The 60,948-nt window shown below is 40.6% G+C and overlaps 3 protein-coding genes across 9 annotated transcripts; 1 reads left to right on the top strand and 2 right to left on the bottom strand.

Moving 5' to 3' along the window:
• Positions 1-1,960: 1,960 nt before the first annotated feature.
• Positions 1,961-39,550, bottom strand: pygb (phosphorylase, glycogen; brain). Its single transcript, XM_042065218.1, has 20 exons — positions 39,308-39,550; positions 15,421-15,522; positions 14,656-14,734; positions 14,319-14,422; positions 14,020-14,151; positions 13,060-13,171; positions 12,136-12,218; positions 9,941-10,084; positions 9,582-9,674; positions 8,156-8,302; positions 7,835-7,998; positions 7,560-7,674; positions 7,338-7,439; positions 7,076-7,223; positions 6,688-6,746; positions 6,438-6,579; positions 3,979-4,186; positions 3,552-3,686; positions 3,294-3,360; positions 1,961-2,979 (listed from the first exon to the last, which is right to left on the bottom strand). Exons 1-20 carry the CDS (start codon positions 39,548-39,550, stop codon positions 2,815-2,817), a joined length of 2,544 nt encoding a protein of 847 aa, XP_041921152.1. The 3' UTR covers positions 1,961-2,814.
• Positions 39,271-41,851, top strand: LOC121685024 (barrier-to-autointegration factor-like). Of its 6 annotated transcripts, none has more exons than XM_042065267.1 (3): positions 39,271-39,374; positions 40,646-40,802; positions 41,057-41,851. In XM_042065267.1, the coding sequence occupies exons 2-3, from the start codon at positions 40,677-40,679 to the stop codon at positions 41,201-41,203; spliced, it is 273 nt and encodes a 90-aa protein (XP_041921201.1). In that variant the 5' UTR covers positions 39,271-39,374; positions 40,646-40,676; the 3' UTR covers positions 41,204-41,851. The 6 variants fall into 6 exon arrangements, with proteins under 6 accessions (XP_041921201.1, XP_041921202.1, XP_041921204.1 ...); XM_042065268.1 differs by lacking the exon at positions 39,271-39,374 and adding an exon at positions 39,668-39,763; XM_042065270.1 differs by lacking the exon at positions 39,271-39,374 and adding an exon at positions 39,712-39,790.
• entpd6 (ectonucleoside triphosphate diphosphohydrolase 6) lies at positions 41,419-53,903 on the bottom strand. Of its 2 annotated transcripts, XM_042065237.1 has the most exons (15): positions 53,806-53,903; positions 53,607-53,728; positions 52,921-53,212; positions 51,857-51,933; positions 51,578-51,721; positions 49,638-49,713; positions 47,698-47,733; positions 46,956-47,044; positions 45,414-45,490; positions 44,405-44,469; positions 43,707-43,808; positions 43,078-43,218; positions 42,815-42,871; positions 42,174-42,286; positions 41,419-41,802 (listed from the first exon to the last, which is right to left on the bottom strand). In XM_042065237.1, the coding sequence occupies exons 3-15, from the start codon at positions 53,174-53,176 to the stop codon at positions 41,728-41,730; spliced, it is 1,308 nt and encodes a 435-aa protein (XP_041921171.1). In that variant the 5' UTR covers positions 53,177-53,212; positions 53,607-53,728; positions 53,806-53,903; the 3' UTR covers positions 41,419-41,727. The 2 variants fall into 2 exon arrangements, with proteins under 2 accessions (XP_041921171.1, XP_041921172.1); XM_042065238.1 differs by lacking the exon at positions 41,419-41,802 and having other exon boundaries at positions 42,174-42,288; positions 42,816-42,871; positions 53,607-53,847.
• Between the last annotated feature and the right edge of the window lie 7,045 nt (positions 53,904-60,948).

Here is a 60,948-nt window from a genome sequence, read left to right as displayed (position 1 = left end):
TTTATAAATAAAAAATATATGTTGTACTTGTGATCAGGTACAGTTTCTGCCTTTCCCTTTATTGTTGACCAAAGCAAAGTTAATTCTTAAAACAAATCTGTCACCAACAGAAATTATAAGGAATCTTCTTGGCTTTTTTTCTTTGACACTCCAAAAAGACTTATTTGTAAAAGAATGCATTTTTTCCACATAGCTTTCATTGCATATTTATTGATTGTGGTCACATTAATAGCCTGTGGAATGTAGCCTGCCGTAGATCACTAGAGTTGTCTCCAAAAGGTTCAGTAGGTAGTTGGAAATACATTTGCACGCAACATTAACAGAAATGTGTAAACGCCTTACATAAACTCCTGAGTTGTATGTACAGTTTTTAAGTCTACAGTTAATTTCTATTTTTTTTTTTTTTTTGAGGGGGGGCAGCCATAGAGCTGCGAGCAGTGGACAGCATTGAGACGCCACCTACAAGTACTTTTGTACATTTCACATTGCACACAAATATGAATTTATTTTCTTCATCTAGGCTGGTGGATAGCATTGATTGTTTTTTTTTTGTTGATTTTATGATGGGGCTCCAGGTTGCTACAGACCAGACTGTTTATACTAACTTGTTGCATTCCCGACCACGATGTTCAGATAAGCGCAGTGTTGCGTAAGAAGGAATGAGTTCATCACCAATTGACAATCAATTTGAGGCTAATGTTTGAATCTATTGTTACAAACTGAAAAGCAGTGAGTCAGAAAACAATACTGAAATCGTTTGAGTATTTATCGTATATAGATTTGTGAACACAGAACTTCTGATTTACATGGTGGACAGATGAAACTACACATTTTTCTTCAGCCGATAATGATCATTGAAGTGAAGATGGTAGAACTCTAACAGCAATACTTAGCCACTGACTACTCTGGGTCTCCTATGTCTGATTTTGTGTGTTGTTAACAAGACTGAATTCTGAGCCTACAACAATTAACACCCACTATTTTTAAAGGCGGTCATGTTTTTTAAATGTTCTGAAACTGCCCTGTTATTTTAAGAGTAACTCGATCTTATTTTTTGCTAATATATCAGAGTGGTTTACAAATCATTTTTAAGCTGCTAAACCTTACTGGATAGACATGAAAATTATGTACAGTACAGTATGTATGTTTTTAAATAATAAAGGACTTGGGGAAAATGTATACTGTCTGGTCTTGCTCTAATATATTTGAACTTAAACAACCCCCAGTTGAGTGAAGCTCTTGAAGGTTTTGGGTTTAGTTATCACCAGGATATCTTCAGGCTGGACTTCATCTAAACCAAAGATTCTAGAGGGCTCTGCATGAAGAACCACCATCTCATATGTAGGGTTGGGTGTCGTTCAAATTTGACCAATTCTGATTCCGGTTCCTATAGATTCCTCATTTTGATTCCAAAATGTAAAATTGTTTAGATAAAATATAAATATATACTTTATTCCAGGAGTAGTCTATGCTGTAAACCATAACTGAACATTCAAAAAGAGAATTTAATATGAAGGGGCTATTATGATGATGCATGAATAGGCAGAACCAAATTAATTTGTCCAGATACAGTTTTCGGCTCTCGATGTGGCTTATCTGTCCCAGTTCTTTCCTATCAATTCTTACCTTTCAGTTCCAACCCTACTCATATAGCCAAGCCATCTTCCTTTGTCAGCCAAACCCACTCATTACAGGACTGGCAAGACAGACTGTTAAGAGCTGTTCGAGTAGAGAACCTGATTTGTCTGTTGATGCGGGTCTTTGAGCTGGTTGAACTGGTCAACTGTTACCTCTGAGCACATTTATTTTAAGTATGCAGTCACTGAGTAAAGAAGGGCTGGGTCTAAGTCAGAATATACACAGACAAGGGTGTGTGTGTAATGGTGTGTGCACAGGTTTGATCTGTACTGGTAAAATGTCCAGAAAAACACCAGGAGTTTTATTAAACAAAAACAAGCAGTAATTTTTAAGTGTTTATTTAAGTATCAGTTAAATCTGACCTTAATATATCAAAATGATTTCATACAGTATTTGTTCAGGGACACAGCCTTAAAGACTTTGTACATTCAATTTAGAGACATGTATGCATCTGTAAATGTAGCTTTGGGGTTTACCTGATCATTATAGATCATGCACAGCACAAATACAACAAAAGTTGTAAAAGTTGAACATGAAGCTGATGTTTTGGATTTTGTTTTTTCCCCCCAGTAATTCCTAGAAATGCCTTACATTGTTGAGCTGCCCCAAACATTGTTATTTCCATATGTGTTTAAGATAGTACACTCTAACAACTAAGAACACACTATCCTGATGCATCACACGACATGCCTAGAAACTGGACTCTAGGTTTCCTAATTCACGGTGTGACTAAATGGTTAAGAAATCCAACTGACATCCATACAGAAACATTATACTGTACTTCTCACTATTGTTTGATTTACTGTATTGCTTTTTGCACTTTTGAATAATTTCTTTAACATTCACATTCACACCAAGGACAATATGACAACTTGTGTCATTTCATATTGATCCCAAATGTATAGCTTGTACAATTGCACAATACGTCTGGCCTGACGAGTGATATACAAAAGATTGAGGCACGGCAGCCACCCACAGCCTAAGGGCACAGGGTGGATTTAAGGGGCATTACCTTTAAAAGTGAAAGAACAAAAGGTTAGATACAATAAGGCAACTTTTTTCAAACAGGCTTGTTGCATCTGTTAATGACATCCCCTCGACGCGCTGGGTTGACGCGGTAACTGACGGAGTGATGAAAGAAGTCAGCGAGGAAGAGGATAGTGTAGGGATTGCGGCTCAGGCATCTCCGCTGATGCGCGGCTCATTCGGAGGAGGGATCTTGACGTTGGACGGCTCCACGCCCCATATCTCCCTGGCGTACTCAGAGATGGTGCGGTCACTGGAGAACTTGCCAGAGGCCGCAATGTTCCTGATGACCACCTTGGTCCATTCTTTTGGGTTCTGCAAAACATTTCAGGAAGACGGATATTTTACAATGCTGCATTTACTTGTTACAATTGACAAAACAGGCCCATAATATTGAGTAAGTGAGTAATGGAGCCTATTAAACCAGTTACTTTAGGAAGGGATTTCAGGAAGACTATTGCTTTATATTATTTCACATAACGTACACAGGATGATGGACCAACTTCAACTGTTTTTTTTTTTGTAAAATGGAAATGCTACTAAATTAGGTTACCAGGCTGCTTGCCCTGGGTCTTCACAGCAAGACACAGACCTTTCACATTGCATTGCCATGTCGACCTGTGACATACCTTGTAAAGTTCATTCACTTTTTCCTGACAAGCAATGTATGCCTCGTAATCAGCAAACACTTTGAATCTGGAAATAACATAAAAATGTAAAAAATAAAAATCAATCAAACTTCACTGACATAAACATTTTATTTTTCATCCATAGGATATCTCACCTCACTATGTTGCCATTTACAATAAGTTACCATACAGGTTGAATTACTAGACTGTAACATGTAAACAATTAATTGCAGGGACGCATTGATCATCTGCTCATACCTGTCGTGATTCATCAGCATGTTGACCACGTCCTTGAAGAGCTCAGGCTCTTTGGGACTGAACAATCCACTGCGGATCTGATCAATTGCCTGTTGCAGCTCTGGGAGTCGATCGTAGTATTCTTTAGCGTTATATCTGCACAGGTAATTTTAGACACGATTACTAATACAGGACAGTCGGGCAGCACTTGCATAAGAGGTCAGTATATTGAAAAAGTGTTCAATACATTTTCCATTACAATAAGTATTGTTTTCTGCACGGATATCATCATGGATTCTGCTCCTAGTGATACAGTATGTACAACCTCTGCAGTAATCCTCTGAACAATCTTTGATTAACTTTATTCAATATTGAATATTTTTGAAACTAAACTCGCTAGTGTATAATGCTGAAGGAAACTACTGATGTGGTCACTCCCTAGACTCACCCCTTCCGATCCATGGCGTCCACGTCCTCCACCCTCATGCCAAAGATGAAGAGGTTGTCCTCGCCTGCCTCCTCGGCCATCTCCACGTTGGCTCCGTCCATGGTGCCGATGGTGAGGGCGCCATTTAACATGAACTTCATGTTGCCCGTCCCAGAGGCCTCGGTGCCCGCTGTGGAGATCTGCTCCGAGAGGTCAGCTGCTGGGATCACTGAAAATGAGAATGAAAGGCAGGCCAGAGAAAGAGAAAGACAGAGAGAGACAGAAAGAGACTGTTATTTAAAACCGAAATAAATTGAGTAGAGCATTTTTCTATAACAGTGAGGTTCCCCAATGGTTAGGTCTGCTTAGATACAGTACCCTCCAGAATTATTACCACCTCATGCTAAAGTTGACTAAAATCTGGTATAAAAAAATAATCTGTTGGTGATTTATTGTAATCTCACAATGAAAACAAATAGGAAAAATCCAACCTTGAAGGGAAGCAAATTTGTTTTGAGAAGAAGGAAAATATCATAAAGAAATAAATATTTTTAACAAAAACACGTTGCTCACAATTATTGGAACCCCTGCTTATAATACCTTCTTAAGCCTCCCTTTGCCAATAAAATAGCTTGTAATATATTCACCTATGACACCCCATAGAGTTGGAGAATACAAAGCAAGAGAATTAAGATTGTTTGTCTTTACAAAATCTCCCCAGATCGTCCAGTTTCCTAGGTCCACACATTCTCCTCTTTGACACACCCCACTGTTTTTCTATGGAGTTTAAGTCCTGGGACTGAGATGGCAATGGCCGAAGCTTGATTTTGTGTTCAGTAAACCATATTTGTTTTGATCTGGGCGTTTGTTGTGGTTCATTGACCTGATGAATGATCCAATCATGACCAACGTTTAGTATCTTGGCAGAGATTGACAGATTTACTTTGAAAATGTTAAGGTTTTTCTTCCCAAGGCCTTCATCTATGTAGGCAAAACACACCTAAAGTGTTCATAGCCGAAGAGCGCAATTTTCATTTCATCTGACAATAGACCACACCTCGCAGACAAAGTCACTGTACAATTCAGTAACTCCTGCTGTTTATATTGGTAATTAAATGACTGGACAGGCATTTACCTACCATGCCCTCCAAATAAGCTATTAGCAGTGAGGTCACTTTTGAAGATTGTTTGTAACTCTCCAATAGTGGTCCTTATGGAATTTTTTGCTTATCTTACCATCCTCCATACTGTAAGTGGGGGCGAGATTAACTATGGGTCCAAGCATGTTTTATACATTTCCAGTTGATTAGAACCTTTTAATTATTGTTTTAACTGTAAATATAGGCATTTTCAACAAAGTACCTAGTTTTTATAGACATTCGCTGACTTACAAATGTCAACACACTTTCTTTTTATTTAAATTTAGTGTATTCTCTCATCTTTCTGATGTTGAAAAATGACAAGAGGATTTAGCTTCCGTGTCACTTTATTTTCATACCTGTGAAAAACAAAGTAATGAACTACCTCTGAAAGTTCACAGACACTGATTAACTTAACGAAGTTGAAATTAGATAGGGAAATGCTTCTGTTAGGTTTTGTATAAGATTTTCTAGGGGTGCCAATAATTGTGAGCAACGTGTTTTCGTTAAACATATTTATTTCTTTATGAGATTTTCTTTTTTCTCAGACTAAATTGTCTTCCCTTCAAGGGTAGATTTTTCCTTGTTGTTTTTATTGTGAGAGTACAATGAATCAAAAGATTATTTTTTATTCCTATTTTTAGTCAACATTACCAAAGGTGCCAATAATTCTGGAGGGTACTGTATTAAACATAAAACTAGCCTGGGAATACCCATACGAACCTTTGGCAAAATTAGGATTTGCTCTGCAATTGCGTCTGACCTATAGGCCATTGAAGCCCATTTCCAATGTCCCCAAAAACAGGGCACGCAAGCACAATTGCTTATCCATCATGGACCTGTATTTCTTTGGAATTGAGTAAACAACTGCATTTAAAACCTTCATTTACAAGATTGCTGTACTTCTGAAACGATTTGGTAAGAGTTTAATGCACCAATTTAAGTTTAATTTCACTGCTAATTTCACTGTTATGCCCCTGCTGGAAGTCGTAAATCAACCAACAGTTAACCTTTTCCAGACCCACTCCCAATCTCAATTCAGAAGGTCTGCGTGTTAACCAGGCTAACACAAAATCCCCTCTTTACCTCAACCATCCCCACACCTACCCTGACAAACTGCTCAAAGCCTGTAACACTTAGCTTGTAGGACGTATGCACCACTATAATGTGTGTTTTCACTAAACTCCTAAAGAGACACCAGAGGAGGAAAAATAGTTATTATATATGCTGGAGTTGTTGAAGTGAAAACGCCAGATGGAAGACATTTCCATACGTCTCATGAATAGCCAATCTGCACCTGAATGCACTTGTAACAGCTTGAGGTCTGCCTTCAACACTCACCTTTCTCTGCCAGCGAAACCCTGTAGTTCTCCAGGAAGATCACCTTCAGCCGGTCTCCCACCACTGGGTCATTATTCACCACCTGCCCCACTGAAGTGATGAGCTTAATGATCAGCTTGGCCATGTGGTATCCGGGGGCAGCCTAGGACAAGACAGAGGGTACAGAATGGAGAGTTGGAGCACACAGTTGCTACTTCAAGAATTAAATGTCAAATGGAGGCATTGTTATGCTGACAAAGCACAAGTGTACCTTTCCTCCAATCATGATTGTTCTTGGGACAAAGACCTTCTTTGGATCTTTTTTAATGCCTACACACAAAAAAGAAACAAATGTGAAGATATCTTCCAAGGAAATTAGGATTCCCTATGTTACCCGTAGAGACATCACTGAGAAGACACAACACAGTTCTTAAGCCCGCAGGCAGAGGGCAGCAAATACCCACTGACTACATGCTTGACGGATTCTTTCTGCCGTCATGTTATGGTCTTATTTTATGCTTGGGCAGTTTTCTCCCAAATGACTTTGAACAGGAAGTCACACAAAAACGCTGAAATGCTCAACCCCTGAGGCTGAATTATAACACTGAATATAAAGGAGAAGTGGTGCGTCCAACATGGTTATGGTTAACTGCACTTACGGTTGTAGAAAGTGATGATGTGCAGGCAGTTGAGGAGCTGCCTCTTGTACTCATGAATTCTCTTGACCTGGATGTCAAAGATGGACTCTGGATTGATCTTCACGTGGTACTCATTCTCCAGATACACTGCAAATTTCTGCTTGTTTTCCTGCATGGGACAAAAACAGAGCAAGGCAAGATGACATTTTTTTTTTAAGTGATTTAAGTAATTAAGCGTTTGAAACTGTAAATTCAGTCATGGGAGACAGGACAGGGCTGGCACCTGTTTAACATTAGCCAAGTTACGGATGAAAGCCTCGTCGTCAATGAAGTCCAGCAGGTTCCTGAGCTGAAAAAGGTCAGTCGTGAAGTCTTCTCCAATTTTCTGTGTGAGAAAAAATAAAAAATCATAAAATCAATTTTAGAATACAGGTAAAACTGCTGTAATTATTTCCTGCTGTGATACTATACAGATGCAACACCCATGAAGGTCTATCTGGCCTACCTCAGTGATGAGGTCGGCAAGACCAGGGTTACACAGCAACAGCCAACGGCGAGGAGTGATTCCATTGGTTTTGTTCTGGAATTTCTCTGGTTCCATGCCATAAAAGTCCTTGAAGCTTCACACACACACACACACACACACAAAACATGTCAGATAAAAAGATCATTCAGGTCTTACACATTCAAACTGAAAAGGTGAAAAGCTGATGTGTCAGGAAAGTGCCCAGTTGCCCATACAGGGCTCATGTCAAAGTGCTCAAGCTGTCCTGTACTCACACAGTGCTCTTGACGATGTCTGAGTGGATTTGAGCTACTCCATTGACCGCATGGGAGCCCACTACACACAGATGAGCCATGTTGATCCTCTTGGGCTCTCCTTCCTCAATCAGGGACATCCTTCGCAAGCGGTCCATGTCTCCTGGGAACTGCTCTTTGATTTTCTGTCAAAATAAACAGTGCAACCCATGCAAAATTTGGTCACTATTTTCCATTAACATGACATAATTTACCCCCTAGTCATTTCAGCCACTCAGTAGTCGCATTTGTTATCACTGGAGACTAATGTGACGCATTGTTTTAGCCATGTCCCAAACTTACATCCAGGTGGCGCTGGTTGATCTCGTAGATGATCTGGAGATGCCTAGGCAGGAGGAGTTCAAACATGGTGACAGGCCATCGCTCCAGAGCCTCTGGGAGAACAGTATGGTTTGTGTAGGCACATGTCTTGGTGGTTATCTCCCACGCCTAGACATGTGGACAAAAAAAGGGAGCACTGCGGTTACTGACAGTTAAAAGAATGTCTATTCCAGTGGTTCTCAACCTTTTTTGAGCAAACGCCCCCCTGACCTTACTTTGATCCTCTGGCAACCCCCCCCCCAACACACACACACACAATAAAATATAAAAAAAACTACACCCCCGGGTAGGCTATAGGCCACTCACGCTCATGCTATATTGCTTAAATAAAAAACAAGCCCATTTCTGTGCTGTTTTGGTTTCTTCTGGAATTATAAGAAAATGTCCCTATGAGCCTATTTTATTATTAAGCAGATTTAGCCCACTGTTAGAAGCAATAGGAGACTAGGAGAGGTTGGGTAAAAAAAAAACTACCACATCAGCATTGGTTGTAATGATTTTTTTCTTTAAATCAATAGGAACATTAAATGTAGGCAACAAGACGTGTCATTTTGTCATGGACAAAAATCAATCACAAAACAGATTCCGCGCGTGAGGCCTGTTTAGGCCTATATATATTTCGTATTTGATTAGCAACGGTCTTTTCGTGGACACAGAGCTCAGAGCAGCTGCAGAACAACAGCGAGCGGGGCTGGGGGACGTGAGTCCGGACGTGTGCAGGCCCAAACTGCACTGTATGACCACTGAGCATAGATAAACAGTAAAATGTAGCTGGGACGGTAGAGGGGTTTGAAACCCATGAATGAAAAAATAGCCTATTTATTTCAGGTAGCCTATTTTTGCACCAAAAATATGTGAAAACCATGAAAGTTTAAAATGTAAAAAAAAAAAAAAAAAAAAAAAAACGCCCCCGTTGAGAAACCCTAGTCTATTCCATGAGTAAGTATTAGATCAATGTTTTATTTAGAATCAACCTGTAATACAAATACACCTTTTGTTTTGAGTTTTGAGTCTTTTGTTTTAATTAACAAATGGTCATAGTCAGGGCAGATTTTCTGATTAAACAATAACTCCATTATTGTGGTGGATAGATGACAGGCTTATCCATACCATCAACTAAAAACCTCATTTCTGCACCACAATGACAAAGCAAAAATGTCTACTCTTAAAGACCACATACTGGTCTATTGTTAGCTGGTATGTAGGAACTTTGTCACTTAGGGTTTAAGAATCTGTGCTAAAAAGAGCTGCTCTGCTTTTTGTCATGGTATTTCTTTTAAATTATTTTGTGCACCCAATATTAACATTAATATAAGCCTCACATGTATCACAACAACGTGATCTCTAGCTCTACTCAAACACGTTTGTAAAAAGCACTCAAAATTACCTTGTCCCAGTCAAGCTTCTCCACGTCCACCAGAATGCGCATGAGTTCTGGAATTGCGAGGGCTGGGTGGGTGTCATTTAGCTGGATGGCCACCTGAGGAAGCAGAGAGGATCATGACACTGACACAGAAGGCTTACTTCAACTGTAACAGGGAATGGCTAGGATTCCCAGACAACAAAGAAAATACTACTATGAACATGACTCATAGGAATATAAAAAACTACATACTACATAATAGACTACAAGACAGCTACAGGTATAAGACTACACACAGTCCTGGTACATCCTTTTCTATAACACTGCCAGAAGATTTAGATATTGAGAGATACCAAGGTTTGGTGGAGATAACCAATCCTCACCTTGTCAGGGAAAGTCTCGAAAGACGTCCTGACTGGGTCTCTGCAGCCAAACTTGGAGGACTTGAAGCGTCTGATAATGTCCTGCAGTGTGGCGGCCACCACAAAATACTCCTGCTTTAGACGCAGCTCCTTCCCCTCAAAGAACTACAACACACAAAACATAACATTAGGAGCCGTGGCCTACTGGTTAGCGCTTCGGACTTGTGACTTCGACCAGTAGGCACGGCTGAAGTGCCCTTGAGCAAGGCACCTAACCCCTCACAGCTTCCCGAGCGCCGCTGTTGTTGCAGGCAGCTCACTGTGCCGGGATTAGTGTGTGCTTCACCTCACTGTGGGCCAGATGTACAGTACGTACATTTGCGAACGTAGCGTTATCAGCGCCATGGACACACCGCAGATTGCGAGCGCTGTCAGACCCAAATTTCCGTCGTATTTATCAATCGTTCAATCCTTAGTGTAAACTGCGCCTTTCTCTGCCCTTCTCCGCCCATAAACGCAATTTACGAACGTCCACAACTGAACGGCAGCGCCTACAAGCGCAGTTGAATGAAGTTAACTGATGACAACATTAAAAAGAATCAAACGTTTAGCGTTCATGAAATAATACCATACATGATAAGATGTCAACAAGCAGGGAGATAATGAAGATCAGTAGTTCTACTCAAACTACTTGTGCACGCAGGCTATGGAAGATTGGTAAAATCTAGCAAGTTAGAAAGTTTAAGGGAATGACGTGAAAGTGAAAGTAAGACATGCGAAAGGCCAACGAAAGTTAAGGTTGCTTTTGGTAGTACACATACTTTCACCACAAAAACTGGTGTTCTAAATAGCGATTCTGTTGTCTTTGAAAGGTTCTCTTATTGACGCATTGAACTGCAACTTGGATTAACACTGCTTTTACAAGGCGGAAGTATTTAGGCGCAGAATAGACGTGCGCTTTCAGGAGCAGTCTTTGTACATACCGCAGAATACATAACTAGGCGCTCTTTACTCTTCCCCTCCCATCTTTTTACGCTAAACTCCCACTTTCCCCTGGATCCTCCCATGAATGCATATGCATGACATGACAATCGCAATCTGCCACTTTCAGCTCCCGCGACAGGCAGTTTGCGCTTTTACATCATTGCGGCCTGTTTGTACATACCTCGCAATGATTTTACACACACATTGCGAAACAATTACGCCTGAAATGGGCGCAAAAACGTTAGTACATCTGGCCCTGTGTGTTCACTGTGTGCTGAGTGTGTTTCACGAATTCACGGATTGGGATAAATGCAGAGACTAAATTTCCCTCACGGGATCAAAAGAGTATATATAATGGCAACCACAAAACTGACTGTCAAACCGTGTGAGAAAATCTCTTCCATAGGCTACATATCAAGAGATCCAAACAGCACACTAAGAGCCAAGCCACTGAGCATTTCCCTATGTGATGTCGTAGTTACAAGCTTCTTTGACAAGGTGTATGGACACAAATAAACACATTCATTCTAAACTCAATAATGGCACTAAGGCACCATTCACTCAGCTTAATCTGATTTTAGAACATAAGTACAATAACAAAGACAAGAATCCCTGTTCCAAGACCTGTGTATATTTAAAAAATCCTTTTTCTGAATTCCATTCACACCACCCTAGTACATTCAGCAAATATATGTGGTGCTGGCTTGATGCTGACCTAAAATAACATCCCCTCTGCCCTCTCCCATTACCACTGCACATTATAACAGAATTATTTAACAGCCTGATAAACAATTTGGCAATGCTGCTGCACACCCGAGCTACCCTCATAACAATGCATGATGGTTAATTTTAGCACATGCTTTTAATATCCATCAACACAGCTGACTGGTTCTACTAAAACATTCATGTCTAATGGGAGACAGCTCACTTAATTGAGTCTCTTGGGGAAAACAGTATTTGCAATGTGTTTCTAGTGCTGCATATGCAAATAGATATTGAATCGGTGGTCACTGGCTACAGCACATAGTGCACAGCAGAAGTGACACATCCTTATTTGGCCATTACTGTAGAAAAGGCCCCACCCCCAACCCCACACCCCCTTCTCAAAGCTCAACTTACAAGCTTAACACACGCATAAACTCTTCCTGTGCGCCACACAAACTCACCAATCCTCTGACAATAAACCATGATGACAGTCATTATGTAACAACAGAAGTGCGTAGTAGACTTACATTGTCATTGGGGTACAAAACCCTGGAGATGTTTTCTGCAAGGTTCCTGTCCAGTACTGCCTGAATATAATCCCCAACATTGACTGTCAAAAAAAAGCAATAACAATTAAAACAGTTATGCATAATGATTATTGGTCAAACTACCGCTGTAACCACTGCATCTAAATCTTCCCATTACATTTGAAGTTGAACTTGTGACACTTGTGAGGAACCATAGACATGTGTGTCTGTAATCAGAAACCACAAACATCCTTGCGTGTACGTGTGTCTGTGCACGCACATGTGGGAGACTGTATGCAACACAAAGTGTAAGGCAGCATACCCTGTTGTGCGCATCAGCTTTTCAAAACACGCTCTCACTAGCTAGCCTGTGTAGTGTATCTATGGGGACCATGGCCTGGAGCCACCTCCGCTCTGTAAGCCAGGGGGGTGGGGGTATTGTGCTGACACACTGGCATTGCTTGGTATTTCACACGCACACACACACACTCTAAAGTAGCCATCACCCCAGATTTCTCTTCCATATATAAACACATCCATATGGTTTCTGAATCACCTAGCTTGACTCATATTACACATCATTTCAGTGTGTTCGTCAAAAAATTGTGGTCAAATTATCTGGAAAATATTTCAGCTTTACTTTTCGGACTGAACCATTCACTCAGATTGACTAGAGAAATTGCTACTGGAGAAGATGAGGTCAATGACTCTCCAAAGATAGCCAGCCACAACAACAGTATGTGCTATTATCAGCTGTGCTTGGTCTCTGACAGGTTCCAGGAATGTGACTGGTGCATCGTGTGGGTTTGCTAGACTGTGGAGCTGAACATGGCAGGCAGAGAGAGAGAGAGAGAGAGAGAGAGAGAGAGAGAGAGAGAGAGAGAGAGAGAGAGCGCAAGAGAGAGAGAGAGAGAAGAAGCCTACACTCTTTCAGGTTGAAGTCGTTGGGTGCTTTGGCTGACCACAGCCTCATGGTGTTGACCGTGTTGTTCTTGTATCCGGGTACAGGAGTGTCGTAGGGCATGGCCAGAACAACCTGGAATGTGATGAGTGCAGCGACACAAAGTATTAGAGGCATTAATAGACAACAGCTGTTTAAGCACTACACATAGGCAACAGCCAAAACCGGCATAGTAGTTCAGTAGTGTCCTAGTGCACTGGGTCAAATTCAACTGCTCATATTCATTCATTAGCTCATGATCACTATAAGCATATAATCTACACACTGGGACCTAATTTAAAAGATGGACAAAGTGCAAAGTCTAAAGTCTAACTAAAGCTAATATAAGGCAAAATCTATTTGCTAATTTAATCCCACGAGCAAGATCTAAAGCACAGATATTGGTACAACTTAATGTTCCCACATGCCACACAATAGCTTTAGTTTAGTCTAACACTTTGCCTATCATTGAAATTAGGAACCTCTGTCTACATCCTCTTTGGAAAAGTCTGTAAAAGTCATTTACTTTCTTTTTTTATGTTTTATATACACTATATGGACAAACATATTGGGACACTTGACCATTAGCTTCTACCTATAGGAACGTTTATAACATCTCATTCTAAATCTATAGGCATTTTTGCCCATTCATCCAGAAGAGCATTTGTGTGGTCAGACACTGATGTTGGATGAGAAGACCTGGCTCACAAACTCCATTAGTTCATCCCAAAGGTGTTTGATGGGGTTGAGGTCAGGACTTTGCGCAGGCCCGTCACACCACACTCACCCAACCATGTCTTTAAGAACCTTGATTTGTGCACCCTATGACAGAATGACGCTCAAATTCACTGACCTCTTCAGAACACCCTTTTCTTTCAAATACAAATCTGAGAGTCTGAGTAAAGCCAGTCATGAGTAAAGATTTGTCTTGTGGTCAGACTCACCTGAGTGTTGATCCACTTGGCACCCTCTGCAGTGTGCTCCACATGGCCATAGAAATGCACAGGTAGCATGTATTCAGGCCGTGCCTTCTCCCAAGGGTTACCATAGCGCAGCCAATCATCAGCCTCCTCCACCTGAATGACGGGACATAAATACTTAATGGCAAGGTAGCTCAAATGACCAGAATTTTAATTTATTTAGTCAAATTGCAGTTACCTTTTCCAGTAAAAGTGTTAATTTTTAGACAAGTACTCTGAAAATTCAAGAAGCTGGTAGAATCTGTAGTTTCCCCATATCTCACCTGCCAGCCACTGGTAAGCTTCTGATTGAAGATGCCAAACTCGTAGCGGATCCCATAACCATAGGCAGCCAGACCCAAGGTGGCCATGGAGTCCAGAAAGCAAGCTGCAGATCAGATGTTTGATCACATCTATAACTGTTCTATGGAAGCCCTTAGCTTGAGTGTGGGATTAAAGCCATACCGAAATAGCAAGCAAGTATGTATTTGTGGCAAAAGAGCACAAAAACAGATTGAGCAAGATGGATGCATATTGGGAATAATCACTTACCCAAATAACTATACATATTATTTGAAATACATATACAAACTAATAGTATTGTTTGTCATTATCCCTTACCTGCAAGACGCCCTAGTCCTCCGTTGCCTAACCCAGCATCTTCCTCTATATCTTCAAGTTCTTCCAGATCCAAACCAAGCTGGTCAAGACAAATGCAATGCATTTTTGAACCCGGATATGATTTTCTGTCTTTCTAAATATATAAGGCCTCTCTCTCTCTCTCTCTCTCTCTCTCTCTGTGTGTGTGTGTGGTAGTGGTAGTGCTGAGGTGTAGTATACTATACACTTCATTGTGTCTGGGTTTGATGGAATAAGGAAACTAAGATGCAAAAGCATGAAAGACACAACTGAGATGTAGATCAGGAGCTGGGAACTGCACTACAGCTAAAGAATATTCAACAGCCGATTTGCTGCTACCAATATATTCAAATATCCATATACCGGTAATTATTATGCTCATATACATCAATACAAGAGAGTTTATATTCAACAAATTGTAGTTTGTTCATTAAACATTGGGTAAGTATTGGATGCAGTAGGTCGAGCAAAGTGAGTCTAAAAAGGCGGCAACTTGAAGAAACATAAACCCTATTATCAAAGCCTCGACAAACGATCTTAAATGAGATGATTTTTTCCCCTCTTTTTATAAATGTATGATTTCAAACTGCATTCAAACTGCAGAATGAATTCTGACTGAACCTGACTTAAGGCTTCAGTTATGTAAGGTTCATCATAAGAACCTTTCATCATGTAAGGTTCATCATTAGAACCTTACATGAACCTGTGCAACATGAATGGACCTGCAACTGCTGCAATTATCTTTACCTGGTATATTGCTTCATCACATGCGTTCTGGAGGCCAAGGTTTATCATGGTGTTCTGAAGGGTCCGACCCATATAAAACTCCAAAGACAGGTAGTGGATTCGCTGCAAATTGCAAGAAAATACATCAGGGTGTATATTGTATTTTGAATTGTTAAACAGAAATCTTTTTACAGAGTAAGTGTGTTTAAAAAAAAAAATACTAGATGATATTTTGCAGAAATCAGAAATTGACTTCAGAGGACTTTTAAATCTTGAACCTGAAGGTTTAGATTTCCTAATGCCTGTGCAATATGCATTTAAGTCACTAAACCCAACCAGGAAATTCAGCACAGGGGCTGCAATGGAGTGGAGTTCCTGGAGTCTACAGTTTTGGCTCTAGACCAGCACCTTGATTGCACTGCAGCAGGATATATATCTGGCCTGTGGCTCCTCTACTTCTCGGTCATTGAGAGACAGCAACAACATACAGCCAGTACATTGGATTAAAAGTACCAATTTAACACCAGGTGCTCCTGGTTAATCTGACACATCATTCCTAGTTTGTACCCAGAGCGGTAGAAAAACAGAGTGGCGACACTCCCATAGACTTTCATAGGAAACAATGGCGGCGCTTTTACCAGGCTACTTCCGCGCTATGCTGAGCTCAAAAGTTCCTAACTTTGACATTCACGGCTTTTGCCCCATTCACTTCCATTGCTTTCTGCCTGATATTGTCAGTGTTAAGTAGACGAAGGTACGACGTTTTTTTAATTGGCATATGCATTTCCTATACCAACTGCACTATACTGGTATTGTTCTTTGAGGTTTGCTTGTTTAACTGATAAATGTTGTGATGTGGTGAGAGGCTAGCTTAAAGATAATGTTCCTATGTCAATAATGAATTTCAGACAAAGCACATTTGGTTAGCCTATTATAGTAGGGCAACTTTAGATGATAGGTTGGTTGTCAACAGGTTTTTATAATGCTATATTTTTCAAACTTAATTGCGTTAGCTTATACGTTAGCTAGTCAGCTCATTCACATACATCGTGTTAACGTTACACATGCTATGAGGGGGAACACGAACTTTATCTTGATAAAATACATTTCATTCAGCATGGTAAACTCATGGTATTCAGATGTGCTAGTTATCAATGGGTTTGTCAGTAAACGCTTTTCAGGTGGAAAATGGAGCAAATGAATCTGGTTATTGACTTTAAACCTGATAGATTAGCTTGCTAGATGGCGAGTTTTATGGCTAGAACTGAACCGTGGCCTGAACATGACATGAAGTAGGCTAGTGTCCACGACTCGTGAACAAGGGGATTTCAGTTATGCATTTCAGGGGAAGCCGTAGGAGCAAAACCTAGACTATTATAAGTTACTGTTGTTGTTACTGGTGCGTGGCTCTTGTGTCCCTTGCCAGCCCAGTCCTGTGCCACTATCACTGTTCCAAATGGGACAGTGGCACAAGCGGTAGGCTAGTGTGGCACGTGCGTGGTCGTGGGACAGTGTAGCCTACAGTAGCAGTACAGTTTGCTCCAACTGATGATCGATTTCAGTTCATTTAGTTTTCAGTAATTTTACATTTCGTGTTGGTGTTCTTGGTGTAATAATTTCGATTGCTTTGTCTGCCAAGTAATTTGTCAAATACATAGCGAAGTTTGCATGGAAGAGACTACGAGGGCATTGCCTTTCACTGGGTCAGTGATCTTTGTCAGTAGGACAAATGTCTTTTTTTGGATAATAGCTAGGATGCAATTCATGAACTTCTGGCACTTCTGGATAAGTTTTTTATTTTTGGCAGGGTGTTAGGTATAGGCCTACGGTTTTCAAAAATCCATGGATACAAGTTGGGGTGGCCCCCCTAGTGGCAGTTAAAATCCAAAATGGCACCCGCCGAAAAGAGAAAAGGTTATATCTCGGCTTCCTCTAGTCTTAAATTGTTGTATAATGTATTTTCTCTACTTTGTTAGATACAAGGAATCCAATTTTGATATGTTCTTCTTATTTTAAGTCAATTTCCATGTAGTATCATAGTCATATTTAGCGCATAAACTATATCTCTGAAAAAGTCACATTGAAAACTCCGGTCCCTAGACCCATATTTTTACCTCCAAGGTACAGTATGCTTTTCTTTGTTGATTGGACAGGTCACCATCACTATAATGTCAAAAATCACATGTTGTGACCAAAAGGACCATTGTTGAGGCCTTAAATAAACACAACTTCCGAACTATGCCACAGTGAAAAGTTATATTTGGCTTTTCACCATGTTAAGGATCAATATTACATTTTAGTAGCCTAGAAATCTAGACGCAACCTAGCGGCTAGTCTAGCAACTCTCCGTTGGCTTGTGAGCTCGAATTAAACTTCTATCAGGCCAGTTAACCCTTAAAGGTGTGGAGTTTAACATTCTAAGTTCCGCAACAATTGAAGGTTCTAAAATTCTATGTTGAATTCAGTGAACCCAGATATTTTTCAGAACGTTCATTTCTCAACATTCCCGTCACACCGGTGTGACGGTACTCCTTTAAGGGTTAAATCGTGTATAGAGTCGTTAGGCCGGCTTAACATAATGATTGATGGCAGAGTTGCAACGGTTTGGCTTGAATTCCCTGCTACTTGAAAACAAAGAAGATGTTGCTGTTGGTGAACAGTGTAACACGAGTTAAGCTTTTTTTTAAGTTGGCAAAAGTTTGAACTAGCCAACTAGCTCCGCTGGTGGGCGAACGCATGGGACTCATAACGCTGTCCTATTGCGTGCAGAGGGAATTTGAAAGACAACCGATTATACCGCCCCTCGGACTGAGCACTGCGAACGGTGAGTGCCCAGATCCTACATTTTAATGTGGGTCTGGCTCGTTAGGCTAACATTTTAGTCAAATAACACAAAAAACAATTCATACTTAAACATCATGTATTATTCAAAGATTTTTGGTTTCACTCTTCATCATTACAGTCTCTCACACTTGCACAATGTGGTACAGCAAAGTCCAGCTCAGTGGCACTTACAGTTGCCCATACAGGCAACCACACAGCCACAGTTGAGGAGTGAGCATCCCTTGCTGGCATCTTCCAGATCTGTCCAATGTGGCACCCAGACTTTGGTTCTGTCATTCCATTCCCATGTGACTCCCGGTGACTTCTGGGTAAGCTGTCTACGCATTCCATGCTTTTTTTTTTGCCAATTCCATACATTGCAGATACAACGTCACATCAGTTCCAGAAGTTAGGCCTCTCAGAGCTGTGGATTGGATTTGGATCAGGGAAGGCATATAAAGATATTCCAATCCACCACATCTCAGAAATGCTGGGACCTCAAAAAAGCCAAGCACTGCCCCTCTTCCATGCGTTCACACAGACACCCTCATTCTGATCACCAAGACCCAACCAGCCATACACTGGAATCAGTGCACATGCAAGTTCTCAAATGCTGGACTGTACTCATGTATAGTAAGAACTGCGTTGTCGAGTCAGTCAATGAAACCTGGAAGCTTCTTTTCACTCTGTCTGGGTGCCATATTGGACCGATCTGGAAGATGCCAGCAAGGGATGCTCACTCCTCCTCAACTGTGGCTGTGTGGTTGCCTGTATGGGCAACTGTAAGTGCCACCGAGCTGGACTTTGGTGTACCAAATTGTGCAAGTGTGAGGGAGGCTGTACTAATAATAATGAAGAGTGAAACCAAACATTTTTGCTTAAACATCATGTATTTATTCAAAGTCCTTTTAGGCAAGTCCCTCCACTCGGCGGCCATATTGCAATGCTTTTTGGACACTCATCGGGCATCCATTTCGGCAGAAATGCGCGTGCGCAAGGCTTCACGACACCAATCTTGCTCCAGCGGTGAGATCACAACACATGATTGGCACGATGTCTTCACAACACACCACATTATTGGCTCAATGTATTCGCAACACAGCACATGACTGGCTCAATGTATTCACATGTCAACATTTTGCCGCGGAAGGGGTGTGATTTGCGTAGACAACAGCCATATTGCCGTTATAAACTAAGCTCATGCATTTCTATGGAGGATTGTTTGAGTGGTGTGTCTCCTCATTAGAAAGTCTCTGGTTTAAGTATAAATTGTTTTTTTGTGTTATTTGACTAAAATATAATATTGATCCTTAACATGGTGAAAAGCCTAATATCCTGTAACTTTTCACTGTGGCATAGTTCTGAATTTGTGTTTATTTAAGGCCTCAACAATGGTCCTTTTGGTCACAACATGTGATTTGACACTATAGTGATAGTGACCTGTCCAATCAACAAAGAAAAGCATACCTTTGAGGTAAAATATGGGTCTAGGGGCCTGAGTAATATTTCAATGTGACTTTTTCAGAGATATTAACAGTTTATGAGCTAAATATGACTATGATACTAGATTTAACATGGAAATGGACTTTGTGAGATTGAGGCTTGCCCACCCCTCTCTCATATCAGGATGACCGCAAGAAAAACGACTAGGCAACTCAAGACTAAAGTGAAGCGGGTGCGAGTTTTATTTACAGTGCAGTAGCAGTGATTAACAAAAGAGAAAACAAAAACTGAGAATAAACGGAAAACAAAACCGGCCTCAATCAGGCAACACAAATATAACTACAACAAAAGCTTTCTCTCCCCCCAAATGAAAACCCCTGCCCTTTTGAAGGGCTCACAATCTACCCGAGAGCAGTGATTGGACAGACAATAAACCAATCAGAAAATGGCATTACAAAAACCTTTAAAAACACACATTTGGAAGTACATACAAATTACCACAATATCCCCAGAAAATAGCTTTTAAAAAGTAGAAAACATACATCCCACATTAACTCAGTATACTGTATGCATGAAATAAAGCTACAAAACAATTACTCACATATTACGTCACCATGACAACCAAAGTTTGCGCCACTGAACCGGACAGTGGTTAAGAACATTGGTTCCACAAGGGCTCCGGTTTCCCCACGGACCATTCCGATGGAACACCCATTGGCAGCGGTGAGTGAGAAATGTTTGTTTGTAGTGCAGTGAACTATTGTGTTGCGAGTGGAATATGGGACGAGACAACTGGTACCTGCGTTGCTCGCAACGATGGTAAGTACATGTTTTAACTGAGAAATGTGTCCGTTTGTGACGTGTGCATTTTCGCGATAGCCGCGCTAAAAGGAAAGTTTGAATAAGGTGTGTAGGAGATTCTAACAGGTGTCTGGGTCTATGTGTGTGTGCGGGAGTGTGCTGGCGTGTCAATGGGAGTGTCTGTGTGTGTCGGGAGGTGTGTGTGAGTGTAGAAAGGATGTGTCGCTGGCGTTTTGGTGAAAAATGTCACTACCACACATCTTCATTTTTCACAGACTTAAAATAAGAAGAACATATCAAAATTGGATTCCTTGTATCAAACAAAGTACAGAAAATACGTTATACAACAATTTAAGAAAGGAAGCTGAGATATAACCTTTTCTCTTTTCGGCGGGGGCCATTTTGTTTTTTATGGATAACTGCCACTAGGGGGGCCACCCCAACTTGTATCCATGAATTTTTGAAAACCTTAGGCCTATACCTAACACCCTGCCAAAAATCAAAAACTTATCCAGAAGTGCCCAATCTTCATTATTTTTCACATATTCCTTCCCAGCTATAACTGAAAAGTGTAGTCAGGTTCATGGGGCATAGATCACTCTGAAAGTTATTCCCAACAAAATCATTCTTCATGTTATTGTTATAGTTTTTGTGTGGAGGTGTGGCACCCCCAACCAGCCTTGCAAATGGCTGTGTATGGGTAGGCTATGTAAAACTCTTGCTGGCCTCTTGCTGGAGATGGCCTCTTTTAGGTTTCTGCTAATTACTTAATGTGTTGTCCCAAGTAGGGATCCACCAATTATCGATTATTAGGGCCGATATTTAGCATTTTTATAATAATTGGTATCGGTCATTTTTTCCACCGATAAGCCGATATTGAAATGGATAAAGAATGAAACGCGCTACTTTGTCTGTAAAGCGTCTCTCACTCCCTGCATTTGCTACTCTGTGGTCAAGAGCATTGTCCCGCCCACTACACCGTCTGATTTGTTAGTTAGCACGAATGCAGCCAATCAGGATCGAAGACTGAACACAGACAAAGTTTAGGATTCTCACTGAGGCAGACTTGGCTTCAGCTGTAGCCTACGGAGGTAAGGAAGGTAGCCTACATTGCTGAAGTTGCAATGAATCGCAGTCATCTACACTGAAGTTACAAAAACACCACTTTGTAAGCTATTGTCTCTTTGATCCGGATCAATAAGTAAAGCACCCACTTCCTCCATTTAGCGAATTCCCGATTGATGCACGTTACTGATGCTGTTTACTAGTTAGCCTACAAACTCGGGTGCTGCGTGTCGGGAGTTCTCTGCCTCCGCCTCGTTCGTTAATTGTGAATAACGGGACACCACGGCGGACATAGTACAGACAAGTCCTAAATTATGCGATAGCGAACGGCTCCTTTTTGAAACGGACTGTCAGAAAAGACAACATGCACCCAGGGCCAGCCGTAATTTAATCCGACCTGAACTAAATCGCGTCCTGAGCTTTAGGCTCTCAAAAGTGTAGCTTGTAGCCTACACATGGACACAAATTGCATACTTAAATAGCTTAAGAACTATTTTGTTAAACTATTCAACCGTAACACTTGCCATCACGCATGCACCTCTTCCTCTCCCTCTCTCGTGCACTCACACACACGATGGCAAAGCATCCTCTTTGTGACAGGTCCCTTAACAAGCACATATCCATTGTGTAGACCTAGTCTATGAAAATAATTGCTATCACTTAGCTCTTGGATTAACATGATACACAGGATTTACACTTGCAAGTGATGCAAGTTGATAGACAATTGTGTATCAAAAGAAGAAAGAAAAGTTTGCATAATTAAATGCTTTTTTGCAGCATATCGCCTTTACTACCTACCCCCCTTTTTTGACAACTGACATATCGATTTTACATATCGGTTATTGGCCTCCTGTTTTGGTAATAATTGATATCGGTATCGGCCCTGAAAAAACCATATCGGTCGATCCCTAGTCCCAAGAATACACTGAGTGTTACCTGCTCTGTTCTCTCCCTCCATAATCACTGTGCCTGTTCTGCTTATCCAGGACCAAGGATGCAGGACAAGAAGTGTGTGTGATATATGACTGGAATGGTCAGATAAGATAATTTTTTATGTTTGAGGTCCACACGATGGGGCCCTTACACAAAGGGAGGTGTGTTAATCCAGCATCTTCCACACCTCCCATAACACTCCTGACTCCAGCCAAATCTCCTGCATCCTCCTTACCATGTCCCTCATAGTTGTACAGAGTATATGGAGAGCTACCCATCCCTTCCACATTGTGTCTTTTGTGTAGTTCACACACAATTGTTGTTCAAACTTTGGAAGCTGAAATCTTTTTATTTTTTGGAAATGAGTGTCAGACCTCCTTTTTATGTTAGTGTCACCATACCTTCCTCCCAGTCTTTTTTGCATTTGTTCCTGTTTTTTTAAACACGCATTAAAAACGTAATAAAAAAATCTATTGAAAACCTATGTATCAGTCATCCTTTTCATGCTGTAGTCTCACCAGCCGGCTGAAATTATTTTTAAGTATTTTATTGAAACAGTTGATTGCTTATTGAGTTACAGTGTTCTTGTGGGTGTCTTATCTTGCAGTATTGATCAAACTTTTCACATTTAAGTTGTTATTGATTGTTATTTAGCCTGTGTTTTGACATGTTTATGGCTTAGTCTTAATGTTACCAAGGCTGTGTGGTGGCCACCTTTATGCTATTTCTTTATTATAAGAACTGAACAGATTTAATGCATTGATCAAACTTTTAAAACTTAAGCTGTTAGTGATTGCTATTCATGTATTTATATATTTGATAGACGTTTATTGCTAATCTTACAATTCACTAGTTCGCCCTTCGATATGATTGCTTAAGCTAGACTAAATGTATGGGAGAAGTGCGTGTTTGGCAAGGTAGCTGTCCGTGGTCCTGGAGTGCCTGGAGCGGAGATCGCGATAGAGCGATGACCGCTTGCACCCCAAAAGATCACATAGAAAGGCCGCTACCGACTACATAAGTGCTCGCTGAGCGAGTCGTAAATCCGCTAGATTGAAGTGGATGTAAGACTGGTAGGCATCCAAGGACCAATGGCCCAGTATTTTAATTTGTTGCTCCGATAAGCCGTTGAGCGCGGCTGTTGTGGCAGCTCCTATCCTGAAGGAGTGTGCGGAGTAGCGGTCCGCGGGAAAACCAGATTTGACTAGAATGGTTTTTAAGAGTGTCTGGAACCTGTGGCAAGTGATGGGTAGCCCTTCATCTGACACGAAGAGCGGGCTAGTAGACGAAGCTTGAGCTGACCGATATGAGATGTAGTGAGATCGGTATTGGAAAGGCTGAAGATCTGAGGCAGAGTTAAATATGAATATGGAGTGTCCTTTTCGGAACTGGTCGGTTTTACTCTGTTTGATGGTAAATCGAATGGTGTCTTGGTCTAGCTGCTCTAGATCTGCGATGCACGGGTGGACATCGGGAATGAAGAGGGACGAAGGGCATGTAAACTCGCTACATCTCAGCAGCCCAAAAAAGGCCAGTAGAAACATAACGGAGATGGTGAAATCGGAATGCGGTGAAATGAGGTAATAGGGAGGCGGGAGTCTTGGGGGACTGGCTGTTGCCTACGGATACCTTTAATTAACAAGCCTATCCTGGTGTCGGAGAAGGAAGGGCATTCGGAGCCGTGGAGGAGTTTGAAGAAGAAATGAATGCCAGCTAGGTAGACTCTAATGGAAGAGACTCTGATCCCGAGTGAAGTGTGGGCGTAGGTGATAAATGATGCTATGGTGACTGCATCGAAACTGGGAAATGGTAATGAGTGCTTTGCGTGGAACTGTTTGAAGCAAGACCAAGCAGTCCAGTAGGACTGCATGGTCCTGGGTGCGAGGGCTTGAAGGGCTAGGTCGGCCGTGATGGGCTGAAGGTAGCTGAGGGGGTGGTTTATAGGAAGATGGTCTCCGAAAAGCTGGGGAGTGGAGTAGGGTACGGGTCCGCCTCTGGAGCCAAGCTTCTGAATCTCTGGAAATTAAGACGAGAGAGTCAATTTCATTGTGGCAACCGGGGACGTGCGCGGCTCTTATAATAAACTGGTAGCTGGCTGCTATCCAGATTAGACGCCTAATAAGAGGGGAAAGCGCAGGCGATTTTGAGCGCGAGTTATTAATGACGTGCACTACGGCTTCATTGTCGCTGTGGATTAGCACACTCTTGGAGGTCCACTCCTTCCCCCAGAGTAGGGCCGCAATGACTACGGGGTAGAGTTCGAACACGGATGACGATTCATTTTCGGTTGTTAGCTCTCTGAACTCTAGTGGCCACGGTGCTGCAAACCAGCGCCCTTTGAAAAAACCTCCGAAGCCTATTGAGGGGGCTGTGTCGGTGTACAACTGGAGGTCTTCTGGAGATGATTGGCAGTCGTCGTAGAACATGCACAGACCATTCCATTCGTCTAAAAACATCCTCCAGAGCTTGAGATCGGCCAGACACTGGGCATCTAGAGATACGACGTCTCCGAGAGATGGGGTTGCTGAGGCGCAGTTTAGGAGATGCGAGATGAAAGGGTGGCCCCTGGGAATGATTTGCATAGCGAAATTGAGGTGGCCTAGAAGGGAGAGAACTTCTTGTTTGGTGTGAGATGGTGATGTTATAAACTTGTTCAGCAGTAAAGAGATTGTCTTTTTTCTCTTTAGGGAGAGATGAAGAGAATTCTTCGGTATCTAAAATGATGAATTCGAGTCTGGATAAAGGACCGCACGTCTTCTCGACTGAGAGTGGGACTCCCAGTTTGTTGAATACGTCAACTAGCGTAGAAATGCCTAGGGCCGGTGGGTAGGAATGGGGGATAACTACGAGAAAGTCATCCAGAAGATGAACGAGAAATGGGAGCTTATAATTATTTTGGAGAATCCAGCACAGGGCTTCTGATAGCGTATCAAAAATTTTTGGGACTGCTGCGGGAGCCGAAGGTGAGGCGAACTGCGAAATAGTATCTTTTATGCCATTTGACTCCGAAGAGGTGCCAGAATTCAAGATTAATGGGCATGACTTTGAAAGCTGAGGTGATGTCCGCTTTAGCTAGCCAGCAACGTCTGCCTGACTTTTTAATCAGAGCGATAGCGTCGTCGACGGAGTGGTAGTGCAGCGAGAACTCTTCTAGTGGAATCAAACTGTTAATGCTGGGAGTGGTACTATTGTGCGGAGCTGAAAGGTCGATGATAAGTCTCTTTTTCCCTGAGTATTTGCGCGTAGCTACGCCTATGGGGTTGATCCTGTAGACTGGGAACGGAGGCTTGGTGAACGGACCGATCATAAAACCAGAATTGACCTCTTTGCTTAGGAGTGAGGTGACCACCTCTGGATCCTCGACAGCGGATAGAAGGTTTTTACAAACGAAAGACTCTGTAGGTCTTGCTAAAACACCTGGATGGAACCCGTGCGTCAACCCCGAAGTCAAATAGTCGCAAAATTCCCCATTTGGATTGGACTGAAGTTCTGAATGGAGAGCAGGAACAATGATTGGAGTAGAGAGGTACTTTTTAAACTTTTTATTTATGTTCTTGAGTGCGGAACAGACTGACTTGGCATGGGCGCCTGCACAGTAGCTGCAAACGTGGAGGTAACGGCAGGAGGATTGGTGGCACTGAGCAAAGTTAAATCTTCGGCAGATTTCTCGACCTTTCCAGGAATGCTCGTCTTCTTCCCTGGCTTCTCCTACCGTAGCATCGGGGATGCGGGGAACATAGGATGAGGATTTCGGGGCTGTGGAGCTGGTGCTGGGGAGTTGATGGTCGGGGTTGACTAGTGGACACTCGACCGCGCCGTGACTGGGGCTATTGCAGAGGGGACAAGATGGCTTAAGTCCTAGGAAAACGCGGTTATGGAGCTCCATATCGAGCGCGCCCCAATAAGGGTTTTGGTTCCAGAGGCCGACTCTGGCAGCGCATTTTGCTGGAAACAGCCGGTGGTATGTATAAAAATGGGCTCCCCCGTAGGACATGGCTAGGCCGGCGATGATGGCCAGGTAGTCGTTTAACTCTTTGCGACGGCTGGGGAACACGGAACAGATGACTTCTGTGTAGTTGGTAAAAGCTATGGTGAACTCGGGAAATGACAGAATTTTTGACGCTGGGCCAGAATGTTTTAACGACAAAACCAGTTCGCCGCACACTAAATCCCGGTTATGAGAGGGAATAGGGAGGGAGGGAAGAATGGTAGAAAGGTCTACGTCTGCACCTGACAAAATGAGGTTCCTGGTGGACGCTGTGACTGGTGGTGGTTCGAATGCTGCAGCGTGAGGAGGCGGTGGCAGGGCCTTTGCTGTGGCAAGTGAATAGCTTGGAAGCCGGAACGGGACGTCGTGGTCCACAGCACTCGCTGAGTGCAAATGACCCGCTGCGGCGGGCTGGTCTAGCGCGGAGCCGGGGAAGAGATGGGAAGGGGGAAAAGGGTGGAGGGAGGCAAGTGGAGCAACCTGGGACAGGGTCGCGGGGAGTGGGACGGGGAAGGAAAGAGGGTTAGGGGGAAGTAGCGACGCGGTCGCTATCGGCGCCGGCTGAGACCAGGGAGAGATGGGAATCTTCGAGCTGATGCTTCGTGAGTTGAGGCATGCTGAACAGACGCGGGTCCCGGGAGGGAAAGGGGGGGGGGGGGGGGGGGGAGCAGTCGTCGGAACGACTGGAGGTGGGGCAGCCCTGGACCGAGTCCTGGCTAGGGGAGGTGGATGGGGGAGGGAAAGAAGGGGTGGGGGGGTGTAGCGACGCGGTCGCTACCGGGGCCGTCTGGAGAAGTGGGGTTGGACCCGGAACTATGGCGGAGATGCGGCGGGAAGAAAGTCGGCGGGAAGGAGCCTGAGCCACTGACGTGGCAGTAGCTGTGGCTGAAGCGGCGGAATGATACGCTCTGAAGCGTGTGGTGCCGGAGAGTGCTGTCGGCGTGCCCGGTTCGCGAGGTGGCTGGTGGTGTGAGCTTCGTCCGGCTGAATGGCCGGCGGAAGGAACCGCGCCGGGATGCCAGAAAGAGCAGCCTGCTTCCTGTTCCGGAGAGGAAAACAAAGGGGGGGAGCGGGAGGGCGAAAAAGACCGGGTTATCCGACTGCGTTAAAAGGCGAAGGAGATGGAACTTCCTATCCGACCTACGGAACGCGACGCCGCGGGAATGGAGAGTGCTGCGGATGCGAGCCACTGTCCAGTGAATAGGGTCGTCGCCTTGCTCCCGCTGGGTCCTGGTGCTGCCGCGAGATGAGGCTACTGAGCGAGAGATGCTGCCCCGGACGGGAGCAGGAGAGGAGCGCCTTCTGCGACCCTGTGTCCTGGGTTCCCTACGCTGGCGGCGAGGGGAACGAGTAGGATTATTTTCGCCCGGCGGAAGGCCCTGGGTGTCGGGTGTTGGCAGGACGAAGTTGTCCTCCAGATCGCTGGAAGAGGCGTGGATTTCCAGTTCCATGATCGCTGTCTTGTCTATGCGAACGATACTCAGACTGAATGATTTCGCGGACGCCGGAGCGTGTGACGTATGGAAAAGGAGGTCGGCTTAAAAAGCCTACCCTGCGGCGGCAGTGGGTGAGTTAATTGCTGTCAATCATCCCGAACGCTCCTCCCGAACTTTGTTTAGAAAACAACATTGATCAAAGTTGTGTGGTAGATTGGGGAGTGGGGGGGCACCATCTTCATCTCACTAAACAAACTGAAAAGGACACTGGATCTAATGACCACACACAAAAAGGATACAAAATGCATAGCCTACGTTTTGACAATGTAAGTGAAGTATATGTAGCGTGATACAGGCAATTGTAGGAATCCAATAACAACTTAATGTCCAGCAAGGAAACAAACGTTCAATGTTAGAACTACCAAAGAACATATTTTAGATCGATGTTGCAGACCAATTATACTCGCAATATGTAATTGGCACTATAATACAAGCATGTTAACAAGTAATAACACTCGTTTTTGGTTTGTTGTAATGTTTCCCGTTCAATAACGCACTCACTGCTGTCTATCCCATTGAAACACGACACGACAGACACGCAAAGAGCTGTTTGGAACTGTTGAAGCGTACGTGAACCACGTGACCGTATGGGTATGAGTTTAGACTTTATACATTCGTTTTACATTCAGGTGGAGTTCTGCTTGTTTCTGAACACAATAATTTGAAGGAATTGTGTTTACTTAACTGCCCAGTGTATGCTAACAACTTAATTCACCCTCGATTGCCCAATTGTTGACGACAAATTTCTCTGGAAGCTATATTCAATGGTAGTATCATTAGGTTGCTAACTGGCTAACTTCCCACGGCCATTGTAGGGAATGTCCATTTATGTGAGAATAAATTCAGATGCAACTTACGAGTATGTGATGTTAAGGCAAAAGGGTTAGCTTGCTAAACCGAGCTACACAGTCCGGCCATTGAAAGCAGTTCTACAATGAGTACACTCGAGACAGTTCTGGCCGTTTAACTGGAATTAGCAAAATGAGGGAACTTAATGTTACCCTTAACCTCCTTGACACACAGAGAACTCTCAGTTGAAACGTGTTTGTGCCGTTTAGTGATGTTTGCTAAAAGATTTAATATTTTTATAGGTGCTTTCTGTACTCAAGCCAGTGCACCTCCATTAGATTACATGCAATCAAAACAAATGTTTTTCCCCTCGGGAGCTTTTCAGCCACGGTAACCACGGCAACTGGGGGCGGTAACCACGATTATGACTAGTTGCCGACTGTATGTATGTCATAGGAGCATTATTGTGTGCCACTCATGCTCGGCTTCAAGTCTTTATAAAAGTGATTTTAGCTTCCACTTTTTCCCTAAAAACCCCAGCCTACGCGCAGTGGCTGCATAAAATAAGGAGGGAAGGATTTTCGGTGAGCACGCATTTTGGTACAACAAGCACTGCTTCACAAGTGACTATTCCTATGGCAGGCAACTTGCGGCCAGAGGGCCACTTGCGGCCCCTTAGCGCCTCTTTAGTGGCTCACTGGCTTTCCCTAAAATGGAAGTTTATTTCTAACTAGACTGCATTTCCGACGGGAACTGCGAAAGTGTGCTTGCCCTGGTCCGGTCACCAACGTGAGCAGACAGTGGCATACTCTATGCTGAACCTGGCTTGATCCAGGCATTGTAACAGTAACAATAGTTGAATAGCCCTCTCCTAGCTTGTGGGTTGAATGCGGTTCGTTGGATTTTACCTGTAGCCTGCCTTCGAATTTAGCTTCTATGACTGAGATCAAGTCAATAAAATAAAATGACAGCAGTGATTGGCTGCAAAAATAAATAACGTCATGCGCCTCTCAAACTGGGCTATCATGTAACCTACAGAGGAATTGAAATTATGAACTAGAAAAGCATTTCCTGAAGAAAATACAGTGCATGAAAATGCAAAAATATTATGTAAAATATCATAAAGAGTAAAAACAAACTATATTGGTTGCTAGGTAGATTAGGTTTAATATAGTTGGAATGACTGAACAGTTAAATAGGTGGATAGTTTAAATGGTTAAATTATTTAGGTAGATAGTTGATGATAACTGACAGTTGGAATGGCTCTAATGTTTCCTAGCAGTTATGCTAACCATGTTAACAAAGATAACAATGCTAACCAAGTTACTTAACTTAGTTAATTTAGCTAATGTTTTCTAGCAGTTTCTTTTAAAATACTAATAATGCTAATGTTGTTAACTATGTAAACAATGCTAACCATGTGACTTAGTTAACTTAGCTAATAATTTATAGCAGTTATGCTAAATAGTAAGAATGCTAACATGCTAACCCTATGACTTACTTAACTTAGCTATTCATTTTTAGCAGTTATGTTAACTATGCTAACCATATTACTTAGCTAACTTAGCTAATATTTACTAATACTTCTGTCAAAAATGATAACTATGCTAACAATGCTAAGTAACATGTTATCTATGCTAACTACGTAACTTAGCTAACTTAGCTTATCATTTTTAGTAGTTATCAGAGGTGGGACCAAGTCATTGTTTGGCAAGTCACAAGTAAGTCTCAAGTCTTAGCAGTCAAGTCCAAGTCAAGTCCCAAGTAAAGACAGAGAAGGGCAAGTCGAGTCCAAGTCCAAGTCACCTCAAAGCCAAGTCGAGTCCAAGTCCAAGTCCCAATCTTTTTCCAAGTCCTGAACAAGTCATCAGGTACTCTTCACTTAATAATGCCATTATTATACTATCGATCATAATTTTAACACATCAATCTAATCTACAGTATTTTTTTTTATAAATACAGATTAAAATATGTTCAATGGTTTTGTCTTGAAATCTTTTACGATATATGCATGCGCATACCTGTGAAATATACGCATGAGCATACCTGAGTAATCTGTACGAAACGAATAGCTACAAGACACTCATAGCAGCAAATATATATTGTTTTTCCAAATTGCGGTGTCCACTGTAAGGATGAGTACTAATTTGACTGATGGCATTTCACTATGTTAGGCCACAGATTTGCCTGCAAACAATTTATTAGGCTGTCTGCCAGTGGCGACTCATAAGGGAAGCCAAGGTCATGGTTAATGATTACAATAAATGGTGATGAGAAGAATCGTCACATAGGCTACATTAGTAAATTGCTGCAGTTAAATATTTTACGTTTTTATTAAGGCTGTCAAACAATTAAAAAAAATAACTAATTTATCTCATATTTTGAAATGAATTAATCTAGATTAATTGTGATTAAAGCTTCTTATATGGCATATTAAATACAGCATAAATCACAAAATTACTGAGTAACCACAAAGGTAAAAGTAAAACACTTCTATTTATTTAAAGGATAATAATGACAAAGTAATTTTGTTTTAAAGTATTCATTTCTTAAATACTATACATGTGATGCTGTTTAACTCATTTGTAAAAGGTGCACTGTCACTTTAAGCCCATTGAGTGCCACTGTCCACACGTTCTCCTAATGATGTTTTTTTACCAGCTCCATTCAAATATAGCTATGGCTAGTCCACAAACTCTAACATTGTTTGTGCCATATGTATAGCACAATATTAACAACGATACGCATGATATTAAGTTGGCACAAACAGCTTTCATTCCTTTGGAAATAAAAGCATGTAATGACATGATGCTTGCTAGACATTTTCTGTTTGCAATTAAAAGTGAATTATGAGCCTGGTATAGCCAGTAGCCCCCTAGCTACGTGGAATGCGTTTCAATCGGCATAATATCATGTGCTTCATGTAAACGAATTATTGAAGACTTCAAGACTCACCAGTTCCATTACACAAAAGCAAAGACAACTCTTCATATTCTTGTCTATTTGCAGCCTGTCAAAGTGCCCTGGCTCTCACAGTTTATAACAGTAGTGAATACCGGATAAATCCGCAATTTCCTCTAATCTCTCTTTGTTTCCTTCATGATTTCCCTTCATAGGCCCACGTTTCTCTCCCTTTCGTGCGCGCTGAGACGTGTTCTCAATTAAATGGAGTAGGCCGCTAGCATACGTTCAAGTTGAATCATCCTTATGTAACATGCTGTTGATACATTTTGACATTGTAAACATTCTCTAACAAAAATGCAAATCAGTTTGCAGTAAAGCTAATATTTATTTATTATTGGTCCTTCCTCTGTCTCTTGGTGCCCTACACACAGTGCGTGATGCGTGGTGGTAACAGCAGCACTGATCACGGTCCTCTGCCTGTTTGTGTCCACTATGTGTATTTTGTTTTTTTCGTTGCGAGGTGAAAGCATCTCTGGGGTGACTGGTCCACGATCAGGAAATTCATTTTTTGACTCGAGACCTGTCAAGTCATTACAAGTTAAAGAGGCAAAGTCCGAGTCAAGTCTCGAGTGAATAGTATTCAAGTCCAAGTCGAGTCGCAAGTCATGCCGAATTTTATCAAGTCGAGTCTGAAGTCATTAAAATCATGACTTGAGTCTGACTCGAGTCCAAGTCATGTGATTCGAGTCCACATGTCTGGTAGTTATGCTAACTAGCATGCTAACAATGTTAAAAATGCTAACTATGCTAACCATGTGACTTAGCGAATCATTTTAGTAGTTATGCTAACTATGCTAACTAACATGCTAACAATGCTAACCATGTGACTTAGCTAATAATTTTAGTAGTTTTGCTAACTAGCATGCTAACAATGCTAACTATGTTAACCATGTGATAGCTAACGTAGCTAATAATTTTTAGCAGTTTTGCTAAAAATGCTAACAATGGTTAGCAATGTTAACTATGCTAACCATATTACTTAGTTAACTTAGCTAATCATTTTTAGCAGTTTTGTTAAAAATGTTAACAATGCTAGCAATGCTAACCATGCTAACTAGCTACAGTGGGTAGAAGTCTTAGTTGATGACAAGCAACAGTTACAATGGCTGAACAGTTAAAAAGTTCAGTAGTTTAAAGGGTTAAATTGTGAACAGTGAAATATTGTAGTGAGGACTTTTATTTTTAAACAGTTTTTGGCAGAGGAAGCAGTTGAACAGGATGTGTAGTCTTAATAGCAGCCAGTTTGTATGCTTAAAGCCTGAGACTGGCAGTTGATCCAGGTAGCCTGAACACCTGCCATAGGATTCTAATTGCTTAACGGCTCTATTGTGATGTCATCAGCCCATGTTAAGTCTATGGGGAAATTGAGTAGTTTTTAATTAAGTTAGTATAAATATAAATATATTAAAATATATTAAAAGTATAAAAGTTACAAAGTTGAAAAATACATTGCCCGGGTGTCCTAAGTAAGATCTACGTGACAAAGTTTGAATGAACTTTCTACGTTAAACGGTTGAAGCTGCATTAACTGCGTTAGAAAGAAGAATAAGAAGCCTAGGAAGAACAGTACAGTGCATTTTCATGCACTGTAAATATGACCAAGGCATTAAAAAGCTGCTTGTTTGTCAGGATACTTTTTCACTGATTTATTTTAAAAAAAAAATATGAGCTATGAGTGTGAATGTTATATATTCCATCCCACAAATTATGTTTTACTGGTTTATTTGACAAATATGGATTTGCTCTATAGACCTTATGTCTGTTTTGGATTGTTTTGTGAGCCTGGGGTTGTTTTGAGAGCCCATCTCAGATGTATCTCGGAATAAAGGAATAGGCTACTTCATATTACTCTAAACCACCGTCTGTAAATCAACTGTATACTACTGTCTATGTAACCCACCCAAATATTTAAGTCGGAGTCCTTTGCCTATTTATTATAATTACATATGTATATGTCCATAGGTTAACATATTATATTACTATTACTGTTTCCTTTCTCTCCTATTTTCCTCTCTTTTCTACCTGGCACGAGAGATACAGTCTGTTCATTATACTCACGTCACTTGTGGTATATAAGCTACTGCGCAGCCGTTGAAGTTAGTTCAACAAGAGTCAACACAGGGAGTAGGCAATAGCTCTGCTGTGCTTCGTACTGCTGTTCTTAAGAGATATATATATATATATATATATATATATATATATATATATATATATATATATATATATATATATATATATATGATATTATTCTCCAATCTTCTCGCCAGGTAGGCATCTGAACTATTTTCCTTTCCTTTCTGTGTTTCTTAAGTTGGGAAAATCACAATGGAATAGGTAACTGGGAAAATGGACGTTGGAGCTAACCGCTCAATGTTATCGTTATTATGCTAGCCTACCGTCTAGCTAACCACAACAGTGTTGTTCTTTTATTTATGAGAAATGTCTGCTATACTTTTGAATGTGACTCGTAAATAAGTTTAAGAGTAGTTTTATCATTTGTTTCAAGTTTTTGTTTTGTTTTGGTTGTCTAATGTTACAGTTCGCCTCTGAACATTTTGTCAATGTTTAGTGTTTTCATCGTAATGAGTTCAACAAGAGTCAACACAGGGAGTAGGCAATAGCTCTGCTGTTCTTATTTATATATATATATATATATATATATATATATATAAACAACCACCTGTCCTAGAACGAACTACACACAGGAACGCCCAGAACAGAACTTTGTAGAAAGACGGATCTACTCAGTGGCAGAACGCTACTGTTGAAATTCCAGCTGGTCAGCTGGACAAATAATTCCATTTCGCATAGCACTACACTGATTTAATTTAGTATTACTCACATGTTGTTTATATAAGCTGTATATATTTTGTTTTATATAATTTGTTTATTTATTTTAATGGCCATATTTATAAGTTATTTTAATTATTATTAATCTATTTATTATTTTCTTTATCTACCTGGATAAATTATATTTTAATATTACCCTATATACATCTCTCTCTCTCTTTTCTTAATAAATTCTATATTTTCTTACACCTTGAAACCAGATATATTATTCAATTTATTTGTTTATTATTCAATTAAATTGAAAGACCCTGTAAATTCCTCCCTCTCTGTGAAATCTAAGTCTTACACAGGAATGGTTATATCTACATTGCACTATATTTCTTGACCTGTCTGTATATTTCATCACCTTTCTATACTTTGCCTTACATGCAACACAGCTCAGATCTTTGGTTTCTATGAAGGCCAGTCGTTCTAAATGGATGGTTGCTATGGCCAAAGGCCAGTTCTATCTCTGCCGTTGTCAAGCGGGCATATCGTAGAATTCTGATTAACCTTATCTTATTTGAAACATCTCTATTTTACTTAGCCCACTTCCATACAGTGAGTCCCATTAAGAAGTGGCCACTTCATTCGCACTTACCGTGATTCACACAGCAGCATTATTAAATTAATCTGTCACCATATGCCTATGCCTACGTTTGCAAAGAAAACATTTTAATTTGATTCACATGAAATGTTACATTTAATGTACATGTTGACAATAAGTAGGCTAGTTTTGGTTGTTGGTGGTGTTATTGCATCCCTTAGTTATGCCTACAAATGCAAGTTTGCGATTGGAAGCTCCTGTACACAATAGTAGACACATTTCAAAACATCGCGTTAGGAGTTAGGAGTCCTCGCCACTGTCACAGACTTAGGTGCTACTTTTAGGGCTAAAGTGCTAAATAGCAGTCCTAAAGTTACAAGTGACGAAGTTACGAGTGCAAGCATCTCATATCAAATGACCATGGCATTACGCTAAACAACATAAATCCCAATTAGCAACATACATCTCCTCCCTATAGCTAGCCACACAAGAAATTAATGATACTAAATCTCTGCTTAGCATGCTTCTCCGCTTAGCATTCTAATAACAGAAGGGGCACATTTATGTGGAGCACTACAACATGACTCATTATGTCTGTAACTCTATAAAACACTTACTTTCATAAAGGAAACACACCATCCAGCACATACACATGTAAACCGATATTTTAGGTACTTGGCCACGAACTCAAAACGTGTCTCTCTGAAGCTCTGTTCTAGAATATTTGCCCTGAAGTCTGTTCCAGTTGCTAGGCAACATCAAATAAACAAAATGAGAGTCTTTTCAAGGTATTAAAAGCAGAGACGTTGATAAAGCGAGACGATTCATAAGAGGGTAAATTCTGGCACGTTGTGACGTGGGGTTTGAAACTGTCACGCCCATTTAGGAGTCTAGCAGGAGGTCCAGTGTCTATGTATTCCTATGGGAGAAATGAACATTTTCACGGAATATGACCAATCCCTTAGCCCTACATTCAGCGATGTAAGTTTTGAACCCATTTTCTAGAAGCCACATGTCTGGTTGTGGCTAGATGGGATACAGCTAATAACGGAAGTTACGTAACAGACAGTGAAATATCGCAAAATCTCGACGATACCAGAGCCCGTTTACGGACTATATTATTCCAGTTGCTGCTACTGGAAGAAACTGGAATCCATGCATTTCCACTGAATTATTTTTGGAATCTGACCCTTATCATACCTGTTCATTCTTACTCGTCGCTCAACTTATCGTGACTAAATTCAAGATGGCTACAAACGCTAAACTTCGTGAAGATACTGTCTGTATAAATCGTCTTGTAAGTAAACTACCAGTGCTTTTTCAAAGTTCTCAATGTCTCGTTTTAAATGTCAGGGCCCTCGGGAAGTCTACCAATGAAGTGTGGAGATACATTGAGCCTCGTAAATGGTGTAAAACAGTGATTTATTTGCATGGCTAGCCCGATGCCGAAGCACCACCATTGAAAAAGCTGTTGGTAGCATCGGCTAACTAGCGCCAGATTTTGGAGTGCAGGGAACAAGCCGAGATGGCCTATGAGACATACGTTTACACTCGGTATCATGTTTCAACACACTTTAGGTCAATATCACACCGGAATTCTCCTTTAACTTCGTGACGTTAGCCATAGAACTGAATCTTGTAACTCATATGATAGATACACAGAAATTCTTCTCACACTTCCTTCGCCTTCAAAGTCATCAAAGTTAAACATTTATTTATGTATTATTATAAATATCATCCTCACCAAGTCGTGTTATTGTTGAAGCTACCATACATCACAGGCTCAGAGAATCACAGGCTCAGTCCCTGCCTCAGTCATGGCAAGCGCCTCGATTTAAAGCGATTTATTAATCACCACTATGTGGATACTGTTTTTAGAATTGATTTAGATTGTTAGTATAATTTGTATTTTTGTAATTTGTATTTTAGTATATTTTTATATATTGTATTAAGTGTTAGTATAATTTGTATTTAGCATATTCTTTATCTTCTACTGTCCTTACTGCTTAGTTGTTTTTATATTATATACTTTAATTACTCTTTCTGCTGTTAAAGAATGTGTGTTGTGTTGTATGTATGCTGCTGAGACCTTGAATTTCCCCTGGGGATCAATAAAGTATCTACATGTATCTATCTATCTAGCTACATGATCATCTTCAAAAACAGTCATCCTAAAACAAAACAAAAAAAGTTATAGCCTTGAAGCTAATCTTCAGACATTGTGCATACTTGGAAGGCAATTATCACGTTATTTCATGATACTGATATTTTCGGGTTATAACATGAAAATATCATGTTATTTCAAGATATGATATTTTTACAAGATATATATCACGTTATTACATGAAATTCACGTTATTCAAGATAATGAAACTAAACGAAACGAGAGGCAAGAATAGGATATGCTTGTTTACACGACTCAATCAAATTCTATTTTAAGCTCGGTTTAAAAGGACACCAGGCAAGCCTGATGCTTTTTCTCTACGAAACTCCCCCTCGCTCAGTCTGAAGCTCTTTTCCTTTTCTTTGCATCTTCCGTCAAGGGTTTTCGCTGCTTCTTCGCCGGCTCTGCCATTATACACACGTTTGCAACAATCTCTAGCGTTTCGTTAGCCTGCCTCTGTGCTGTAAACTGATCCTGCTTCGGTCGGCGGGTAGGATACACCGAACTTGCAAGTGGGATATTCTTTCTACAGGCAGTAGGGGCGGGCGAGAGAGCCTTCATTCGCCCTGTAATGAGTCATTTAACCATATACCGACTTACGAAGATGATTAATTAACACGAAAACATTGCCTGGTGTCCCTTTAAGACATTTGAACACGGAATATTCTGTACCTGTGTGCAGTAGGCTAGCGGAGTGGCAATCGGGAGAGTCGGGAGGATTCCCGATGGGACCGGGCTGATTACAGTGTGATCTCAAAAAACGCATGCTATTGCTGTTTGAATATTAAATTTGCTGTGCTCTCCAGCAGCCTGCACTGTGCGACTGCAGCGCTTCACTTCTCACTCCCTGCGTCCCTTCCCCACAGCCTAATGACCGCGATGACCTGCAGGCTACCGAGCTAGAGTGCTCTATACATTTGCCCACATTGCGTGAAGATTCGCATATTTATCAAAGTCCTTTCTCCCTCTTGCGTCAAGTTAGCGAAAGTTTTATTTATTGTGTTGATAAGAAGATAGCCTAAAGCAGAACTATCAGGCTGTGTGAGAAGGCTATCCTGCACAGAACCTCTCTATCGGCTTCCTTTTCAGCGGCTCTCTGCCGATACACACACATCCCTCTTCGCTGCTCCTCAGTCAGCTGGGAATTGACCACATACACGTAGCCTACACACACATGCACAAAAACAAACACTCATCAAGCAGCACTGTGTAAGCCTAATAGCAGTTAGGGTGCAAGTTCAGACACGACTAGTTATCATTTATGCCAGCCATGAGCTCTTGTGGCCTCGTTTCGTTTAGTTTCGTTATTTTGAAATAACATGTATTTTCATGTAAAAACGTGATAAATATATTGTAAAAACGTGAAAAAATTATATCTTGAAATAACATGATATTTTCAAGTTATACCGTGAAAATATCATCATGAAATAACGTGATGCATATCTTGTTAAAACGTGAAAGATATTGTTATAACAAACTTTTCACGTAATTATAATAGGCTACTGAACCTTTTTATTTATTTTAGTGTGGCAGCAATACGCTTCCGTACCGTACTTTGCAGCTCTAGACAGATTTATTTTTTATTTCTGGTAAAAAAAAAATCCCTTTTAAGAGAAAAGGTTGCCGACTCCTGTTCTATGGGAATAGTCATGAAATGTAGCTTAGGCTAAATCATCCTCATGTGATAATAATGAAACATTTTCTTATCCATTACTTTGACTAGCCTACATGTTTGTGTGGGAAGAGAACAAAAGGGGAAGAGCTCACTGCCTGACTAGTTATTGCATATGACAGTAGACATGTATTTGACTACAGCTGCATGCATTGTAGGCTACATATAGAACAGGGTCTTGCCATGTTAGACAACACATTTCAAGATAACTACCTTGAACTTTAGAAGGTCGTACATTTATGATTATGATCTTTTCCCAGGCGTTTAATTGTTTATCTGTCATTTCATTTTCACTCTGATGGCATGCAAGTATTCCAACCTGCCCTAGACTGCAGGGTACTTCCTGTTGTCCATCCTCGACAGGAAGACGAACAGGAAAAGATTTAGCTTTTACCTTTGGGTCCTTTTCATAGTAATACTGCTGGGTGCGTATCCACCTTCCAACCAGGTGGTCTCTGACGGTATGTGCCAGGGCAAAGTAATAATCTCTTGGGGTGGCAACATTGCGATCCTTCACCAGTGTAAAGTGTAGATGCCTGTTGAAGTTGGTCTTTATTTCCGCGACATCACCGAGCCCTGCAATGTCCCTGACACTGATCTGTCTTCTCTTCTCCTGGTCGGTCAGTGGCTTGGCCATGACTTGAGAGGCAACTCACGTCGCAAAACGAGGACGGACAGGATGCAGGATTAGGAGACAGATAATTGCCAGTCTCTGGACGACGGATCGGACTTTGGAGAAAGGAAGAATATAAGCGACACACCCCTTATAGTTAGTGTGCAACGAGAGGCAGACAAGCCAATGTTCTCGACTCTTATTGGAGGAAAAGCGAACTGGAAGTTTTTTTTACAGGTTAGAGATACAGCGGACCGCAGTCAAGTACAAGCCCATACTGTAAAACGAGAATCGTTACCAAGCGTCTTCCATAAGGGTCGTGGTTTGCGGGGATTTAAACTGTAGGCCTAGGCCTACGTTCAAATGTTTAGCGTTGATGTTTGCTCAAAGACAGTCGTGTAAAATGCATCACATGGGTTTCGCTAGGTTTGGTGCATAATCTAAGCCTTAGATTAGCCTAGTGCTAGGTTTATTCAACGGAACTACGGTTATTTTAAAACCATTTTCACTATGCACAATTCTCCATAAACCTAAGCACCACAACTACTACAATTAAATAGGTCTGACTATAACATGAGTCAGGCACAAACCCAGATACCCGAGAGTTGGAACGTTCAATAAGGCGTGTCAGACTTACATTAGTCTACAATTAGCCCATTTCACAAGATGGAGCCGCTGTGTAAATTAACTTCCTGTGGAAGAGCACTGTCCCATAGACAGCAAAAGAAAAGTCCACAGGAAAGACAGAAACAGGAAGACGTTTTACCCTGCCAATTAAGGTATCATTGACATCAATGAGGCCGGACACCTGGACACTTCGAAATTAATTGGTCTATTAGTCTTAATTGTCAATTAGCTTTTCACGTGACGGCTGACACCCTATATCCTAATCAAACTTGTCTCTAAAATGTCAAGTAGGCTAGTAGGCAATGGAAACAAACATCTTAAATGGGATATAGCCTAGCCTAGGCCTAAATGTTGTTGGAAATTTAACACAAAAGGACAAATATAAAAAGGAAGTGACTTCAATCACCAGTTGATATTTTAAGTCAAACATTAGCCTAGGCGGCACAGATCGACCAGTGTTAATAATAGCGCTGCTGTGTGCATTTTTCTAAGGTGACAGAACGAGTGGCTGGGAAGCACAGACATGTCGACCACATCGCAAAAACACAGGGACTTTGTCGCTGAGCCAATGGGTGACAAACCCGTGACGGCTTTGTCTGGAATCGGAGAAGTTTTGGGAAAGAAACTTGAAGGTCAAGGTTTCGACAAAGTGAGTAGCCTATAGGCTTCATGCCTCTGAACTATAGGCCTACAGCACGTGCGCCCACCAGTTTCCATATCTGAGCGGCAAATGACATCATTATTGTAACATTGGATGGGGTCGGCTAATGTGTGTGTGTGTTTCTCTAAATGTTTCACTGACTAGTGTATCCACATTTGTTCTATTCAAATTATATAATATTACGTTTGAAATTCGGGAAAAGGGCTAATCTGAAAACCTGTATTTTCATAAATGTATTGCAGGCGTCTGTGGTCCTAGGGCAGTTCTTGCTGTTGCGCAAGGATGGCGAGCTGTTCACCGAGTGGCTCAAGGATACCTGTGGTGCCAATTCCAAACAAGCAGGTGCCTGCTCACAGTGCCTGAAAGAGTGGTGCGACGCATTCTTGTGAAGTCGACCCTGTGGTTCTGAGGAAAAAGCAGACAGTCCAGTTCTATTCTCCAACAGTCTCATCCCTATCCTAATTGGCTTTTGGAAAGGCTGTCTACTTCTGTCGTTATTATCTAGCACTTCAATATACAGACGGAACAGGAAATAAGCACTTGATAACTAACATTTCATCTGCAATCTGATATGTCACAACAAGTAGAAAATAAATACCCACACTTTTATTTTTAGATTTATATATTTAAAAGTAAAAACAGTTGAACACATTAGGCATGCATTGTCAAGATATGACATCAGTACCTCTTGTGTTTCATTCATCCGTTACAGACGGTCTTCAGTAGGCTACTGATGCACAATAATCATTACATTCAAACTGACAAGATAATGAAAAGATCACATTGTCATGATAACACCCATGTAAAATGTAGAAAATACAATCAATGTAGACATTATCCCAGAGTAACATCTTAAATCCTCACTGGCCAACTATTATGTCAACCTGAGCCTGGAACTGGTCAGGTGGCAGGTTCACAGTGTCTCTAAGAAGTGAAATGTTGCCCCCAGTGCCCAGCTCGTCTCTACACCATCAATTGTCCTGGAAAGCTGAAATTGACACAGAAAAATAAATAAAAAATAGCTGCTTTCAATCCGACTGACAGAATTTGCATTGTTTTCAGGAACTATTAGTCAAATTTACAGAGAAAACAGTTTCTATTGTAGTGGTTATGTTCAGTATTCAACATGCATACATCAACATACCTATTTACTTAAGGAAGATGCACAATAATTGGCTTGTTTAGAATGAACTTTTTTTGTTTGCTAATGGTTTGCTTCAATTCTTCATGTTCATCTGGCAAAATACCTTACTTGAACATTCATTCATTGAAACTTCAATCAATTTTGTTTACAGAAGCTTCAATCAAGTCTATTAGTACAATAACTATTGTCAATTTCTGGCATTGGTCTTTCATTACCTTAAACACTTTATCTACAGGGAAGCCCAGCTCCTGTAGTAGAACTGAGATGTAAGTGAGGTCGAGACATATGAACGGATTCCCTTCAGAACTGGAAGTCATATTATTGCACACTGAAAAAATCCAAACAAACAGAATCAGAATCTGTACTGGTATGCAAGCAGAATATATACTGGTACAGTAGTAAAATTAAAAGAAACAAAATAGCAAAACACCCCCAATACCTGGAATCTTGTCATTAGCCAATCTATATTGTATATTTAGAATTGGTCTAAAGGCCAATGCCCACTGGCAGAGACATTTGCATCTATGGACTTGACGCTCAAGAGAGCATTTTTCTAAACTTTGGCATTGACGTACGTCAGACACAGCCAGTGGGCTTTGCTCCAAAGTGACAAGAGTTCTAAACTTTGGCATCGTTGATGCGCTTCAGACACCGCCAGTGGGTGTTGGCCTTAAGAATTAAGTACATTTATTAATGTTAGGTATTTACAAAGTTTGTCAAGTATGCATCTTGTTATACTAAAATAGGTCTAATAACTCCATTATGTTTTTCCATCATTGAAAATTCTATTTTTGATATTAGAGGGAAGAGTTATATTAAACCACATCATTGAACAGACTTGGGGGAAAAAACATACCTTTTTTGGCACCTTCAATGTAGTCACTTACTCTAATCGACCCTCCATCTTGCTCATCTAAACCACAAGAGTCAGCATTATTTAATCATTGTAGTATGCTGAACTGAAGACCTGAGTTGATCAGTAATTAATAGTAGTAAGCTTTGTCATTCTTTGTCAGTCTACTAACATGATCTATTATCATGACATCCATTACTCATGAATATTCAGTGAACAGTGAGTCGGCTGATTTTCTGAAATAAAAAAATATATATATCACATACCTATGATTCCTAGGTCCACACCTCTATCATAATAGTATGAGAACGCATAGAACTCCATATCTTTGAAGTCCTCCACCTTCTTGACTTTCTTGTAAAGCATTTTCTCCACTTTCATAAGGCAAGACTCATAGATAGGTTCTCCTGAAACAAACAGTATTTAAATGGGTTTCCTTACCGCTATCAAATACCCTTCACATCTTAAACCTCTCACAAACAACAGCAACCTTGTTAGTCTAAATGCATACACATGAAGTATAAGTATATATACTTTTTTTGATCCCGTGAGGGAAATTTGGTCTCTGAATTTAACCCAATCGGTGAATTAGTGAAACACAAACAGCACACAGTGAGGTGAAGCGCACACACTAATCCCGGCGCAGTGAGCTGCCTGCTTCAACGGCGGCGCTCAGGGAGCAGTGAGGGGTTAGGTGCCTTGCTCAAGGGCACTTCAGCCGCGGCCCGAACCGGCAACCCTCCGGTTACAAGTCCAGAGTGCTAACCAGTGGGCCACGGCTGCCCCCAAAGTATAGGAATGATAGGATGAATATATATGAAGTTATAATATAGTATAGGAATTGTTATTGGGACACGCAGATATTTTTTTACTATACCTATTTTATTTACTATACCTGCTTTCTGTCCTCTCAGAGTGTAGGTGACTTCCGCATGTTCCCACTGGCCTGTATAGTCAGGAGCAAGGCATGGGCTAATCAGCTCCTGGCCTTCCTGGACTGTGGAGAAAAAAGTCAGTGGTTGCAAAACTGGTTAGAATTAATATTACATTTTAAGACATATTCTTATGTCTTACATATTTGATTAAGCTAACAAGTCAAACAGTTCAAATACAGGTGTGTTTTGAAACTGAATGCATAGGTTCAAAAAGGCCAAGTTCCTTTGAAAATTGATGTATTTTTGCCATCTAGTGGTCAACTCTATGTACTGACATTATGACAAATGTTTGATGACTGCACAACTCAGCACCATGGTTTATGACATAGAATAGAAACCAATATTCAGCAGATTTGGGATGCAGAGGCTTTGGTTTCACATGCCCAAAGGGTAAAAAAAAGAAATAAAAAAAGAAAAATATCACATGAAAAGAAATTAAGTGTACAAATTCCTGCAGAAGACTAGACTGCATCTATGGTGTTGGACTGATGGCAGTTTTTCCTGTTAAGCCAGCACGCTCCAACTAAATCACAGCAACAGCTGGCATCCAAGGAATTAATCTTCGCCCATGTTATTAAGAGATTAGATAATGGCTTATTTATGGGAGGGAGGGGGGTCTTTAAAAGGAAAAGATGAAGATAAATTGAAAACCACATACGAGGTTGTCCTTCGGTTCCTCCTAATACCGCCAGTCTCGCTGACATCAGGCCAAGGCCCAAGTAGCTGGGGGAAAGAGTGACAGGAATAAATACAACAGCTCGATGGATGCCATTAAGAGAAAGAGAGAGAGAGAGAGAGAGAGAGAGAGAGAGCTCATGCTCAGATTGTTTCAGTACATAGTAATGGCAGGGGTCACAAGGCCATTTTATCCAGGCACAAGGGAAATGGGCATCTCACAGATGCATAGTTTTCCAGGCTCATTTGAACTCAAGGAAGAACATGTGCTATGGAAGTGTCATATGTGCCATAGAAAGTCCAGATTAGGCTAAAGCTGAGGTGGGTAATCTCCTCAATTGCGGCCCACTGTGGGTAGTTTATAGTCCAACCAAGTCAGAACACACCAGATACAAAACATCTGGGCTGGGTTTGCTGGACTTCGTGCTCTGAAAGTGCACTGAACTCACTGGCAGACTATTACACAATCTTTTTCAAATCATGATCCAAAAATCAGACCTAATGGAGGTGCATTGTGATTTCCATCCCTACAGTGTTTTAAAGTCACCATCACCATCATCAAGCGATTTGCCACTTTTGAGGAATGCTTTTATCAGACAACTAGACATGAACTAAACTGAACTTTGGTGTTTTACATTGTCAGATTAATCTTACTATGTCTCAATTAAATTTTTATCAAAAATGCCCTCCTCCCCTTCCTCCGATATGGTGCTTCCCTACTTTCTAGCTGCAGTGTATATCACTTAGAAATAAGTAGATGCAGCATAGTGGGTCTTGACATATTCACAGGAATCCCTAAACATTGAATATTCATGTTGTTTTATCCGATATTAGTTATGCAGATGTTTAAGAGCTGTACATAGGTGTGCTAACTCAGGTAACATACTTTCATAGCCACACTGACCCTTAGAGGCCAAGGCTGCCCACCCAGCATGCCTCAAAATACAAAAGGTTCTATATTCCACATAAAGACCAGGCCTGTTTGATCTTACCTGTGTGAGTAGAGTGTGTAGGTCAGGTTGAACATCTTCAACGATGTAATATCATCTGGTGAGGTTTGAATGGTTTTCTAGGGAATGGAACAGAATAGGTAATGTTAATACCAACTTCAATACTATAATATATTAAATGATTACAGTAACTATCCCTGGCAACCACACTTGTATTATAACTAGGGGTGTAACAAAGTACAATGGCATCATCATATCGGAGAATTCCGGCGACATTTTCACATAGATAGCACTGTAGCTGTCGGTAGTACCGACAGTACTCTGTGACCTCGAGAAACAGAGCTTTGTGCCTTGGCAACAGAATGTGAAGACATTGTTTACATGTAATTAAAGACATTCTGATTCATTCTTATTTTTCCTTTTATTTTCCAGAAAGGATTTTGGTAAAGCACACTGTTTAGAGATTGATACCTTATTTTTGCATTTTGCACAAGAAAGGAATAAATAACTTGGAGGTCCTAGTTTTATTTCAGTCTTACTTAGTTGAATTTCCCCTTGGGGATCAATAAACTGTCTGTCTGTCTGTCTGTCAGTCAGTCATTGTATCGAACCTTGAGCCATGAATCGTGCATCGAACCAAGTTGGGAGTTGACAGTATCATTACTAACCTAATTGAAACATATAAAAACACACAATTTCCACCCCCCCCCCACACACACACACACAGCTGTGCGCCGTCATCATCTTCATCATTGCCCTCGGACAGCAGCCGGTTAGATGCAATCAATTGGACTAAGTTAACATGGAATTTTCTTTTTTTATTATTTCTTCTTATTTATTTATTTTATTATTTGTTATTTTTGTTTGTTGTCTGTCCTGTATGTCTTGGTGTCACAGATACGCTTGCGATTACGCTGCTCCGTTCGGCATCTTTTGTTATTTTGTAAATTTGTTTGTTTATCTCTTGGTGTCATGGGTACACTGTGTGTGTGCAATGTCTTGTGTGTGGAGCGCTTTGGGTTGCTCTCAGTGCATACAAAAATGCACTATATAAATAAAAGTTACCTTACCTTACACAAGTATGCACACACTCACATAGGCGTGCACACGCACACATACAGACAAGCGTATATGCGTGCGCACACACACACACACACGTGTAATGTTCATCATCCGTCCAGCCAGAAAAAAAAGATCTATCATTAGAGGAGAGGAAAAAAACCCTGAAGCCAGATCCAATCTGCAAACCAATTTCACTTATAAAGGCGTCAAGGGCTTGCACTGAGGAGATCTCAACTCTTTGAAAAACAGTGTAATGACATGGTAAATTGGTCCTCAATCCCTCGTGTACAAGGCCTGACCTAGTTAAAGAACAAGAATCCCCCTCCCCGTCCTAATGTCCGACAACATTTATTTACCAGCCCTACAGGATTAGCAGGGCATTTGCGGATTAGGCACTAAGATGGGAGGCCATCCCGGTAGTTTGTGAGCTTTGAAAGAAGAGATCTGGCTCTTTGCTATCAGAGGAGAGGAAGGGGTGGGGACGTAGAGGAGGGGGTGGTGTCCAGAAGCGTCCGTACTCACCTCGTCTTTTGGGGAGAAGGTGATTTGTGTGGAGCCTCCTCCTAAGTCCAGCATTCCTACGGTGGGTGTGGCAGCGGTGTGCAGCCCACCTGTGGGAGAGAATGTGTGTGTGTGTGTGTGGTGGGTTAGTGTAACAGTGCCAAGATGCTACTCAAATCCAATAACAAGTAATCACAAAACTCACAAAACTCCAGACTAATCTCTCCCTTTTCCTCTACCCCCCCCCCAACTCGTTTAAAAAGAGAAAAAAAGAGTGCTCTGTTTGCATTGCTGAAACTAAGCCTGTTTGGGCTCGTGGGTTTTGACCTAGCCACTGATAGGTCAGCGCCATGGGTCAGTGCAGGATGAGAGTCCCCAGACTCAGTGACAGCGCCAGCAAGCAAATGTACACCCTCAGAATAATTAACTTAATAAATGCTAAACTTATGCTACCTTACATACACTACATATTCATATGGTATTTTATGTTATAACATTTATAATGAATTTATATGTGTCAATATTTCTAATATAACATGTCAAGGAATATGCGTCAGTGACCATGCCTGGGCTTTTGTACGTCTACATGGACTGTGATAAGATATGACGGAATCATCAGTGTGGTTCTAGACCTTGACATTTTTACATAATCCTGGACAGTTTCATGGTATTCTGTCCATGACATTGTCCTAGCAATCTGACTGGCCAAATCCATTTCAGATAAACAACATGAAAACAACAGTCTTCTCTATGAATGTCTCACCTAATAGGAAGTTAATGGTGATCCATGCTGACACTCCTGTATTGAAAGAAAGCAGGGTCAAACTTAAACAAAGTGTTTTATTGGAACAACACATCAATGGAATTGTTTCCAGGCAAGCAGTAAAACCCTCTTAAGGTCAAGATTTAGCATTTCAAGCATATGGCACTTATTTTATACATCTGCACACTGCGTCATACTACTACTAAGTGAAAATAATCCTAATGTTTGCATGACAACTGCAAAAGTGCTGCATTAAAAGTAATGGTACGTTTTTAAACATGCAGAAGGATATCAGATCTTTGATGGTTATCCTTGTAAATAGTTAAGAAGAGATCTAAAACTCAAAACAAGAACACTTTATGAAATAAATAAAAAAATGTGGAAAAACCGCTTATAGTGTGGAACAAGGCGCTGCTTAGCGAACACACATACGTTGCTCCACTTACACCTCCTCAGTCCATAAATTCCTCTTATTTTTTACGCATTCTGCTTCAGAGAAGCAAAGTAATCTACCAGGATAAGCCCTGGGCACCAAGAGCCAGAGAGGCAAAAATATAACAGATAATAAGTCTGTGAAATCCGGTTAGGGATCCCACAGGACAACTGCATTAGCTCCACAGGAGAGCCAAAGAAATCTGTCCATTAAGATTTTGGCGAGAATTTTGGGAATTTGACTATGTCAATGCAAAGGGCAATTTCCAATCCAAGGTTTCCGAAAAATTCCTGCATTTAGGCAAGTCATTTGGGACTATAGAATCAATCAAAACCTTTTTTCCCATTTTTATTTTAAAAGTCAACATTTGTTGCCTCACAAATTAATGGCAGATAATCCGTTTTCGAAGATTAAGTGGAACGTTATCCTTTGCACTCATTATTTCTTGTGCGAACTACTTTGAAGGATTGGATTAAAAAATGCCTCATACGATTATTGCTTCGTCACTTTATACATCTATATGACGAAGACCTATAAATCACACAGCCATGGACATAAACAACTTATTATTTTTTAATGTATGCTCTGAATGTATGCTCACTGCAGCTGTCCTGGATGGACTAGAGAGAAAATACAGGTAAGGAGCAGAGAGGGGGAGTAATATTCTTGCTCCCAAGGATCACTGGATCCAAATGGATTTCTAGCATAAGACATGTGCAGTGTTCAGGCCAAAATGCCTCCATTACCCACAAAGAACTCAGGGGTCAGGAACTTGTACATCTGGCTATTTCATAAACAAGTATGAAATACAAATTCCCCTCCTCTGGTCCAATAGGATAGTTATTGGTTAAGCTAGTTTCCCAAACAGCTTTGGACTCTCCCCAGGCCACCGGGTTATATCTCTATTGTTAAGCCCTACCAATATGCATAGTTTTGGTGTGAGAAATAAGCTGTTACTGGTCATGGAGGCAAACTTGTACATTTCCACATTTAACTTGCTTTGCTGTAATCTGTTGTAAGCCCGGTCTACTGCAAGTGGGAAATCAAAGCCTGGTCCACTTGAAATCCCTTTAGCGTGCCCTCTCAAAAACTCTTAGAGCCCTTCCCCAGGGGAAATGGTCTGCAAAATCTCCCCACCAAGACCTCTTGCTGTTGCCATAAATCTGAGCTAGCATAAAAAAAATGGAGAAAGAATAGCATTCTATGAATTTAGGTTTGGGGTGTCGGTCATTGTGATGACTGCACAGTTATTTCTAACCCCAAATAAATGTCTCACGGCAGGGCATTTAGGTCATCTCTAGGTCATCCTCTATCATCACAGGGTGCACTCAATTTAAAGTGCTTTTGCGCATGCAGTGCAATACACAGTTGGTGCTGTACTTTTTGGAGTGGCAAACAAGTGTCTTTGAGGAACAGTTCTGGTGACTGTCAACTAATGAAGCTGGAGATAATGGGATACAGCTCTATGCTCAAAATATTGCATCCAGTCACTGCTCTCATCTCCTACCTTCATCTGTGCCATCCATTATGGACACGCTTTCCTCCCTGGTGAGAAAGGGGGAGGTTCCGAAGATTTCCTTAACCTACGGAAAACAGTGGGCCAGCATCAGTAAGAGTTTATGAACTGTGATAAGATGGAATCGTCAGACATCCAGCTATCAGAGTAGCATTATACCTTGACATGTTTACCAAGGCCTGGACAGTTTCATGGTATTCTGTTTAAACTTGAAGACAGTGTCTCAACACTCACCGACTGAGCAGAATTTCCTTCAGTTCAGAAAAATGTTTTTTTTTATATATGTGCCAAAACAATTACATAACTACTGAATGCTACTTGCCTTTTGATTAATAGCTTTGATTTCACATTAACACTTTTGATTAAGTCTCTTGGTTCAAGCTATAAGGGCTTTTGGCTGAAGGCAAAAACAGATGGCAGAAATGGCAACACATGGAGATGGTTGCACAAAAATGGCATGCTCCACAAAGAGCAGGAAAAGTGTCAAATTAATTAGTGAAAGGTTGGGTTAAAATGTGTAGCTTACATTATTGCTAAAACGTAAAAATTCAGCTGATATACTGGAATTGGCTGCAGTGCAACTTCAGTGTGGTCAGCTCTATTTTCTATGGAAATAATAAAAAAAAATATTAGGTTACTGAAAGGTTACTTTCACTCCTTTCTTTAATTGCCTATGTATGGTGTGGTGATGCAAAATGATGAAGCTTTTACTGCAATAGCATATTCAGTTTGTAGCAGGAAACTATGGTATTACAGTATATGTTAATTAGATTGAAATGATATCCATGTTTATTTTTTACTTAAAATTATACTGGGCTGGGTTTCCCAAAAGCATTGTAAGTGTAATTGTTTATGACGTCCCTCTTACGAATGTCTTCTAATTTTTCAGACCATTTCCCGAAAGCATTGTAGTGTAAGATCGGCATGAAAACACTCAGATTTACGGGTTGTTCCAGAGTATGATGATGGCTAAGAACGTCTTAACAGGAACTACTGAGGTCACAGTGGGACTCACAGACAAATTACAACTAAAAAATATGTTGACATTTTATTTCTTTCTTTATTATATAATGATATTAGACATATGAGATATGTTTCATACTCATAATGTGATGATAATGTGATGGAACCTAATTGGCAATGTTATGAAAGGAAAGTCTTTGGTGGAATAGTTTAATCTTTTATCAAATCAATAAAAAAAGGCCTAGTACAAGACTGTGCTTAGGCCTATTATGTACTCATTAACTCACTATCTGTGGGACACCCACAAGTGCCAAAGAGCAGGCATTTTGTTGTATGCCTTGAGTAACCTAATATGTTCACACATCATGCAACAAACAAATATGACAGTGAAATAATATATATACTTTTTAAATCATTAGCATTATATATGTCTGTTTGTGTCATATGGTTTATTAACTTATGCAGACTTAATCAGATTTTTTCTGTCTTTTAGTCAGTTAAAATGTAGGTTCTATGAAGTTTGTAAAGCACTGTTTACATGGACAGCACCCCTTAAGTACTATTAAGAGCAGGTCATGTGTTCATGGCACGAGCATAACACACTTAAAGTCATTATAACACTGGTAACCAATCAGATTCACCACTATCTGTAAAACTGGGCCCTGGGCCCATTCTTCCAAAAAGTAAATAAATGAATAAAAGATAAATAAATCAGCTTCATGCAGTAATGATTTGTGAAAGTCAGAGATCATGTTGGATATTTGGATATGTCTCCTATATCCAAAACCCACACCTCATCAAGTGTGTTTAAGATAACCCTCTTGAACAGAATAACCTGTTTCAGCCAGCCATTAATCTAGGGCCCAAAGCCTTTTATGGACATTTGTAAAGCGCCACATCACAAAGGACAGGACAGAGCTTTAGAAACACACACACACACACACACACACACAAACACACACACACACCTTGGTCAGTAGGTGGTTAGCCTTTTCCCCTGGCAGGAGACGCAGCCCTGCAGTTGCCTTCAACACCAGTGGAGTGCTCTTCCACTGCAGCGCAGGGACATTGTCCTTGGCCGATTCAAGTAATTGAAGGATGCCATCCGCACACTACAGAGTGAACAGTAACAACCATGAAGAACTGATACAACTGCATTTCATGGATAGAAATACTACTGTATGTGTTGCCAGAGTTGCCTAATTCATGAGGAAAATATTAGGCAAAGTGCCTACTGGTCAGCTTACTTTATCAGGATCATCTGCGTACGCAGAGAGACCTGGTTTAATAGCTTTGAAGGTCTCGTGTGCCAATTTAGGAGACTCTGTTAAAAAACGATGGACAAAACAAAAGGGTTAGAGTAATGAGGATAGTTCATCTACAGTTATACAAAATTTATTTATATTAGTCAAGAATGGTAAGCAACACGTCTTAAGGCAATGTAAGAAAATTTAAATGGCAGGTTTCAGGCTACATTGTACAAGCACGTTAAAAAAGGGACTGCAACATGTGGACTTAAATATACATTACATTATGATGAATCTATCTCTCTGGCTCAACTCCGACAGAATCACCATATAAAATCACTCCGGTTCCAATGCAAAAAGTTACATAATGCCACTTTGATTATACAGTCAAACAAATCTTGTTGACAAAAAATATATGCTAACTACAATGTAATCTTAATCGACCTCTTAGCTATTTCTGTGTATATTTGTGTGTGTGTGTTTGAAAGTGCATGTGCGCGCGCACACACGCCAAATAGCAAGAGCTTAGCAAAATATTAACATAAATGGCAGGTGCTTGATGGCCATTAGAATATGACAATCATAGGTTTAACAATAAAGCCAAAGCAGCACTTAAGTGATTTAGCATAATATTCCAAATGGGATAACTAAGCCGTCAGCAAAGCTGCGTGTCAACTTCTTTCCCCCAGTGCAGCAGTGGGCTGCATAAGCCTAATAAGGTCTAACAAAATATTGTCAAACAAGGGCCAAGTTATATCAACAACTGCTAAATCACATTCCATTTTATGTCAGGCAAGAATCAGCAGAAACATTTTATCCACACCCAAACCATGCCCTGTTCAGTTTGTGTTGGAATTCAAGTTTATTGTTGTCAGACCACAGAAGTAGCCTGCCCTGAGCTTACTGCATGACAACTCCACATTCATCTTTTTCCCCATTTAGAAACCCAGCCCAGGGACAGTGGAGGATTATGCGGAGTGCTCTCCATCATTGCATATACACAGAGAGAGAGAGAGAGAGAGAGAGAGAGACTTGTAAATGTTTCAAAGAAACTATTCTCATACCATTGGGTTGAAGGAGAAATTTAAAGACGTGTATCCTAGTCCCCGTACTCCCAGCATCAAACATAATTCCATACAAGAAATCTTCACTGACTACTTCAGCTGAAGTTGGCCTCAGGTGGTGGTCGATGGCCCAATGGTATAACGGTTGCTTGAGAAGTGTTGGCCTCTTGTCGTCATTGTGGTACTTGACATAGGTCAGATACACCACCACGCAAACAACAAAGAGAAAGGCAAGAGCAAATTTTGGAATCCTCATGACAGCCCTCAATTGTTCATTCTCTTTTTCAGTTACCTATAGTTTAGAGAGAAAGACTTTTCAGATCTCCTGCCAAAGTGAAGTAAAACACACAAGCAATACTAACCATATAAGGACAAAGAAACATAATGAATACGTGGTATTAAGTTAAACTAATGTCCCACATTTCCACACTTAAAGAAATCTCTGCTTATGTAGACACCTAACAATGCACTATAACTTACATCTCAGCATGTCAAATAACTTTTATGGTGCGGTTAAGTTAACTACAAGTGTTTGCTAGACATCCTATTATTTAATCAGACAAGACACAGAATATAACAGTAAGAGGCAAGCTGTCAGGCTACAACCATCTTTCTAGCAGGGTACGACGCTGGATAATTATGCCATAGGCATAGAAGGAGAGGAGGTTTAACCTAAAAGTTCTTACCTTACAGTCCTGTCTTGGGGTTTGGCGTCACTGTCACTCTATAGTGATCGGTTCGTCTTTATGTCTATCTATTTGACTGGATAACTTAACATATCTTAATTCTCGTCGCATTTTCCTCCCATCTGAAAGGTAAACGGTGGTTAGTGAAAAAACAACTTCAGAAGACCATAAATCTCAACCTTACATAAACACAACATACAGGTTTCCTGAACGCGTGTCTCTGTTTGATTACGTCATCACGGCACTTCCTGTTGATGACGTGTTCGAGGAAGTGTGTGGTACTGCTGTCCTAGCATAGGCATGGGCATAGATCCGGACTGATAGTTCTGACTAGTATTTACGCATTATAGAGGGAGAGCAGATAGCGAACAAACGTTCAGAAAAAGTCCTGTTGGCAAATTTGAGGAAAAGTCGGTAAAGGGGCTATTTCACACAATTTGAGGGTGCTGAATTCAAATGATTTTGTTTACCAAGCTCAATTTTGAGTTTTAAGCTTACTAATTAGCATAATTCACATACTTTTTGCAGGAATTGCAAATAATAAGGCATTAATATACTCTTTATGTATCAGATATGTTGTAGGACAGGACAGGAATTACCCCAATGACCCTCAAGTAGCAAATGAAAATAAGCTAAAATTAAAATATAAATTGAAATAATAGCTAAAATTCAGTATGACGTTTAGAAGCAAAATAGATTCCTTGATAATAAATTGATAGAATAGTAGCCTAGGTGACTGCTCATTTTTCTGTAGAAAGTACTTTGTCACTAACTATTATGAACAGTTGTCAGTCTTTACAGAGGATTGACACTGTATTTTTCTTTTACTGTAAAGGCGACTGTGTTTGCCTAGTTAAAACATATCACTGGTGCTCTTTCCTATCATTCAAATTCCATCCATGCAAAATAATGGAAGAGTGTGCCTGTTTGAGGGTTGCTGAAGAGTACTATGGAGATTGCATTATTTGCAACAAAAAAAATAGACAAGATATCCTTTATAGTGTAACAAAAATAAACATTCTCCAGTGCATCATTACTGCATATGATGCTGAAAGGGAAGTAGACCTAGGACAAATCCTCAGCTATAAACTGATTAATGTCCCTGTACTGTAGCTATTGCAGATAGCAATGGTTATTTGTGAAGTGGAAATAAGCCTCCTCACTCAAGTGCTGTCTAGGAATGTGGAATTTCCAGTAGTGATCACTGCAAAAACTGCTCATTCAACACTGGTAATAGATGCTCAAGATCTAGTTATGTCTTTAGGACACCCATCTGACTGCAGCACATTTAAGAAGTATGCAGGAAAGTTTGTAAGAAACTTTTGTATTGTTATTTGGTATTTGTTATGTGGTTGCAAATGATGTTGACTATCAAAGAAATAGACCTAATGTAGGAATGCACACAGATATTGCAACAGATACGCTCAGGCCAATCCAAACTTTTCTCATCTGTTGTTCCTCGTTGGTGGAACACACTGCCAGTTCCTACAAGGGCAGGGTCATCCCTCTCCATTTTCAAAAAACTCCTGAAGACCCAGCTCTTTAGAGAATCTACTCTCATAGCACCACTTACAACAAGTCTTGCTGATCCTAGCACTTACCACCCGTCTTGAACTGACACTCAACTGTTTAAAAACAGCACTCACTGATGCACTTATTCTTACTGTACTCTATTGCTTTAAAACTTAACTGTTACCATGTTGTTAGTCGCTTTGGTTAAAAATGCGTCAGCCAAATGTAATGTAATGTAATAATGGTGTAGTAATGGTGTAATAATGGGCTATCTGATTAAGACCCAAAGAGTGGTTGAAACGTACTTAAATTACACTGGGAGCAAAGAAGACTATCTTCACTTTTTTCCCTTTGCAACTGTCAAAGAAATCCCATAAACACAGGAAGGCCTAGGGTAGCCTACATCAGATGGCCTAAAGATTAGGCTCTTCTGCATAGCATTAAGTGATTTGCATGCAGTAATTTGAACACTGACCTTGATCTAGCCTACTTTGGCTATTTAAAGGTAATTTATTGCCAAAACATCACACAATATAAATGAGCTATAACAAAGAATAAAGGACTTAATCACACACAATTATGTAGGAAGTTTAGAAGTTTAAAACCCAGAACTGACCAAAAGTGCACCAAATTCAACACAAATGAGTCAATACACTTGGAGGAGGCCTGCGTCCTTTCTTTTCCAGATATTTTAGGATTTGGATATCGTTTCAGTATCGAGTATCAAGATATTTATGGCAGGTATTGTATTGAAGTCCTAATTTTGGTATCGTGACACTATGCCAGAGCCACTCTGTTTTCTAGATGTTGCGTTTTGTGTCCACTCTGGTGTATACGGGGCTCCCATAACACAGTAGAGATCGCTACTCCTGTAGGTGTGGGTGCGCTCGTCTTCGGACTGTGAGGATTTCACAGGGTAAAAGAGGAGGTGTGCGTTTTGTAACTACTCTGGTGTCCAAAGGGATTCCCTTTAACACAGTTGAGATCGCTACTCCTGTTGGTGTTCGTCTTCGGACTGTGTTTAGGGGCTAAGGAAAATAGACCACTTCAGAGTCTCTCTCTATCTCTTAGTCGCTATTCCCTGTTCCCTTCAACTTGTACTTCAAAATGTGGTTAACTTGACTAAAAGATGAAGAAATTCAGAGCTGTATTTGCCATAGTTGTTTGTCATCAAAATCTGAGAGAGGGTAAAAACTCACTACAGACATTCGTCTGTCTGTCTAGGTCGGAGGGAAGATCAACTACCCTATTATTTTGGGAGCTTTGTCAAATTGAAATTAAGGCTCTTTTTAAATGACAGTTCTTGTAACATATAAGAACTTCAATTGACCACAACGGATCTATAATAATTTAGATTCTATCCATAAATACACTTGTATTTATGAGACAGATTTCCGTATCCTCGCTTGGGTGTGTGATGTGCATTTAGACCACAACGAGTCCTAGACTTTAGCTTCACAAACAATTTGTCGCGACAAATAAATTTGCTAACAAAGCCTATTTGTTTTTTTGTCTGCCCTGGAGCCTTCCCGAATGCCTGGCTGAGTTCGCTACTCCTGTGTATGTCAGTGCAGTATGTTTTTTTGCCCATATACAGTGTCTTTGGAGCAGGAGGCCCTGTTGCAAGGCATCCGGGTTCTCAGCAACACAGGAGAGGCAGAAAAATATGAGAAAATGCTAGACAGTCTTTTTACAAACTCCTGATCAAAGGTTAGGATTTTGACTTTTATTAAATACAAATAAAAAATACAAAGAAAGAAAAATGCGTTCAAGTCTCTGCGGCTCGACCCGAAGAAAAATGGAAAAGAAGAACAGAGAACCAAAGAACCCTGAACAAGGGGCTGTTCTCTGTTCTTGAACATGTCCAAGTTTGGTATTATGTCTTGCCATGAAATATTGGTTCTGCTTTTTTTTCTTTTGCCAGTCAGCTTTTTGTTTGGCTGACAAACAGTTTCTTACAGCTGGTACATTATGTTCTTAGATTCTGTCTTTATATTTTGTTCAAAGCACATCTCATTTGGCATAACACACTTTAATTCTAACACAACCTTTTTATATCTAAGCAAACACATTTTATGTTTCAAGTAAATATTCCTTAAGTCTGAGCAAAATACTTTAAGTTTCATAAGCAAACTTTCTTCTATGTTTAAGAAAAACAAACTCTAAAGTTAAGCAAAATTATAACAGGTTATTCTAGCAAAAACAATTTATGCTTTTAATTAAGAAAACACACTTCAATTCTAAGCTTCTAAGTTTTTAAACATTATAAGTCTAACTTGTTTCACACCGGTGTCTATCATTATCTTGCCGCATTTGCACATTTTTATTTGTTTTAGAGCAAGCTGGATTTAAGCAGTAATATGACTAAAAATATTTTAATAGCAAATTATGATTCTCATTATTAATTATTATCACATCTTCACATTTGTAAAGTCACGCTACAACGTTGAGGATCGGAGGCCAACAAGTGATGCTGCTCAATGGCATATTAGAAGAGCACATTATCAAGCTCTAGTATGGAGGCAAGCACACATACCAAATCCAGTGTTACTAGAAGTAAAATGTTTTTTACTTGTATATTCTGAGTTGAAGGTTATCTGTGCAATTTGTTATTGTGATGAAATGCATTAAACACCACAAGTGACTCACTATGTTAGCAATAAAAATATGGTTGTGTTTTGATTAGAGTTTATTACATGTTAACTGTAATCATGTTCCCATTAAATACGTTAATAAACTATAGTATGGCTTCTTTAATGCTCAAACATGTATTTAGAGAACACTTTTATTTGGTTTTAGTGATTACTTTTGAAATCAACCCAATTTAGGGAAAAATAAGCAAAAATAATCGCTGTTTTATGTTAAAATGCTGATTATGCAGCTTAGAACTCAGAATTGAATGAATTTATTGTATGGTCCACCATGAACAGAATTCCATGTTTCGAACCTGTCAGCCATGAGATACATGCAATTACAGCTTTTTCATTTTTAACTAGGTGGCGCTATACATCAAATGAGTAGTTATGGTATGGGTTGACATGGCCCCTTGAGACCAACATACTAAAGAAATGTGGTCTTCCTATGCACTATGAAATGGCGACGGATCAAAGCGAAAAACAATGGTTCCGTGTCATCCTTGTGGGGCTATGCCCAACAAATGTCATGCACCCCGGTCTTTCAGTGTCCCGGGAATCGTTGACACAAAATTACTGAAGAAAAAAAGATCTGAAAGAAAAAAAACTCAGTGGCGTTCATAATTAGCCTACCCTACTTAGGCTACCTAAGGTATTCGCTACATTGTAGCTTAAATGTTATTCCTCATTTTTGTAAGTCGCTTTGGTTATAAGCCTCTACTGAATGAGCAGATGTGAGGCTGTCAGAACTTTCCTCTGTGTGTGTGTGTGTGTGTGTGTGTGTGTTTGTGTTTGTCTGAACACATCTGAAAAGAATTTGCTCCAATTAATCACAGGATCAACAAATCCACCCCTAACCCCTAAATTAAGTTAGGACTTATATAGATGTAGGTCCTGCTGACAATGATAAGAGATTGGAGCAAAGCAGACCAATCTGTTCACAACAATCTCTTAAAAACTGAAACTAACTAAAAATCATATACAACATGGATGGCTACTTATGTTGTAAGGGACCTGTTCGCTTTTCCCTCCTTTTTCAGCCAGTGAGAAAGACAATGGTGGCAATTACAATCACTTTGTCCTGTCGACAATATGGCACCAGCTGTTCTGTCTCTGGTCTGCTCGTGTCAAAAGCACTTCACCTCCCTTTGTGACTATCGACAGTTTTTTTAAAGATTACCAGGCCGTAGCCATAGGCCTCTTTTCAGCCCTTCATTCATTACCTCAATTAACAATCATTAGGCTTGATATATGGGGCAATCTAATTTCTTTGCTTTCTCATGCACATGAGCAGTTCTTTATGTGGAACCACCCACCCACACTTGCTTGCACAAATAGACATGGACACTCTCTCTCTCTCTCTCTCTCTCACACACACACACACACACAGACACACACACACACACACAAACACACACACACAAACAACCTACACACTTCATGTTTACCAAGTACTAACCCATATTGAAGGGCCTTAGTTATTCAAAGGAAGGCGGTGAAGATGGTTTTCAGATATTCAATTAGAATTCCTTATTCAACCCATCTGAATGACACTGAATGTGCCATATGTTCACAAAGACTATGTGTGTGTGTCTGTGTGTGTGTGTGTGTGTGTGTGTGTGTGTGTGTGTGTGTGACATAAACTAGGCCACAAGCCTCTTGTGGGCTGACTGCTTTTTTAGAGATCCTTTTGCGGTTACCTAAAGATCAATGTGGGCAGGGTGGTGAAGTTGGGAGGGGGTTAGTGTAGGCAGCCGCCCCCACAAACTGTTGCTCTCCAGGGTCATCAGAGGAACTGGTTTTCACCTCCCCATCCAACTGAATACACACGCGAGTAGGCCCATTGTGTGCCCACCAGTCATTACAGATGTCCATCAACAGTTGCTGCACAATAGGCCACACCACCCCCCCCCCCCCCGCACCCACTTCTGAATATATGACCTATCCTGGCCATTGTTCAGTGCAATTAATTTGTTAAGTGACGGTTTGCAGGCTGTTCTTAGGTTTCATATGCAGCGCTGCTGGGGGATTCATCAGAATATAAATAAGAGGGCTGATTTATTTCAAAAGATTTCACTCTAAAGGCTAATTTGCGTTGTTTGTGTGGGAAATTTTGATGGCATCAGAAGTTATTGTTCAACACCAACTCATTCACAATACGCTACACCCTGATTTATTTTGCTGAAACATGCTATGCTGTGTTAGATATGCCTTTGGATGGCATGCAGCACTTATGTAAAAAATAATAAACATTAAATGCATTCACTTCATGTGTAAGTGCTGTGATACACTCACAAATGTAATTTAATCTGTAAGCCTTTAATGGCTCTTTAGCAGTTAATGGGTCAGGCCACGTACATGTGGATCCGTAATGGTTTGCCTGCAAAAACATTTGTTACAACTTAACATAATAACGAAAGTGGACAGGGTGAACTTTAAGCAGTCCAGAGTAGCATAGAAATTTACATATAAATGACTTTTTCCAAACAATTACTGACAGATCGTTAGGAGTCATGTCCCACTAAAATAATACAGCTTTTATTATATGATGGACAAACAGAGTACATATATTTGACCTGCATCTCTCAATGACTGGATCCTGACGCTGTGTTCTTTTCTTTCTCCTCTTTCTCCCAATCTGTCCCAATTTCTCTGTTTTACACTTTCATTCCTCATCTCTCATTCACTCTCTCTTTCTTCCTCTTGCTTGCACAAATAGACATGGGCACTCTCTCTCTCTCTCTCTCTCTCTCTCTCTCTCTCACACACACACACTCTCACACACGCACACACATTCTTAATTTGTATTAACAGTTAAGATAGTCGTATAACAATTCCAAATATTATTCCAGTTACCTCCACCACAAGTGTAAAGCAACATAAAAGACCACAAACGGCTGATTAGTCACATAATTAAAATCCTAATGCAAATATGCTTCGAAATGGTTGTGCAGTCATTTTTTTGCATGACATGGGCTTCACAAAGACTATTCCATGAGGTTTGATGCAGTACTGTCAGCTTGCATGGATCAGTGCTAAAAATAGCAGGAGCTATTTACCCATTTCTACTTTCTCTAATAGCTTGTTTCCCATGAACATAGTGAGATTAAATAGTACAAGCATTGCTCCCTGAATAACAAGAAACTATTTAATCTCCCCTAAAGTACAACCAATTGCTTAATCTGGATTTTATTGGT

This window comes from Alosa sapidissima, chromosome 16 (assembly GCF_018492685.1).
Source record: "Alosa sapidissima isolate fAloSap1 chromosome 16, fAloSap1.pri, whole genome shotgun sequence".
Taxonomy (NCBI): Eukaryota; Metazoa; Chordata; class Actinopteri; order Clupeiformes; family Clupeidae; genus Alosa; species Alosa sapidissima.
This window is presented reverse-complemented; position numbering and strand designations above follow the sequence as displayed.

What these genes read in the sequence shown, in the direction of transcription:
- pygb (XM_042065218.1), bottom strand. Translation starts at nt 39,550, where the DNA reads ATGGCCAAGCCACTGACCGACCAGGAGAAGAGAAGACAGATCAGTGTC. An exon ending in CGACTTCAACCTGAAAGAGT is followed by an intron (nt 12,219 to 13,059) that starts GTAGGCTTCTTC and finishes TTTTTTTGACAG; the next exon opens with TCAATGTTGGGGATTATATT. An exon ending in ATGCTGATGAATCACGACAG is followed by an intron (nt 3,361 to 3,551) that starts GTATGAGCAGAT and finishes TGTTATTTCCAG; the next exon opens with ATTCAAAGTGTTTGCTGATT.
- LOC121685024 (XM_042065267.1), top strand. Translation starts at nt 40,677, where the DNA reads ATGTCGACCACATCGCAAAAACACAGGGACTTTGTCGCTGAGCCAATG. An exon ending in AAGGTCAAGGTTTCGACAAA is followed by an intron (nt 40,803 to 41,056) that starts GTGAGTAGCCTA and finishes AATGTATTGCAG; the next exon opens with GCGTCTGTGGTCCTAGGGCA.
- entpd6 (XM_042065237.1), bottom strand. Translation starts at nt 53,176, where the DNA reads ATGAGGATTCCAAAATTTGCTCTTGCCTTTCTCTTTGTTGTTTGCGTG. An exon ending in CACCATTAACTTCCTATTAG is followed by an intron (nt 47,045 to 47,697) that starts GTGAGACATTCA and finishes TCTCTCCCACAG; the next exon opens with GTGGGCTGCACACCGCTGCC. An exon ending in AGGAACCGAAGGACAACCTC is followed by an intron (nt 43,809 to 44,404) that starts GTATGTGGTTTT and finishes TTTTCTCCACAG; the next exon opens with TCCAGGAAGGCCAGGAGCTG.